At 34.9% G+C, this 72,089-nt stretch overlaps 2 protein-coding genes and 1 non-coding gene across 5 annotated transcripts in view; 1 reads left to right on the top strand and 2 right to left on the bottom strand.

Moving 5' to 3' along the window:
* Positions 1-4,912, bottom strand: part of LOC136202906 (receptor kinase-like protein Xa21) — a 5,696-nt gene extending 784 nt beyond the window's left edge. The window contains exons 1-5 of the mRNA XM_065993889.1: positions 4,420-4,912; positions 3,100-3,171; positions 2,673-2,816; positions 2,354-2,497; positions 1-1,719 (exon numbers count right to left, since the gene is read on the bottom strand). The exon at positions 1-1,719 is cut by the window's left edge and continues 267 nt beyond it. Of these exons, the coding sequence (XP_065849961.1) occupies positions 1-1,719; positions 2,354-2,497; positions 2,673-2,816; positions 3,100-3,171; positions 4,420-4,903 (2,563 nt within the window). The 5' untranslated portion in view covers positions 4,904-4,912. The remainder of the gene's footprint in view (positions 1,720-2,353; positions 2,498-2,672; positions 2,817-3,099; positions 3,172-4,419) is intronic.
* Positions 4,913-24,257: 19,345 nt separating this feature from the next.
* On the top strand, positions 24,258-24,364 carry LOC136204932 (small nucleolar RNA R71). Its single transcript, XR_010675743.1, has one exon. It is a non-coding gene; the product is annotated as a small nucleolar RNA R71 (small nucleolar RNA).
* A 17,817-nt stretch (positions 24,365-42,181) lies between these two features.
* On the bottom strand, positions 42,182-48,747 carry LOC136203454 (NADPH:adrenodoxin oxidoreductase, mitochondrial). 3 transcript variants are annotated; one of them, XM_065994614.1, is made up of 15 exons: positions 48,554-48,747; positions 47,170-47,225; positions 46,903-47,080; positions 46,700-46,804; positions 46,356-46,469; positions 46,171-46,224; positions 45,889-46,005; positions 45,531-45,640; positions 45,352-45,425; positions 44,322-44,383; positions 43,550-43,748; positions 43,248-43,308; positions 43,063-43,130; positions 42,763-42,908; positions 42,182-42,685 (listed from the first exon to the last, which is right to left on the bottom strand). In XM_065994614.1, exons 3-15 carry the CDS (start codon positions 47,011-47,013, stop codon positions 42,461-42,463), a joined length of 1,446 nt encoding a protein of 481 aa, XP_065850686.1. In that variant the 5' UTR covers positions 47,014-47,080; positions 47,170-47,225; positions 48,554-48,747; the 3' UTR covers positions 42,182-42,460. The 3 variants fall into 3 exon arrangements, with proteins under 3 accessions (XP_065850686.1, XP_065850685.1, XP_065850687.1); XM_065994613.1 differs by lacking the exon at positions 47,170-47,225 and having other exon boundaries at positions 48,554-48,746; XM_065994615.1 differs by lacking the exons at positions 47,170-47,225; positions 48,554-48,747 and having other exon boundaries at positions 46,356-46,483; positions 46,903-46,939.
* Positions 48,748-72,089: the final 23,342 nt, after the last annotated feature.

Here is a 72,089-nt window from a genome sequence, read left to right as displayed (position 1 = left end):
TCCAATTAGGCATGAAGTCCATGACTAAAGCCTTAAATTCATTTGTACAACAACCCGTGATTATTTTCACAAGGTTTCTGTGTCGAATCTCACGTAGTACTTCACACTCCACATCAAAACTCTTGAATGCTCCTTCTAAGTCCAAATTGAAAACCTTAATCGCAACGGATGAGCCATTTGAAAGTTTCCCTCTATATACCGAACCAAAACTCCCTCTGCCAAGCAAGTTCGCCTCATCAAATTTATTTGTTGCCCGTTGAAGCTCATGAATAGAAATTCTTTGCCATATTGGTAAATGTGGAAAGTTCACTTGGTGAGTCAACAATCTTGTTTTCCTTTTCCAATACCAAATTAGAACGACAATAACAATTCCAAGTGTCAAACATGTTAATACAATTGCAACCAGTGTTATCTTGGTTTTCTTTGAATGGTTCTGATTGCTAGTTCTGCACCGATTGACTTGGAATTTAGGTTCCCCACAAAGTGCTTTATTTCCTAAAAATGATTGTGCCGATAAGTTCATAAATGGTCCTCCATTAGGAATTTCTCCTTGTAATTCATTGAAGGAGACATTAAAAATCTTGAGATATTTTAATTTCTCTAGGGACTTGGGCAATTCTCCGGAGAGACCATTGATTGATAAATCCATGAATTCCAAGCTTATAGCATCACCAAATGATTCAGGAATGGAACCCTTTAATTTATTATTAGATAAAGAGAGATTTTGTAGAGTTTGGAGGCCTCCAAAGGTGGGTGGGATACTACCTGAGAATTGATTTCCAGATAAATCAAATAGTGTAATGGCTCTCAAATTACCAATATCTATTGGAAGATTACCACTTAAGGAATTTGATGATAGGTTGAGTTCAATGACATCTTTAAGCCTCCACAAGGTTGACGGAATAGTAGAATTAAGTTTGTTGGATTCCAAATAGAGCTTTCCAAGAGAAGTGAGATTACCCAAACAAGAAGGAATATTTCCATAGAGCTCATTTTCTCCAAAATTCATCTCACTCAGTCTCTGTAAACTACATAATTCAAAAGGTATGGACCTGTGGATTCTATTTGACTGAAAATTTAATACTTGAAGCGTTCTTATTTTTCTAATTGTCTTAGGAATGGATCCTTTTAATTTGTTATGTCCTAGGTTCAAAAAAATCAAGCTAGTTAAGTTGCCAATTTCCTTGGAAATGGTTTTTGTTAGTCCACAACCATTCATGTCGAAATATTCAAGGGAAGAAGATAGGTTTCCTATGGATATTGGTAGAGGAGCATTCAATGGATTTTCACTCAATTCTAAAACTGTCAAATTTTTGCAATTGGCCAATGAGGAAAATAAAGGAAATAAAGATTGACTAGTGAGTTGATTGTTCTGTAATTTGAGAATCTGAAGGTTTCTTAAATTTCCAAGAGCAAAAGGTATAGAGCCAAAGAACATGTTTGAACCCAAGTCAATTTCAATGAGTTTAGACGCATTAGAAAGAGATATGGGAATCTGACCATAAAACTTATTCACTCCAATATAAATATCCTCAAGATTAGGTAGATAGAGACCAAAGCTTGGAGGAAGACTGCCTGAGAGATAATTCTTAACCAACGCCAATACTCTTAATGTTGAAATATTAAAAATGTTGGAAGGAATTATTCCATCAAGACCATTAGTTCCAAGAAATAGTTCCTCTAAGTAAGCAAGGTTACCTATTTCAAAGGGAATGCTTCCTGCAAACACAATTTATACGAGAAATTCTAAATTAGAATTGTGTTTCTATAAAAATTCAACTAACTTTTTAAGGAAGATATATTTTCAAGCAAAATAACAAAAGTGTTATGAACTAAATTATAGTTATAACATCCAAGAGAAACCAACAATTTTTAAGAGAAGTATGAATATTATATGTCCAAGATCACTACAACTCTCTACCTAATACTAAAATGAAAAACATATTTATAGCCACCAAGTCTTAGCATTCAAAACAACTTGATGTCCAATTTGTTAAGCTTGGTCCTTACCTGATGTGTTAGTTTAAAGTATGAATATTATATGTCCAAGATCACTACAACTCTCTACCTAATACTAAAATGAAAAACATATTTATAGCCACCAAGTCTTAGCATTCAAAACAACTTGATGTCCAATTTGTTAAGCTTGGTCCTTACCTGATGTGTTAGTTTAGGCAAGTTCAAGGGGTAAATAAACTTTTTCAAAGTACAGGTGGACAATGAATTTTTTTTGGACAAGTATATTAACCTCATAATGAAGTATTACTAATACAAATTTCTTACATTCATAAAATAGTAAAGATTAGATTTAGATTAATTATAATTTAACGTCTATGAGTACGAATATATATACCTGTCAACTTATTTTCTGATAAGTCAAGAATTTTTATCTCTGTAAGATTTCCAATCGATGAAGGAATTTTACCATATACGGAGTTTCTTCTTAGATATAATGCCACCAAATTTATAAGATTGTCAATTGATTTTGGAATTTCTCCTGTACGAAATTAAGAATTTTCAATTTTATCCTCAAATTTAATTTCATATTTGTGTACATCATGCATGACAAAAACTATTTCCATGACAAAATGTAATTATATTTACTACTAAGAGTACTTTAATTCATATCGATAAAATTGAATATGTCATAGTTTTATAATATAAATACATACCTGTCAACATGTTTTCTTCCAAGTCAAGAACCTTTAGCTTGTTTAAATTTCCAATAGATGAAGGAATTTTACCACCAATGAAATTTGTTGTTATGGATAATAACTCCAAATGTATAAGATTGTCAGTGAAATTTGGAAGTTCTCCTATAATAATAATAAAAAAGGATAAATTTGTAATTGATTTAATATATATATATATATATATATATATATATATATATATATAAACACACATACATACGAGATTGTAAGTAGAATATGTAAGTACAAGAATGAGTAACATATGTTGGATGAAAAGATTGCATATTAGATGATTTATGGAAAAATCTAATAATCGAAGTGAAGACAATAATTATAAATAATATAAATAATTATTTTTTTTTGGAAGAGAGTAATATAAATAATTATTCATAGTAGAAATATTGACCTTCAAGATTATTCCATCCCAAGTAAAGAAGACGGAGTTTTGTTAAGTTGCATATTGATATTGGAAAGCCACCTGTAATAATACATGAAAATTAATATATATAAAATTATTCCAATTAATAAAACATTAAATTATTATTTTTAAAGGAAATTAAAAAAAAAAAACTATCATTTCATGGAGATTTTGAAGATTATAGAATTTTTATTTTTTAAATTATGATACCAGTGGTTTTTTTATATTAGCAAAAAAAAAAGATTTTTTTGGTGATAAGGTTAAAACGGACAATATTTTTTTCCTTTTATCTGGCTAGGTATTCTATTTCATTATTTGTATAAATAATTCAGACTATTTCAAACTGTAATTTTCACTAGTAAATTTGGATGATTGAGAACAATAAATTTTATTTTTTACTATTATTTTGAAATTTCTCATCTATGCTTTAGAAAATAAATTAGATAAAAGAAGATTGAAGATTGAAGTTGGAGAAATTTACCTCCAAAGTTATTATAGAAATTACGACCAAATAAAAGCACTTGATAAGTTTGGAAAACATTAATTTACATATAGAAGATAGTATGAATTTATTTTGTTTTGAATTTTCATTTAAACATAATGCCATATTTGAATTTGAGGAAATCAGATTTTAATTTTTATTTATATTTATAAAAATTAATTTTATGTATTTTATCATTATATAATTTTAAATCTCAAAATATCTGAATATCACAACTTTAATTTTGTTTATCAATTTTCCAGTTAGTTATTTATAGAAAAAAAAAACAGTTTTAAAAAAACCCACCAGATTTAACATTTTAATAAATTTATTTAAGAAAATGAGACACTTGTAAATAATTTATCAGTCCTGATCATTGTGTAATTTACCCTTTGATATTTTGAGGGTTTAGATTATTTTTTTAAACAATAATTATGATACTTGTGTTTTTTTATTTTAGAAAAAAATCCAATGATTATCGGGAAATAAATTTATGTATAAATCAGTGTAAGTTCAACCTCACTAAAGAAATATTTTTTTTTACATTAATAGAAGATGTAACCGCCCAGGGTTGCAAGAACGATCGATGTTTTAGGATGATCAGATCATGAAATTGCGAATTAAAAAAAACTCATCTTCTCGTTAATTAATCTTAAAATTGAACAATCTAATAAATGTTAGGTATTAAAAGCCAAATCACCAAAATTAGACTTTTTTTTTTTTTAGACAAACAATATGGATAGAAAAGAATCTCCAAAGTTAGATTAAAGATTGGAGTGTTTTTAAAACATTAAAAAAAGTATAAATAAAGGAAAGAAGAAATTCACCTCTAAATTTATTATTGGAGAGACCAAGATGTTGAAGTTGGGAGAAAGATCCAATACACGAGGGGATAGTTCCACTGAAAAGATTGTATGACAAGCTAAAGTACTCCAATCGGTGCAAATTGGAAAGTTCAACCGGTAGAGAGCCATGGAAGGAGTTATTAAATAAAGAGAAGATGACTAGGAACGAAAGATTCCCAATTTGTGGAGGAATGGTTCCTATCAACCCCATGTCTTGAAGTAGTATACGTCTAACTCTGTGATGACGAGTTCCACAAGTAATGCCAATCCAATTACATACTGGCGTATCCTTAGACCAATTAGATGCTAACAGGTTTTGAGGATCATTCGTGATACGAGCTTTAAAAGCAAGCAATGCATCTTTATCGGTACTAATATTCCTTATGGCGTTGATTTCATCTAAGTATTTCAATAAATACATGAAACACAATATAATTGTCACTGAAAAAGACTTTATATTCCCCATGGATCAACAAACAGCTAGGTAGGTTGTGAGGAATTGAGATATAGAAGTTTTGGAACTAAATATATAAGTATTCATTCTTAACCCCTAGATCGGTGCAAACACTTAAGTCAAGTCAACTCATATGAAATTTTATGTAATACTAATTCAAAGTATTTAATTACTCTATCCATCTCAAAATAACTGTTACATTTTACCAAATCACACGTAACAATAATAAGGGTAAATTTCAAATAAAACTCATGTGGTTTAACTAATCTTCAGATAAAAGATTGTAATTTACTTTTTTTCAAAGTAAGGACTGAGGTTGTCAACTTTAGCAAAACAATGACTTTTTCGATTGATACTACTAAAATCACCATTGACGACTTCAAAAATGACATGTTTTCAGAACTACTAATATTCTAAGCAACTTTAATTTTTCAACTTTTTTATTTTGAGATTATTTAGATAATGTTTGGTAGAGAGAAAGTTAATATTTAGAGAGAGAAAGTTCCAAAAAAGATGATTTTCCAAAATCTAGCAAATATGACATTGAACAACTTTAATTGTTGAAAATTTTCATTTTCAGGTCGTTAAAGATGATTTTAATAGCATTAATCTAAAAGGTCATTGTTTTCTTAAAAATGTGAAACCTGAATCCTCGTTTTGACAAAAAGTAAACCATATTCCTTTATCTGAAAATTAATAAAACCACAAAGGTTTTTTTTAAAATTTACCCTAATAATAATAAAGAAATGATTGATTTGCATTAAATTTAAATTTATAGAATATAGATTAAAATATTATTTATTTCTTTTTATTAATAATTCTCATTTTTTTGTACCACTCAATTCAACCACCCTTCATACATTAAAATAACAAAAAGTGTGATTAATAGTAAGCTGATTAACAAGGGTAAATTTGGAAAAAACATTACTTTGAAAACTAAATATAACAAATAATATAAAATAAGAAAACTTCGTCAACTATGACAATTATTTTGAAATGGATGAATAATTAATTACAAAATGTTACTCAATTTCTACCTAGGTTGGACATTTATTTTAAGCTTAATACATATTTACACTTTTAAACTTGGCAAGTTTTGTTTATCGGTACCTTGAATTTTTTAAATAACTTATCACATTGCTATAATTGACATTAAAAATATATTACAAACCTAAAGTTGGCTCATTCGGACCTCCTACACACAAAATTGTTGATCTGCCATCTTTGACCTATGAGGTGACATACAAAACGAACTAATACGTTTTTCTTTTTTCTATTGCACGCACATCGATCTTGTTTGTCAAAGATGATAGATCAACGATTTTGTGTGCAAGAGGTCCGAATGAGCCAACTTTAGGTGTGTGATAGGTTCTTAAAACCAACTATAAATATATGATAGGTTATTTTAAAAGTTCAGGATGAGAATAGACAAAATTTGCCGAGTTTCAGGATATAAATATACATTAAACCTTTATTTTAAGTTTGGGAGACGTTGATTATGCTAAAGTAGTTTGGTAGCCACCCATCTAGAAAGTTTTGAATTTTTTTTGTTAACTGGACTTTTAAGCAACTGTAACATCCTTGAAAAATGGGGCTATGGAAATTAATTACGTATGGCGTCAAAATGAATTAGGGTAAATTTTAAGTAAAATCCCTGTAGTTTCACTAATTTTCAGATAAAGGACTGTGGTTTACTTTTTGTCAAAACGAGGATTGAAGTTTCGCACTTGGATTAATGCTATTAAAACCATCTTTAACGACCTAAAAATGAAAATTTTCAAGAATTAAAGTTGTTCAATGTCATATTTTTGATTTTCGAAAATCATATTTTTTAGAACTTTCTCTCTCTAAACATTAACTTTCTCTCTCTTTACCAAACATCATCTAAACAATCTCAAAATAAAAAAGTTGAAGAATTAAAGTTGTTTAGAATATTAGTAGTTCTTAAAATATGTCATTTTTGAAGTCGTCAAGGGTGATGTTAATAGTATCAATCGAAAAAGTCCTTATTTTGCTAAAGTTGAAAACCTCAATCCTCGTTTTGACAAAAAGTAAACCACAGTCCTTTATCTGAAAATTAGTGAAACCACATGGGTTTTATTTGAAGTTTACCCAATGAATTATATAGCTTGCCGACTTAGGAAGATTAAAAAGATGTTTGTTTGAGTTATTATATTAAACATCAGGTCTTCCATTTTATTTGGAGGATGTCCAATTCACTTTTTTTTTGGTAGGAACAGGAAAAAAAAAAACCTAACCCGGGATTAGCTTAGGGAAGCTAACCCACATCACATCCTCCAAAAAGAACGAAGAAATAAACGCCGGAGGAGAAGAGTAGGTTGTGATCTCTCCCAACTCTTCATGACCTGCAGCCACCATACGATCCGCCACCCGGTTCTGCTCTCTAAAAACATGGCTGAAACTAATGGAAATAAAGGAAGAGCAGATTCTCTTAATACTTTTAATCAAATTTTGGCTATTTATGCAATTCACAATTGAATATAAGTATTATGATTCTATTTAATAATTAAAATAGTGGATCTTTTAAAGCATCTTCAATAAGATCGATTTAAAGAGTACCAAAACTTGACACGTTATACTAAAATATAATATTTTATTAACTTAATCATTAATATTATTATTGGCAACTTTTGTTAAAAAATGCTCCAATAGTAAATAATTTTAAAAGTTACCATAATGGCCTCACAAATCATTACTTTATATATAATTTATCTTATCATAAATATTGTCACTTAAAAAAGGTGCACCAATAGTAATCAAGTAAATCATTTTTTTATATTAAAAAAAATTTTGCAACTTTAAAGCAAGCTTGCCAAAAAGTGGCAACTTTACTAAACAAACATCCTTACTCCAATAGATGGCATCCTTTGAAAGTTGCCAAAACAATTGTCACCAAACACTCTTATAATATATATGAATTCATGTTACAAATAGTAAAATATCTTTTAGAATGTCTTATATTTGATATGGAGAACCGAATACTTTTAATAATTTCCCTATTTGATGACTAGAAAATTAATTATGAAGTTAGGATTAGATCCTAACGTTTTTTAAAGCAAAATTACGTTTTTTTTTTAGTTTTTGTAAGTATTTAATTTAAAAGGATATGGAAGCAAACTAAAGCCCCTTGTGCGGTTTCTGCCTAGAACCCTAGCTCTCTCTAGGTTTTCTCAGGATTTCAGCCGTTGTGGCCTCACCGGTAATACCGACTCTTGGTGTTACACTGTCGTCGTGGTGCGGAACTGATCGTAGGAAGATTGTAGGAAGATGGGGGACTAATTGGAGGCGGCTTGGAGGAAATTAAAAATACACGAAGATGACGAGGAATAGATTATTATTGAGCAAGAAGAACTTATTGAAGATCCTACAGCAAAGCTCAAACTGATTGGCAGGTTAGTTTCGACAAAACCCTTGAACCTCAAATCAATGGCGAATGCTTTCTCCTCAATTTGGCAAACGAATAAGGGTTTTAAAGTGAAGGAATGTGGTAATAGTATGTTCATGATTGAATTTGAGTCGGAGAGGGACAAAAATCGAGTACTGGACAATTCACCGTGGCATCGACAAGCAGCTAGTCATTCTTGCTAACTTCGAAGGGATTACGCAACTAACACAGATTGATCTTAACTTCTGTGAGATGTGGGTCAGATTGAGCGGAATTCCATTTAACTGTCGGGGGGCCAAAACAATTCTGAAGATTGCAAACAGTGCAGGGACTGCGATGTCGGTTGATGAGGAGAGCTTGACGAACTGGGCAAATTATGTGCGGGTAAGAGTCAGCCTTGATATCCGCAAGCCATTGAAGCGAGGAAGCAAAATTAGGAATGAAGATGGTCTCCAAACCTGGGTCAAGTGTCACTTTGAAAAACTTCCAAACTTATGCTATGTGTGTGGTGTGATTGGACATGTGAAGGATGACTGTGAACAGGGATACGAGGAAAGTGAAGGGGATGAGTGGCCATATGGTCCAAGTCTAAGGGCTACACCAGTAAAACTAAAGTCCTTTAACTGTGGATTCAAAGAGAAACGAAGGGATGAGAGCCAGCGTAGCCAGACAGAATCAGGGGAAGGAAGCAATTCTTCTGCTAGGAGGCAATTGTTTGTCCAGAATGCTGAACATGGTAACCAAAGGGAGAAGGAAACATCAGCTAGCCAAGTGCAAGGTATCCAGAGGGAAAAGGAAGTATCGGTTAGCCAGGTACAAGACAGCCAGGGACTCAGAATTATAAATATTGTGACTGTTGTCCATGCCACCACAACTGACGATGCTACAAATGTGGACCAAATCCAAAACATCGACAAACTAGGATTTGAAATTGGGTGCTACACAGAGAAGGGCGGGAAAGTTCAACAAAAGAGGAGGAAATTCCGATTGAAGAACCTTGCAAGAAGCCAGACCGCTGCACCACAACAAAACTACAATGTGGGAAGTATTGTTGAACCCAAGCAAGGTCACAAAAGGCCTCTGGATGATGATATTGAAATGACACCGGTGGATGATGGGAAAAAACTAAAAATGCAGGTTGAAGATATTGAGGAAAGGGTGGTGACCGCAGGATGGTCCTGTTGGGGTTTAGTGTCATATAGACAATTGTTCTAGGATATAAACCTAATGTAAATGAATTGTTCTTTATGTCATTTGTTTTAATAAGATATGGTTTCATAATTGTATAAAGGCAACCTCTTTTAAAGAACTAAATAAGTCTAATAAAAGGAATCCCTAAGTTTATTTAAAGTGATTATAAAGTGTTCATACAAGCATGAAGTGAGACGAAACATTATAATAAACTAATAAACTTAAAACTACCCCAAGTCAAGTGATATGTTTTGAATAGGGATTGACATAACACTGTTGAGACTTGCATGTAACAATGTTTTCTGTCGAGACAGAGAGCTGATCTCACAAGCTTCAGATATGCAGATATCTGGACAGTTACATGGATCCAATGAAAGGGGTTCGTTAGGATTGGGGACCCGACTTGAGATAACAGGATGGGTAGATTTATCCTTGTCACATGTTCATCTCATTGGTATTAATAGGTATAAGTAATCCTAAGACTCAAAGGAATGTTAATTAGTGATTCTGGATTATGGAATGTGATGCTTTGATCCTGTTGTAACACGATCCATAATAGAGATGACTCTGGGGTGTGTACGGCAGACGTTGGGTATCACATGAAGTAATTGCAGGATAGTTATACATTGGATTGAGCATTTGTCACTCCTGATAAATGGGAGATACATCCAAGGATCGCTTGTGGAAGACTTAACTCTAAATCCTTGCAAGGTGATAGCTTAAGACTTGAAATGCAGATTTCACTTAACCTATCTAATTGGAGTTAACTCGGCCTGTACAAGAAAAACAAATGTCTCGCTATATGTGACTTGACATTATCCATAGTCATAAGATTCTGTTCAAGGATGTAGTTGATGAAGGATCGAATTATACTGTAACTAATACGAAAAGGTCAACGACGGAATCAACATGTCTTCTTATAGCTCTAGGGGAATGTTTCAGATCTGCCAATCACAGTTCGCGTACTCATTCCGTTATACAAATATTGAATATAATTTTACGAAATTAATTTAATAGTTGTATACGGCTATAAGCAATAAGAACCTAATGGGTCACACATAAGACTTGAAACCCAAAAGAGAAACAGATGTTAATTAATTGACGGAAGTCCAAGTGAGTCCACTAAGGCCCAGTAACAAATGGGGGGCGATTTTTATGTGCTACGTCACATAAAGGAATTAATTTAATTTAAATAATTATAATTAGATTATGATTATGGATTAAATTAATTATAGGATAAATAAGTTAGGAGGTTTAATGAGATTAAATTGCTTCTAATTATTATTCTATTAATAAGTTATTATTATCTTTATATTTAGATATAATTATAGATAATAACAATAAGAGTTTTATTCCGAATTAAATTCTTATTCAGTAACCTAATTCTATCTAACTAGGATTTAGATGGAAGAGGCTATATAAACCCCCCTTAGTAGTAAATTTCGGCCAACCTTAGTCTCTCCCACAGACTGAGAATTTCGACCCCTACAGTAGAGGACGGAATTCTACCGATTGCTTCCATTCGATTGATTTTATCTCTTCCTCTTTCTCCTTGATCTTGTATTGATTAATTAGAGGCAATCTATCTTGATTGCTATTACTTGGTTGAGTTCTAATCGTTTATTTATATGTTTTGTTATGTTCATGAATGTAGAAAAGACATACAAAAAGGAGAAATTCGTTTTGCTCCTCCTACATTGGGTCAGTTCACGATTTCACGGATTCCCGGAGATTGAACCGTCGGATCGTCACGATGTTTGGACAGGAGCTTCTAGACACATTCTTCCTTGTTTTCACCGTCGGGATTGTCGTTCGAGGTCTGGAAGGTCTGTTCGGGTAGGGGAAGATTGGTAGACAGTTTCCATCTCTTTTGAAGTTGTGGGCACTTCGTTTGCAACGGTAGATTGATCGTCATAAAGGTATTTATGTTCAATCCCTCCTTATATGAAATAACGATTAACGGATCTTGAAAAAAGGAAATAGGTGAAAATTTTATATTTACGCTGCAAAACATTTGCCTATTTACCTTCAGTGGTATCAGAGCCTGCGTTAAATCCGTTATTTCATATATAAAAATAAAAGGGTTTTCAATCAGATTGAATAGATTTATTGTTAGGTTAATTAATTAATTTGATTTGGTTAATTAATCTAAAGATAAATGGTTAAGATGAGATTAAAATGTTTTAGGATTCGGTTAATTAGGAAAGCGGTTTGTATAATTAAATGATTGATTAAAACAATATTTGTATATGTGATATATGTGTTTTGTGGATTAAGGGTTTAACTGTTTGAATCGTTAAAAGAGTTAATTAGATTAATCTTTGAAAAATTTTGATTTTGTTAAAACGATTTAAACGAAACGGTTAGAATCGATTAATTAGATATATATTTGAAAAAGGTTATATAAATATAAAGTGAGTTATATATATATATATATATATTTGAAATTAAAATTTAAGTTTTTAATTAAAAGAGTTTTGATTTAAAACAGAGTTTTAGGTTAAATAAAACAGAATTAAAGTTTTTTAATTTTAAATAAAAAAAAGGTTTTGGAACACAGTAGCATAGCATTTTGCTACTGTGTTCATGCGAACCTATTCCTTTTAAAAGGGAATAGGTTGGGCGGCACTGCTGTCCATTTTGGGCAGCAATGCTGCCTACCGCGGATACGATCCGCGACGGGGACGAACCCGGATTTCGTCCCCGTCACGTCTTATTCGGTAATTTCATTTTTTCCTGAATATTTTAGTTTTTCAGAAAACTAAAATTAAAATATATATAGAATTAATTGATCCACATGATTTAATCGTTGTCTATTTTAAATTGTATAGATTGAATTCAGTTGTCTAATTAAGATGTTTTGATACGGTTAATTAGATAAACTATTTCATTGATACAAAATTAAAATTTAGGAACAACGAATCAGCCAATATAAATTTATTAATTGTTATAATTAATAAAAGGATATGGTAATGGTATGTGTTTTAATTTGATTTTGCAAACTGTTTTGTGCTTAATAAATATACTTGATATATTAGTTAATCACGTTAAACGGTTTTGGTAAAATGATTAAACACAATGATGTATAATCTCTCGTCTTAAAAGTTTTGTGTTTTGAAATTGATTTTACAAAGTTTAATTATTGGTATGTGATACGGTTGAATTAAACACGTTAAATAATCTTGGTAAAATAATTGAACACAAATAATTAATATTTTGTATAGTTGTATTTTGAAGTGTCTAATTAAGTTTATATTTGATATATTTTAATTAGAATAAAATATAGATGATACAAAATTAATTAACGGTTAATTTGATAGTAAAGTTAATTAAAGGACTAAATTGAAAATGTAATTAATTTAAAGGTTTAATTTGATTAACTTAAATATTACATAAAGGGTTTATGTAATCAACCAATTAAATTTATTTAATTGAGTCTTTGCATGTTTGGAGTTATGGACATATTTTGACCCTCTATAATAGTTATTTAGTCTTTTGGTATTTTTGGAAAATAGGACATGCGTGTCCTGCCTTATCTACTCTCTATTGTAATTCATCTTCTCATCTAAGTCCCTTCAAATTAGTTGAAGTATTCTTTAGTAGTATAGAAATTGATGTTGATGTAATTTCAAGGCGCCAAGAAAAAGACAGAGGACCTGGAGGATAAATATGTAATAGTTAGTATTTACCCTAGGGTGACCTTTATTCCGTTTTTGGCTCAACGGAATAATTTAGATGATATGACCATAACCACCAGTGTAAATTGTATGTGTCTGATGTATGCCAAAGCAAATCAAGACTAGGTTAGATTATGAGACTTAAAATAAAAATCTCTCGCTAATTAAAAGCTAAGTAAATAAGAAGTTATTAAAATCGGTTGCCCCTCCCTAATATTATAATTCAGCCGGCAGTATTGGGGCCTTTGGGTTGTTGAGTAAACTCAAGCTCGGGGTCTTATGGTAACACCTGAATTATCGAAAATCATTTTCACGAATATGGGATAATACTTAAATTAGATTATGATAATTGGATGGGTAAACTCATATTGTTATAAACTAATGGGAAATATGGTTGGGATTAATATGAATACATATTAGTTACTAATGTGGTTAGTAACCCAATAGCCTAGGAATCGCATTGTTGATGTGATTGATTACACGAATCTACCTAACAAATGAGACTAGCTTGTTGAGTAAACTCAATGTGAAATTTCAGGAGTTAGGATCCTAGCTCACTAAAGGATTTGTGAAATTCTTCGAATTAATATGGAGGGCTATTAATTTGGCAAAATAGTGGAACCAATTTAGAATAAAATTAAAAGACCTATAATTTTAAATTGATATACTTTAAAGCAAATGAATGAACATACGTCACTTTATCTCACTCTCAAGTTAAAGTAAATACTATGAATCATCATATCTAAAATGGATCTACATAATATTTTAACCGATAACAAATTGAATAGTTCAAAATTCACCGACTACTTTGGCAAACTCAAAATTGTTTTGAAGTTCGAAAAGATTGGGCATGCTGATGCCCAATGCCCTAGTAGATGATGCTCATGTCAAAAAGATTGATGTTTGCTGAAAGCACCAATCAGATGACGAACGTACAGGATGTATCACACTTGCAGCTATGGCACTTTGTGTCAAGACGATTGACTACATCACCGAAGCTTTCTAGTATTAGATTTGAATTAAGTGTCGACTTAGTTCTGTGATCCCTCCTGAAGATTTATTCATAAGCTCATCATGAATAAACTCAAAGACCTCTATAGAAGAGCTCTTGAATATGATCAAGTCAGTTGAGCCCAAATCTTAAGAAAGTGATGTCAGCACTTGGTATTGAGGGATCTCACGAGAGAAAAGGGAAGTTTCCCAATTCTAAAGAACCCAAGTCAATAAAAGCAAGTAGGGAATGCCACCAATATGGTAAGGAAATGGAAGAAGAAATGTAATGAAGTACTCAGACTCTCTCTAGAAGACGGGTCAGGATGGTGCTTTTACATTTGGAATTAAAAGATAGATAATACAACCTACTTGTAGGAATGTCACCTAGGCCATATAAACGAAAAACACATGTTCAAGCTTCATCAAGAATGGGCTTATAGACTCAGTTGATTTTTGAATCAATGGACACGTGTAAGTCTTGTTTAAAGGCAAAGATGATAAAGACACCCTTTAGCAATAAAGGAGAATGTGTATCAGACACTCTAGGACTAGTGTTGTCTCCTGAATGGACTCTAGCAAGTGTACTAGATACAAGTAGTAAAGTGATAAGTCAAGTATCGTATCCACAGGGATTGAGGACCAAAGTTTATGAGAAATACTTTGTAGAACAGGGTGTTCGTGGTGTGTGTATTCTTTAAATTGAGAGATGTTGTTTAAACAGTAACAAAGTCAATGATTTAGTTGATTAAAAGAAGTACTTAATGATGGAAAAAGGCAGAACAGGTTAAGCACAGCGGAACAGGTTACTTTCAGTCTCTAAACACCCTATTTATTCATGAATGACGCAAAGCGAAGTCAAGGTCTCTGCTTTAATGCTCACTTAAGTCAACTCTCGTGTGTTTTTAAGATTCTAAGACGTACTACAACCTTAAGCGTCCCTAAAGTTGGTTCTTTCTTGCATTACGATCGAAACAGCATTTCTATTAAGAAAACCCTTGATACAACCTCCTGACATCTCTGTTTTGGGGTTGAATGCTTGACAAATAGTTCCGTGAAGATGAAAGCAGTTTCCTATCATGCATCTAACACTAACATACATGCCTTAAGCAATGGAGTTAAAGATTCATCAAGCACAATATAATATATCACCATTCATTCATAAATAAGATAATAGAAGACTTACATAACCGGCCCTAACTGGCCAAACCCATTCAAAATGACTACTCACTCATGGTATAGAGTGAACAGCCTGAGTTAGTTCCACAAACCTCCATTGATGGAGTCATCTTCCTTAGAGAGCTTCCCTCTCTTCAAGAAGCCAAAATTCTAATTAAACTATTATCCCAAGTCAAAAGGTGTACCGCTCTCCTTCCGTCCACTACGTCTATATAAAGGAAGAAATATGAGCCGTACCACCAAATATTACAAAAAGATTGTTTTTCTACAGCTAATGATACTAGGAAATGATTAATTCTAATTTGACCCTTGAACACTCAAGGGGGTGATCCATCTTGTCATCATGTTGCTTTCTACCTTTCCTTCGCCGGCTGCCTCTGCCACGCCGCTCCTGCCACTTGTCCAGTCGTTATCTGTCATCAGGTACACAGCGGAGATCCGCTGGATCAAAAGTTGCTCTACTCCTCATGGTTCGTTGCAAAACAGGCTGTGTGGTAGCCTTTTGACTTAATCAATACAAATCTGCATAAAACACTTATAAGTTCTTTTATTTAGGAATATTTCGCCTAAATCACACACAAATTGTTATTAACATGCTGTTTAATTGCAGTCATATTCATGCCTAACAAATACCCCCAAATAAAATCCTTACTTGTCCTCAAGTAAACAAAAAGATAATCATAAGGGATTAGGTATGAATAATGGACGGATATTTAGAACAAAGATGAACAGGCGAAACAGATTTAGAACAATGATTCAAATAGAAAGAATTTACGACAGAAGACTTTTTGAGCAGATCATGATTGCTAATGAGGTTTTTTTCGCTAGAGTTAAAATTTTTCCCTTTCTTATGAAGTTCCTCAAAGCTTCAAATTGAACCTCAATCATCATTTAAACCACCTGCATTGATCCAAGCCTCACTAAGTTCAGGAGGATTCGCTCACTCTCAAATGGCCTTTGCTGCCATTAGGGAAGGGATCATCACTCCTCAGCTTAGAACAATCATCGTTAGGTTATGACATTGCTTTTTGGCCCTATCTCGATGGATCAAAAGTTTTCCGAACATAGTCTAAAGGTCTTACACATAGGTTGTAACGTTAAGCTAAGGCCAGGGTATGTCCACATGCCAAGCGACTCAACTTAATTACATTTTAAACATTTAGTGAACTTGTTTCACTTTATTACTCTGCACAGTTTGTTTTACAACATTGCCCAAGCTAAACTTCAAACACACAAGAGACAACCAATTCAAACATTTCATTTCAGGCTTAAGATATGAACATATGTTCTGAGCATACAACAAAACTTCACTCAATCATCATTCCTCAGATGTCACCATTTCAACAAATTTATTTTTATCCACCCAGAATTTCTTAAAAATTGTAATTTTCCTTAATTCGCGCAGCTTGTTCTGAGGCATGAGACAAATTCAAGGTATTTTGGGATTTCAGTGAAGGGAATTGGTTCCATTACGTAGTGTTCAAGAAAGAATAGGCTAAGGCTCAAGTTGGATATCCTAAAAATGTGGGTGCAAAGCACGGGTAGGCTTTTTGTGGAGTGAAATTGGGATCTAAATGCCTTTTTCCTCCTATGTTCTTCCACAATTTTACCATTTTGACTAGGCAACCAAAGCAATACCTACCTAAGGACAATATGCACTAGCCCTCTCATGAAGAAACAATGCATTTTCATGCTAATGTAGGCTCAAGTTCTCACATTTTAGAGCTTTTGCATTGAAACAGGAGATTCTTTAAGTGAAGATTGAGTTAAAACTTAAAAATTTTTAGAACTTCTTGATTTGGGAGTTTAAATAATTACACAAAGCTATTACCTCAAATCGCAATCACAAAAGCATAAACAGCTAGGAATAAGACAAGAGAATGAGATAGTTACAAGAAAACAAATAACGGACAAATTGCTTAAAGCGGACGTCGAGATTTATTAGAGGGTAATTTGCTAAACATATCAGTCTATAACAGCAGCATGTTTCATCTTTTTATCATGTTATGCACAAAAATTTGCAGTTTAAACGCATGCATCCCACCCCCAAATAAAAATCAACATTATCCCCAATGTTACACTAAAAACAAGAGAGAAAAAAAACAAAAATCATAACATGATCGCATTGGAGTGTAACAATAAATGCAAAGAAGGGTTATAAGTGTTACCAGATGCTTGGATAGCGACAAGTGTGAAGGTTTAGACAAGTGGGGAATGAGAGGACTCAACCTCTCGATCCTTAGCAGGAGCAGTACCATCCCCTTTCGAGGAGGTAGCGGCATGTGTTTCAGGGGCAGCAGATTTCGCTCTTACCGGACTTTTGACCGAGGCACCCGAAGGACTTTCCCGCCCATGCTCTTCTACACAGAGGTGCTTCATCATATCCACCTCACTTTGTAGAATAGCAGTTTTATGCTCAAGGGCATGGATCTGGTCTCGGTTAGCTACATTTGCGCAAACAGGGCATTGAACTTACAGACAATATCATCATTGGTGAGCTTTGCACATTTCATGTAAAAGGCTAGGTCTTTTTCGTGCTCAACTTGCTCGGACTCAGAGGAGACAGAGAAAGTAGGTTCACTCTTTCTCTTTCGGCTTTCGACTCTCCTGGATTCAACAAAGTCTGCCATCCAGACCCACTTCCCATTCACCATTTTCCCAAACAACATGCTCTGTAAGCTCCTTAAATCAATCTGGTCAGGGTGGTTCATAACAGTGAGCCGGGTGCGGTCCTCAGGCTTAAAAACTCCAATCTCGGCTGCAATCCGAGTCACGATACTCCCACAACAAATGATCGAGGAATTCTTCTTTCCAAAGTTGGCAATGTACTCCCCAAACCAATAGCCTAGATTCATTCTGGGCCCGGTTGTCATACTCCACAAAGCCGTAATGTCGGCATGGGGAATAGTGGACTGGTTTTCGCGGGCAAAGATGGTGCCAGAGACCAGTTTATGGAGGTACTGGACGGCATAGTCATCAATATTCGACGCCTTGGAAACACTACCGTCATACCTCGGCTGGTTCGAAATAGATTGCCAGAAAGCTTGTGGGTCAAATACATCAGGGGTTTGAGTGAACGCCTCCTTGTAACTTTTCGACTCAAGGTCATCATCATTTGTGGCACCCAATAGACTGTTGAACATGTTCAATGAAGGCCGCTGGGTGTGAGTCATTAGCCTGAAACTAAACTTGCCTTCCTCGTCCGGGTCTGTGATCTCGGGATGGTGCTTAAACGTAGCCAGGAATTCCAATGTGAGTTCTTTATAGGCCGGCTCCGTTATTTCAAAGAAACAGCCGAAATGGCCTGCCTCCATGAGTTTCCGCACACGCACGTCAAGTTTGAGCTTCTTCAAGGTCTCCCAGCAAACTGTTCTCATAGGCCCGAATTCAAGTTGCGCAAGTTCCTCGTAGTATGTCCGCACTGCTGCATCTTTGAACTGAGACAGCTTTTTCACCAATTTTTCGTCCGGAATGAAAGCAACTGTGCTTGTTCCCGTCATTTTGCCCTTAGCTTTTTCTTTTTTCGTTGATCCTTCGATTTTTACCTGCTTTGCCAGATCCCCGATTTCTCATCCTGCGCTCAACTCTAAATAGGGTTTCCCAATGATAAAGAGCGCAGAGCATGTGGTGAACCGTGAAATAAAAGTGTGAAAATAATACAAGTCGAACGAGGGGCCGTATTTTTGGTTGGTCTCCTTAAGTAGGGAGAGGAAATGAAATGTCTTGTTGCCAAACCGCCTTTATGAGAGCGGTCCAAAGGACGCCACCTGGACAAGTGGTTGGCAAAAGGCGCGTTTCTCCGAAGAGACCTTAGGGCGATGAACGGTCACGCTTCAAAATTTGAAGTTATGACTCCCCTATCCGTTGGATTTTATCGAGGAAGTGAGAGCATGTGAAAGAAGCACCTAGTGACCTATGATGAGACATTTCACTTTTTCAGACTTTTAGTTCGCCTCCCAGTTTCCAAGGACAGTCTGTCCATGGAAAGGCAAATCAACTCCTTATTTGAACAAGTAAAAACGTAAAACTTAACCCTTGTGGAAAGGTAAGTTTTACATCTTTGCTTGCGCCGGAGATACATAATACGGACCATTGCACGACACAAAATGGATCGAAACTACTTTTAACAAAATTTAACAAAATTTGAAATGCAAACTAATTAAATGCAAAGTTACTTGTGCTACCATTGGTGTTTGTAGCGAACACCCTATTTGTGCTTCTACTGGCTTGGGGGGTCTTGGAAGTGAACTGTATCGATCTTCCTTGAGTGATCGTTCTCTAGGTAGGGTTTCAATCTTTTCCCATTCACCTTAAAAGGTTCCTGACCCTCCTTGCCAATTTCAACTGCACCATGACCAAACACCTTGTTCACCAGATAAGGTCCCGTCCATCTTGATTTAAGCTTCCCAGGAAACAACCTGAATCTCGAATTGTACAAGAGAACTCTTTGTCCTTCGTGAAACGTCTTTATCTGAATTTTTCTATCGTGCCACATCTTGGTCTTGTCTTTGTAATTCACCGCATTCTCATACGAAAACAGCCTGAATTCCTCCATGTCACAGAGTTGAAGTCTTCGTTGGTCTCCCACAGCCTGTTGCTCAAAATTTAAGAAAGTTAACTCCCAAAAGGCCATGTGTTCCATTTCAACCGGCAAGTGACAAGACTTGCCGTACAGCAATCTAAACGGAGACATTCCGATTGGTGTTTTATAAGCCGTCCTATATGCCCAAAGAGCATCATCAAGCTTGTTTGCCCTGTCTCTCCTAGAACTGCCAACAGTTTTTTCTAAAATTCTTTTGATTTCACGATTGGAAATCTCCACCTGTCCACTTGTTTGTGGATGGTAAGGTGTGGCAATTCTGTGAGAGACTCCAAGCTTGCCCATCATCTTCTCAAATTTGGCATTACAAAAGTGGGTTCCTTGATCACTAATGATCGCTCGTGGGACACCAAATCTGGCAAACAGCCTTTTCAGGAATTTTACAACCACACGGGCGTCATTGGTGGGACTAGCCATTGCTTCAACCCACTTTCTCATATAATCAACAGCTACCAAGATATATTTATGCCCAAAAGATGTAGGGAATGGACCCATAAAATCTATGCCCCATATATCAAAAATTTCACAAACAACTATGTTATTGAGGGGCATGGCATTTCTAGCTGAGATATTGCCTGTTCGTTGGCACTCATTGCAAGTGCGAACGAACAGATTGGCATCTTTAAAAAGTGTTGGCCAGAAAAAACCTGATTGAAGTACTTTTGCTGCAGTTCTGCTAGCGCTATGGTGTCCTCCAGCTTCTCGGTCATGACAATGGCATAGAACAGTCTGTCCCTCCTCTTGAGATATACATCTTCGAATAATTTGGTCGGCGCACAACCTGAAAAGATAGGGGTCCTCCCAGAAATAATATTTAATTTCAGCATAGAACTTCCTCCTTTGATTAGTGGACAGGTTGTGAACCTTAAGTGAACTGGCTAGATAATTGGCAATGTCAGCAAACCACGGAGCAGGCTGTGCAATATAGAGACGTTCGTCTGGAAAACTCTCCAAAATCTCAGGTTGTTCTTGGTTGCTTTGGTGAGGAATTCTTGACAAATGATCAGCTGCTACATTTTCCGTTCCCTTTTTATCCTTAATTTCGAGATCGAACTCTTGAAGTAAAAGCAACCACCGTATCAGCCTTGGTTTTGCATCCTTCTTGGCGAACAGGTAGCGCAGTGCAGCATGGTCTATGTGAACAATGACTTTTGATAGCACCAAGTAAGGGCGAAATTTGTCGAAAGCGTACACAACTGCGAGGAGCTCTTTTTCCGTCGTGGTGTAATTCTGCTGGGTCTCGGTTAATGTTTTGCTTGCATAATAGATAGGCTGAAATTTCTTCTCAACCCTCTGCCCCAGAACAGCTCCCACACATGTATCACTTGCGTCACACATCATCTCAAAAGGTTGTTCCCAGTCGGGTCCTGCCAGTATAGGTGAGTTGATCAGCTTACCTTTCAATAGTTCGAACGCCTTTAAACAGCTTGCATCAAAAGAAAATTTTGCATCCTTGTGAAGTAATGCTGACAAGGGCAGCACAATCTTTGAAAAATCTTTGATAAACCTGCGGTAAAACCTTGCGTGCCCCAGAAAACTTCGCACATCTTTTACATTGGCCGGAACAGCCAGCTTTTCTATCACTTCCACCTTTGCTTTGTCCACTTCCATCCCCTTTTTTGAAATTTTATGCCCGAGAACAACTCCACCTGTAACCATGAAGTGGCATTTCTCCCAATTCAAGACCAAGTGGGTCTCCTTGCATCGCATAAGCACGGCTTCGAGGTTGTTTAAACAGTTCTCAAAAGAGTTTCCATAAACGGAGAAGTCGTCCATGAATATTTCTACAGTTCGCTCCACCATATCATGAAATATAGACATCATGCATCTTTGAAATGTGGCTGGAGCGTTGCACAGTCCGAACGGCATGTGCCTGTAGGCATAGGTCCCGTATGGACATGTGAACGTTGTTTTTTCCTGATCCTCACAGTGAATTGCAATCTGATTGTACCCTGAGTAACCGTCACGGAAACAATAAAATGCATACCCCACTAACCGTTCTAACATCTGGTCAATGAAGGGCAAAGGAAAGTGATCCTTCCCTGTGGCTTCGTTGAGCTTTCTGTAATCCACACAAACTTGCCATCCTGTTATTGTTCTCGTGGGAACCAACTCATCTTTCTCGTTGAGTACTACGGTTGTTCTTCCCTTCTTTGGTACAAGGTCAAGACTGGTCCACACACTATCAGAAATTGGGTAAATAATGCCGGCATCCAGAAGCTTCATCACCTCCTTTCGCACAACCTCCTTCATGTGGGGGTTCAGTCTGCGCTGCGGCTGGACAGATGGCTTGTGCTCCTTCTCCATTAAGATTCTGTGGACACAGACTGCCAGACTGATACCTTTCATATCATCAATTTTCCATGCGATTGCATCCTTGTTCCTTCACAGAACTTCCATGAGTTGCGCTTTCTGATCAGGAGTTAACTTTGAGGATATAATAACTGGACTCCCGCTGGGTGGTTCCAAGAAGGCATACTCGAGGTGTGCAGGTAACGATTTCAATTCTGGTTTAGACACTGGCACAGTTGGTATCTCTGGTGGTTCTTGATGAGTAGGAACAGTATGATCGAAAAGAGGTGTAGGTAAGTTGGATTCAATGGAACAGCCTGTTCCTTCACATAAGTTCACTTCTTCTCCCAATAGAGTCTCCAGAGTGTCCTATTCCTGTAAAGTAGAAAGACTTTGAAACTCATCCCAGAAACAGCATGTGTCATCATTATTGTTAGCTCGTCTCATTGCCTCGTTCATTTTGAAAATGACTTCCTCCCCATTAATCCTTAAGAATAGTTGTCCCTCTCCCACGTTTATCAATGCTCTACCCGTGGCTAAAAACGTCGACCTAGGATAATAGGAACATGCAGGTCTTCATCTATGTCCATTATGATAAAATCAACAGGCAAGATGAATTTTCCTACTTTTACAAACACATATTCCACCACTCCCCTAGGGTAACATACTGATCGATCGGCCAACTGAATTGACATACGAGTAGGCTGAGGTTCTCCTAATCCAAGTTTAGCATATACAGAATAAGGCATTAGGTTTATGCTAGCTCCTAGGTCACATAGTGCATTTTCAATATTTAGCTTTCCAATTAAACAAGGAATAGAAAAACTCCCTGGATCTTTCAGCTTTTTAGGTAGCTGCTGCTTGTTTTGGAGTATTGAAGAACAATCTCTGTTGAGTTGGATCATCGATATGTTCTCCAGCTTCTTTTTGTTTGACAGGAGATCTTTCAAGAACTTCGCATACGACGGCATCTGTGCCAGTGCTTCTACAAACGGAATGTTGATGTGAAATTTCCTTAAGGTGTCTAACACCTTAGAATTCTGTTCTTCCAGCTTTTTGTTGATCAACCGCGTTGGGTATGGCACAGGCGGAACATAAGGCGGAGGTGGCTTGTACATCTTTCCGCTTTCCCCCTGATCTTGCTCACTGGTAGATTTTGTCTTCCTGGTTTCTTCTTGACTAGGAACAGTCTGTTCCTGCTCTCCTTCAGTTTCTTCGGATGTCTCTGCGAATTCAGCATTTTCATCAGTAGACATAAGGGGTTGAGTTTGCTTACCAGATCTCAGGGTGATTGCCATGACATCGCCCTTTGGATTTGGCTCTCTGTTGCTTGGCATTATTCCCTTCCATTTTGACGTAGATGCAGCTAATTGGTGGACTTGTGTTTCCAGATTTTTAATTGATGCTTGTGTCTGTTTCATGAACTGCATCATCATCGTCTTCATATCTGGCTCTATATCTTCCTTTGGTGGAACAGGTTGTTTATAATGCTGTTGAGGTTGCCTCTGGTAGTGTCCTCCTTGCTGTTGTTGATATCTCGGTTGTTCCTGCTGATTGGGCTGGCCTGTCCATCCGAAATTTGGATGATTTCTTGTGGCAGGGTTATACGTGTTAGAATACGGGTTAGGTGGATTCCTCTGATTATACCCTGCATAATCACACTCTGCCTGTGCACCCTTTCCCTGCTTAACTCCGGGACAGTTGATGCTGAAATGAAGGCCTCCACAAAAATCACAAATGTCATTGAATGGTGGTTCGTTGGGGATCGAGGACATATTTATCTTGCTGAGCTGCCTAGCAAGCTGTTCTACCTTGCTTGTCAATTTTGACACAACATCTTCATTTCCCGCTCTTTTTCCCTCACTTCTGGCAGAGTGCCAGTTATAACTCGTGCTCACTACTCTCTCAATAAGGTCGTACAAGGCTTGTGGTTCCAGATCTTCGGGGTTTCCATTGGCTATGGACTCGATCTGGATCTTATAAATGTTGGTTACCCCATTGTAAAAGTTCTGCATTTGCATCCACATAGGGATGCCATGATTGGGGACTCTCCTTAGTAATTCCTTGTACCTTTCCCATGCCTCGACTAAGGATTCATCCTCTTCTTGCACGAAATGGGAAACCTTGTTTCTGAGCTTAATGGCTTGCCTTGGTGGGAAATATTTCATTAAGAAAGCGCTAGCCATTTCTTCCCAAGTAGTAATCGTTCCTGGTTGCAAGTTTTTCAACCAATTCTTCGCTTTATCTCTTAGAGAAAAAGAAAACAGCTTTAGTCGGATTATGTCGTCAGCAACGCCTCTGTTTGATCTGAAAGTGTTGCACAACGTGATAAACTCAAGAATATGCCCTTTTGGATCTTGCGACTAGTATCCATTGAACTGTACGGCTGCCTGCAACATTTGTATCATAGATGCTTTCACCTCGAACATGTTGTTCCCTTCGTTGGGCAACACGATGCATGATGAATGTCCTTCAGTAGTTGGTCTCGAATAATCTCTGATTCGCATGACAGGAGGGTTATTATTTTCTCCCTCTTCTTCCTGGTTTGGTTGAATTGTTTGTTCGGGTGGTACCCTTCCAGCCATTCTTCTCTCTCTTTGTCGTTCTCTTTGTCTTGCACGTCGAGCTCCCACTCTGTTTCGTCTACACGTTCTCTCCAATTCGAGATCGATAGAAAAAACAGGAGGTCCAGCTCTGCGCATAAACCGATAAAGATTCCTTCTGGCTGCACTATTTAGCAAACAGATTAAAAACACCTTGTTTCACAGAAAAGTTCGTATAAACTTTGTTGCTTTCAATCCCCGGCAACGGCGCCAAAAACTTGTTGTCTCCTGAATGGACTCTAGCAAGTGTACTAGATACAAGTAATAAAGTGATAAGTCAAGTATCGTATCTACAGGGATTGAGGACCAAAGTTTATGAGAAATACTTTGTAGAACAGGGTGTTCGTGGTGTGTGTATTCTTTAAATTGAGAGATGTTGTTTAAACAGTAACAAAGTCAATGATTTAGTTGATTAAAAGAAGTACTTAATGATGGAAAAAGGCAGAACAGGTTAAGCATAGCGGAACAGGTTACTTTCAGTCTCTAAACACCCTATTTATTCATGAATGACGCAAAGTGAAGTCAAGGTCTCTGCTTTAATGCTCACTTAAGTCAACTCTCGTGTGTTCTTAAGATTCTAAGACGTACTACAACCTTAAGCGTCCCTAAAGTTGGTTCTTTCTTGCATTACGATCGAAACAACATTTCTATTAAGAAAACCCTTGATACAACCTCCTGACATCTCTGTTTCGGGGTTGAATGCTTGACAAATAGTTTCGTGAAGATGAAAGCAGTTTCCTATCATGCATCTAACACTAACATACATTCCTTAAGCAATGGAGTTAAAGATTCATCAAGCACAACATAATATATCACCATTCATTCATAAATAAGATAATAGAAGACTTACATAACCGGCCCTAACTGGCCAAACCCATTCAAAATGACTACTCACTCATGGTATAGAGTGAACAGCCTGAGGTAGTTCCACAAACCTCCATTGATGGAGTCATCTTCCTTAGAGAGCTTCCCTCTCTTCAAGAAGCCAAAATTCTAGTTAAACTATTATCCCAAGTCAAAAGGTGTACCGCTCTCCTTCCGTCCACTACGTCTATATAAAGGAAGAAATATGAGCCGTACCACCAAATATTACAAAAAAAGATTGTTTTTCTACAGCTAATGATACTAGGAAATGATTAATTCTAATTTGACCCTTGAACACTCAAGGGGGTGATCCATCTTGTCATCATGTTGCTTTCTACCTTTCCTTCGCCTGCTGCCTCTGCCACGCCGCTCCTGCCACTTGTCCAGTCGCTATCTGTCATCAGGTACGCAGCGGAGATCCGCTGGATCAAAAGTTGCTCTACTCCTCATGGTTCGTTGCAAAACAGGTTGTGTGGTAGCCCTTTGACTTAATCAATACAAATCTGCATAAAACACTTATAAGTTCTTTTATTTAGGAATATTTTGCCTAAATCACACACAAATTGTTATTAACATGCTGTTTAATTGCAGTCATATTCATGTCTAACAACTAGTACATTCAGATGTAGTTAGTCATATATCAACACAAGCAAAGAGAAAGGTTCAATCACTTCATTAGTTTCATAAGATGATCATACCAGATATTGATACATCTTCTTGATGAAGCATAAGTCAGAAGCTCTTGAGAAAGTTCAAATGATTCAAGAATGAAGTAGTAAATCAAATAAGAAAGACTATTAAAGTACTTCGATTAGATCGAGGGAGAAAATATTTTTCAAATGATTTCCTGAATTATCTAAATGAATATGGATTCATTCGTAATGGACTCCTCCGTATACACCACGATGTATCTGAAAGGAGAAATTGTACTCTATTAGATATAGTACAATCCATGATGAGCATAACCTCTCTTCCAAAGATGTTCTAGGGCTACTGTTGAGCGATTTCCTCAAGTGCACAATTTCGCTTGTAGTAATAAAAAGATATCGATCCCACAAGGAACGTTTTTTAACGAAAACTTATTTTAATTCAGTTTAATTCACATTTTAGGTTTATAATATAGAAAATCGTTTAATTGAATTTGGTTTTGAGATTGAATTAATAAGAATCATATTAGAATATATGTAGAATGTTAGAAATCAATTCTGTTTTGAGTTTGAATTACAAAACAGAAACGTTTAGTGTTTAAAATAAGAGAATAATTGTATTCGTTTGCATTAAGCAAAGAAAACAACTTTAAACTTTGTATAAATTATAAAAGTATAATAACGTAAACTCCTTCAATTAAAAGGCTTTCAACCGCAGACAATCCTCCTACGGTCGGGTTAGATTGCTACCTTAACCAAATTAATACTTATTTCCGATAAACCGACTTAACGATCATATCGTCCTTAAGAATGAATTTGCCCAAGTGTTCAACAAAGTTTCCTTGTAAAGATATTGAATTTAACTACGTTTTAATGAAAACACCAGAACTCACTTCGGATCATTTACAGAAGTGCTACATAAAAATATATTGAATTGCATGAACTTTATTAGATGAAGTGTGAATTTGATACAAGTTTATAGAGAATAAAAAGCATGGAAGCATTCAAAACGACATTGGAGTTCCGGGTCGTCAATCCTTTCCTCAAACCTCGTTAGAGTTTGTCAGGCTCCGGGGTCGAATCCGCTACTTAATCTTCTCGCTGAATCTTCAGAATAGAGATGGTTCTTCTACTACCAAAATGTAAACTAGTCTTGAACAAATCTTAATCTAAATCTAATTGCTACTGTGTTTGTAATTAATTTAAGAACAATGTGTGTACATCAAATTGCTACATCAAATTGCTTTTACAAAAATGAAATCTAATCTTTGACTCATTTCTGAGTCAGAGTTTCTGCATAAATTCTGCACTAATCTTAATTAATCTAACTCTTTTTTAACTCTGAAATCAACTCTTTATTTATAGATGTGGAAGAGTCGTGTCTAAGGGTCGTGTCCGCTGTGAAGAGACGTTTCTATCCACTCGAACGGACGCGTTTCTTTGAAATTGAACATGTGAAGGATGTGCTGCCAGATTTTCTAATGTTACCGAGATTAAAGAATCTCTACCGAGATGAGGGAAGCAATTTTTATCCTTCGGAACGCAAGAAGAAGACACTGGAAATCAGCTCGGTCGCGACTCGGAATCTCTACCGAGATTCCGAAATCCCTGTCGAGATTCTGACTCCGTTCTTGTCTCCTCGTATCGGTGTGCTGATTTTCTCGTACTTTTGGCTCGTAACTTAGGATTTTTCCTTCGTTTTTGATCTATTTTCGTTCCTATTTGGATTTTACCAAATATTTAGGTACCTTGCATGAAAGAAACATATTCGGACGTAAAAGTACTCTAAATAGATATAAACAGCACAAATTCGTAGCAAAATTGATGTAAATATTGATGATATTTTAGGTATATTTTGGGCTTAACAGCTACACCTTGGAAACCGCCTTATGTACCTTAAACCGAGTATCCACAAAATCCGCCAGTTCTATTCCATTTGAATTGTTTGTTCATGGAAAAAGAAACCCAGTTTCTCTTTTATGAGAGTTTAGGGGTGGTCAGCATATGTTAAAACACATAACATCAGATAAGTTAGATTCTAAATCTAATAAATACTTCTTCATTGGATATTACTTCTATCATCCAGATGATCGAAAGTAACAGTGTCTAAAGACGCTATACTTCTAAAGAAAGAGTTTCTTCTAGAAACACAAATAGAAAGCGTAATTGAACTTGATGAAGTTCAAAAGGAAGGATAGGCTGAAATAGCGAAAGCGATGGTGGAACACGAATCTGTCTCACAAGATGAGACACTGGTGACATTACTAACTCATATGTCTGGTCAAGTTCATCAAAATCCCTAAGAGATTTTGGATTTCTAGTGGGAGCCGATGAAATCCCAAAGAGATTTGGATTTCTAGTGGGAGACGACGAAGAGGTTCAAGTATTAGACGATGAACCTACAGCTTATGAGGAGACTCTTGCAAACCTATACATGTAAACTAGTGGGAGCTCGTATGAGCCTTTATATGTAAACTAGTGGGACCTTGGTCGTTTACTTAGTATGACATTTCGATGATATTCTACTAATGGGAACGACATAGCTACACTGCAATTGGTGAAAATTTTGGTTATCGGATAAAATTCTCCATAATAGACTTAGGAGAAGCAACTTACATCTTAAAGATTAAGATCAAAGATTAAGAAGACTGTTTGACCTCTCCCAGTCTAAATGCATTGACAAAGTGCTCAAAGCATTTCGCACTAGACCTAACATCATTGTTACTTTAAGCATGACAAAGTCGATTATAGCTCAATCCAAGTGATGGTCACTGGATTGTTGTCAAGTACAATCTTAAGTACTTAAGATAAACTATGGACATGTTCCAAGTATATGGAGATGATAAATTGAAAGTTGGAGACTTTCAGATATAAGATAAAGATGATTTCACAGAATACAAGTTTATTTTGAAAGAGGTACGGTTAGCTGGAATAGTTCCAAGCAGGAAACCGTAGCTGAGCCAAAGGTCAAAATCAGAGTATGTAGCAGCTTTGGAAGCAGCTGATAGGAAGTTTGGAAAGGTAGTTCATTAATGAACTAGGTGGGGGTACCTGGCATTGTTAATGAGATTAACAATAGAGCTGTTGCTCTTGCCAAGGACCCGTAGTCTCATAATACATCCAAACACTACCTCAGCCGTTACTATCTCTACCGAGAGATAACAACAAGAGTACATGTGAGAATCAAAACGGAGTGTCCATAAAAGGACAATCTTATAGGTCCATTTAAAGAATGTCTTACCCCCAAAAGGTTCATGGTGGTCATGCGAACGCTTTTGGGAATGTTTTTAGAAACAATTGGCTTTAGTCCAAGTGGGAGTATGTTGGGGTTTAGTGTCCTATAGACAATTGTTCTAGGATATAAACCTAATGTAAATGAATTGTTCTTTATGTCATTTGTTTTAATAAGATATGGTTTCATAACTGTATAAAGGCAACCTCTTTTAAAGAACTAAATAAGTCTAATAAAAGGAAATTCCTAAGTTTATTTAAAGTGATTATAAAGTGTTCATACAAGCATGAAGTGAGACGAAACATTATAATAAACTAATAAACTTAAAACCACCCCAAGTCAAGTGATATGTTTTGAATAGGGATTGACATAACACTGTTGAGACTTGCATGTAACAATGTTTTCTGTCGAGGCAGAGAGCTGATCTCACAAGCTTCAGATATGCAGATATCTAGACAGTTACATGGATCCAATGAAAGGGGTTCGTTAGGATTGGGGACCCGACTTGAGATAATAGGATGGGTAGATTTATCCTTGTCACATGTTCATCTCATTGGTATTAATAGGTATAAGTAATCCTAAGACTCAAAGGAATGTTAATTAGTGATTCTGGATTATGGAATGTGATGCTTTGATCTTGTTGTAACACGATCCATAACAGGGATGACTCTGGGGTGTGTATGACAGACGTTGGGTATCACAGGAAGTAATTGCAGGATAGTTATACATTGGATTGAGCATTTGTCACTCCTGATAAATGGGAGATACGTCCAAGGATCGCTTGTGGAAGACTTAACTCTAAATCCTTGCAATGTGATAGCTTAAGACTTGAAATGCAGATTTCACTTAACCTATCTAATTGGAGTTAACTCGGCATGTACAAGTAAAACGAACGTCTCCCTATATGTGACTTGATATTATCCATAGTCATAAGATTATGTTTAAGGATGTAGTTGATGAAGGATCGAATTATACTGTAACTAATACGGAAAGGTCAACGACGAAATCAACCTGTCTTCTTATAGCTCTAGGGGAATGTTTCGGATCTGCCAATCACAGTTCGCGTACTCATTCCATTATACAAAGATTGAATATAATTTTAAGAAATTAATTTAATAGTTGTATACGGCTAGAAGCAATAAGAACCTAATGGGTCACACATAAGACTTGGAACCCAAAAGAGAAACAGATGTTAATTAATTGACGGAAGCTCAACTGAGTCCACTAAGGCCCAGTAACAAAAGGGGGGTGATTTTTATGTGCTATGTCACATAAAGGAATTAATTTAATTTAAACAATTATAATTAGATTATGATTATGGATTAAATTAATTATAGGATAAATAAGTTAGGAGGTTTAATGAGATTAAATTGCTTCTAATTATTATTCTATTAATAAGTTATTATTATCTTTATATTTAGATATAATTATAGATAATAACAATAAGAGTTTTATTCCGAATTAAATTTTTATTCAGTAACCTAATTTTATCTAACTAGGGTTTAGATGGAAGAGGCTATATAAACCTCCTTTAGTGGTAAATTTCGGCCAACCATAGTCTTTTCCGCAGACTGAGAATTTCGACCCCTACAGTAGAGGACGGAATTCCACTGATTGCTTCCATTCGATTGATTTTATCTCTTCATCTTTCTCATTAATCTTGTGTTGATTAATTAGAGGCAATCTATTTTGATTGCTATTACTTGGTTGAGTTCTAATCGTTTACTTATATGTTTTGTTATGTTCATGAATTTAGAAAAGACATACAAAAGGAGAAATTCGTTTTGCTCCTCCTACATCGGGTCAGTTCACGATTTCACGGATTCCTGGAGATTGAACCGTCGGATCGTCACGATTTTTGGACAGGAGCTTCTAGAAACATTCTTCGTTGTTTTCATCGTTGGGATTGTCGTTCGGTGGTCTGGAAGGTCTGTTCGGGTAGGGGCATATTGGTAAACAGTTTCCATTGTTGGGGTTTTGTGTCCTATAGTCAATTGTTGCAGGATACAAACTTATTGTAAATGAATTGTTCTTTATATCATTTGTTTTAATGAGATATATGTTTTATAACTATATAAAGGCAATCCCTTTTAAGCACTAAATAAAGTCTAATAAAAGGAAATCCGTAAGTTTGTTTAAAGTGATTATAAAGTGTTCATACAAGCATGAAGTGAGACAAAACTTTATAATAAACTTAAAACCACCCCAAGTCAAGTGATATATTTAGGATTGATATATCACAGTTGAGACTTGTATGTAACAATGTCTTCTGTCCGACAGAAAGCTGATCTCACAAGCTTCACATATATAGATATCTGGACAGTTACATAGATCCGGTGAAACGTTGTTCATTAGGATTGGGGATCCGACTTGAGATAACAGGATGGGTAGATTCATCCTTGTCAACTGTTCATCTCATTGGTATTAATAGGTATAACTAATCCTCAGACTCAAAGGAATGTTAATTGGTCATCCTGAATTACTGAATGTGAGACTTTGATCCTGTGGTCCCACGATCCTTAACAGAGATGACTCTGGGGTGTGAACTGCAAAGGCTGGGTGTCACAGGAAGTAATTTCAGGGTAGTTATACATTGGATTGAGCATTTATCACTCCCGATTAATGGGAGATACATCCAAGGATCGCTTGTGGAAGACTCGACTCTAAACCCTTGCAAGGTGATAGCTTAAGAGTAGAAATTCAGATTTCACTTAACCTATCTTTTTGAGTTGACTCGGCCAATAACAAGTAAAACGAACGTCTCGCTATATGTGACTTGACATTACCCATAGTCATAAGATTCAGTTCAAGGATGTAGTTGATAAAGGATCGTATTATACCGTAACTAATACGGAAGGGTTAACGATAGAATCAACCTGTCTTCTTAACGGACTCTGGGGGAATGATTACAGACTTGCCAATAACATACTCTGTACATCATTCCGTTATGCAAGGGATTAAATATAATTCTTGAAGAAATTAATTTAATAGGTTGCATACGGCCAGAAGTAGTAAGGACCTAATGGATCACACATAAGACTTGGAACCAAAAGAGAGATGGATGTGATTAATAGATGGAAGCCCAATTGAGCCCAGTAAGGCCCAAATACAAGGAGGGGGCCGAAATTTGTATGTATTAGTAAGGGATTGATTTTATTCCATTAATCCTAATTTGATTAGGATTATGAATTAAATTAATTAAGAGATAATTTAATTAGGAGTTTTAATTAGATTAATATTCTCCTATTATTATCCAATTAGGTTATTTATTATTATCCTAAATATATTAGATATATAGTGAGATAATAATTAAGAATCCTTTTCCGAATTGGATTCCTATTAAGTAACCTATTCCTATCTAACTAGGGTTTAGATACAAGCTAATATATATACCCCTCCCTATAGTGAATTTCGACCAAGCCCTAAGCCTCCCCACTTGTGATTTTCGAAATTGCTTAGAGAGAGAGAGAAAAGAATTCTATTCCCCAAATTCGTGGACAAGAATTCATACGACATTCCATCGATTGATTAATCTTATTCATCCCTCTTTCTCTTTGATCTTGTGTTGGTTTATTAGAGGCAATCTATTTTGGTTGCATCTCATAAGGGTTGATTCTAACTTAATCTCACCGTGTTCACGAAAGAAAGAAAAACAATCAAAAAGGAGAAATTCGTTTTTCTTCGCCTACATCAGGTCAGTTCACTATTTCGAGGATTCCCGGAGATTGAACCGTCGGATCGTCGCGATTTTTGGACAGTAGCTTCTAGACATATTCTTCCACGTCGTTCGGAGGTCTGGAAGGTCTGTTTCGGATAGGGGCAGATTGGTAAATAGTTTACATCTCCTTTGAAGTTGTGGGCACTTCGTTTGCAACGGTAGATTGATCATCGAAAGGTATTTCTTCTTATCCCTCTTTATATGAAATAACGATTAACGGATCCTATGGTTAAAAGAAAGTAGGCTAAAATTTTTATATTTCCGCTGCTATACCTTAGCCTTAATTTCCTTCATCCATCTCTTTTGAAGTTGTGGGCACTTCGTTTGCAACGGTAGATTGATCGTCATAAAGGTATTTATGTTCAATCCCTCCTTATTTGAAATAACGATTAACGGAACTTGGGAAAAGGAAATAGGTAAAAATTTTATATTTCCGCTACTAAACGTTTGCCTATTTACTTTCAGGTCCCACCCGGAGTTATGAAAATCTTCAGCTGGAATGTGCGAGGGTTGGGGAGTCCGCGTGCATTCTGTGCCCTTCAAAAACAATTAAGGGAAAGCTGCCCCGATATAGTGTTCTTGATGGAAACAAAAGCATTTGACAATGATCTTGCAGGGTTGAATTTTTTTTACAGCAACTTTGAAATATTCAGCGTTCAGCCAAGGGGAAGGAGAGGAGGTTTACTTTTAGCTTGGAGGAAGGACCTTATAGTAGAGATAAAGAATTATGGGGATCACTGTATATACTTCTTTGTCAGAAACAGGGATAATGAGGTGATATGGAGGGGGGTAGGGTGCTATGGTTGGCCCGAGGAGACAAAAAAGTACCGTACGTGGGAGTTACTCAGGCATTTGTCAGAACTCCACACATACCCACTACTAGTGTTTGGTGATTTCAATAAGATCCTTTACCCGTTTGAGAAAGTTGGGGGCGAGAAAAGGAGTGGAATAAGATGGTTGCTTTCTCTGACTGCCTTCAAGACTGCAGATTGCATGATCTAGGCTTTGCGGGTCCACAGTATACCTGGTCTAATGGGAGATAGCAACATGGATTAATAATGGAGCGTTTAGACAAATTTACTAGTGACCAAGCATGGCAGGACATCTTCCCTCATTATAGAGTTAATCACTTAACAAGATTTGGGTCTGATCACTGCCTAATTCTTGTTAAAACAGAAGCAGAACGAGTAAGAACGGGAGGCCGAGTGCGCCAATTCAAATTTGAGAAAATGTGGCTGAGGGAGAGCACCTGTAGTGAGGTTGTGGAAAGCGCATGGCTCCGTGGGGAAAACGGTAGTGATATTGAAGCAAGGGTTCAACAGTGGGCAACTTTGTTATCGAGCTGGAATCAGAATACAGTTGGAAACATTGCTAAACAAATCCAGCAGGCATCTAGTCAACTACTAAACCTACAGAAAACGAGTCATAGCAGTGAAAGTGCTGAGGAGCAGCAATTGATACAAGAAAGGTTGGCGGAACTACAGGCCAAGGAAGAAATTATGTGGAAGCAGCGGGCTAGAGTGACATGGCTACGGGAAGGCGATAGAAATTCTGGTTTCTTTCATGCACAAGCTTCCAGTAGGCGAAATGTGAACAAAATTAGATAGCTGCAGAATGATCAAGGGATTTGGGTTGAGTCTGAGGATGGAATTGGGTAAGTAATCGAATCATATTTCAAAGATATGTTCAGTGTAGGGCAAGTCCAAGGGGAAGATGAATTTCTTGAGGTCGTGCGATGTACCCTGTCTGAGGATAGCATTGAAAATCTTAATCAGCCATTCATTGTAGAGGAGATAAAATGTGATGTATTCCAAATTCACCCGGACAAAGCACCTAGCCCTGACGGTATGCCTTTTTTATTTTATCAAACTTATTGGGATATCGTTGGGGTTGATGTTATTGCAATGGCTCTACAATTCCTTAATAGTGGTATCATGCCGGGTAATTTAAATCATACTTATATCACGCTGATACCAAAAGTAAACAACCCCACCCAGGTTCAGGACCTGAGGCCTATTAGCCTCTGTAACGTGCTTTACAAAGTTTTGGCGAAGGTTCTGGCAAATAGATTAAAACACACTCTGAGTGAAGTGATATGTGAAAACCAAAGTGCTTTTGTACCTGGTAAAGCAATTACAGACAACACATTAATTGCGTTTGAAGTATTCCATTCCATGAAAAAACGGCTAAAAGGTAAGAAAGGAGCATTTGCATTTAAGTTGGATATGAGTAAGGCATATGACAAACTTGAGTGGTCCTTTTTGGAGAAAATGCTGGCTAAAATGGGTTATCCCCCAAACTTTATCAAGCTGATCATGGCCTGTGTTAAATCATATTCTTTCTCTTTCCTAGTGAATGGAAAGCCCAGTGGCTTTGTGACTCCGACAAGGGGAATCCGGCAAGGGGACCCTCTGTCACCGTATCTATTCGTGATCTGTGTAGAAGGACTTTCTGCGCAGCTACATTTGGCAAACCAGAGTCGGAAGCTACACAGAATAAAAGCCGGAAGAAGATGCCCCAAAATTAGCCACTTACTATTTGCAGATGACTCATTAATATTTGGTAGAGCGACTAATGAAGAAGGAAAGGTGGTTAAAATGATTCTGGAAAAGTATGAGAGAGCCTCTAGACAAATGATCAATTATGAGGAGTCAGATATCTCATTCAGTGGAGGTGTAAGTAGGGAAAGGACGGATCAGATCATTCAGACACTTGGTGTACAAGAGGTCGGCCAGTTTCCAAAGTATCTAGGCATGCCGACTACTATCGGAAGATCCAAAAAAGCAGTATTTCAGTTCCTACTTGAAAGATTGAGCGAGAGAATTAAAGGCTATGGAGAGCGGCTGCTGTTGAGTGGTGGAAAGGAGATTCTGATCAAGGCGGTTGCCCAATCTATACCGCAATATTTATTATCGTGCTTTATTGTTCCCTAATCTTTTTTGCAGGGAGATCCAAAGCCTAATCGGACGGTTCTGGTGGGGTGGTACCTCTGAGAAGTGGGTCATCCATTGGCTGTCCTGGGATGCCTTGTGCAAAGCTAGAAAGGAAGGCGGGCTGGGATTTTGGTGGTTCGAATCATTTAACTTGGCGATGGTGGCAAAGCAAGCATGGAAATTAACAACACAGCCCTCTAGCTATGTGCAAGGATATTTAAAGGCAAATATTTCCCAAACTCAGTATTTATGCAAGCAAGAGGCAGAAGCAATGACAACTTCGTGTGGAAGGGTTTGATCAAAGCTCGAGAATTGATAAAAAAAAAAGGGGATGTGCTGGAAGGTAGGCAACGAACAACAAATTGACATTTGTAAAGATAATTGGGTACTAGATTTAAATTCCAAAAAACCAGTGACAAAACTAGATGAAGTGGGTTGCAACACAATAGATAGTCTCATCTGTGCGGAAACAAACCAATGTAATCGGACTTCAACTCGCTGATTATTTAGCAGAGACAAGGCTGCAGCAATTGAAAAAATCCCCATTAGCTAGCGTCGACCCGGAGATGAACGGAACTGGTCAGAAACAAAGTCCGAAACTTTCTCTGTCAAATCCGTTTATTTCCTTGCTGAGCAAATCCGAGCAAGCGAGGAATGTAGGGCATCGGAGTCTGCAAACAAATTGGAAGAATGGAGCTGGATATGGCGGCTCAACGTACTATCTAAAATTAAACACTTTGTTTGGAGGCTATGTAAGGATACGCTACCCACGTTTGACAAGCTGCGAGGGAGGGGGGTCACCACACCGTTACAATGTATCAGGTGCGGAGTACCGAACGAAAACGCTATGCATTTGGTAGTTCAGTGTCCTAAAACTAGAAAATTTTGGAAGAGGTTGTTCGGACAGGACCGCAGATGGAAGGCTGAGGTACTGAGTATAAGAGAATGGTTTGAACATATCAGAGGCTACGAAAACAGGGAACGGATTGAATTAACTGTAACTGTGGTTTGGCTTATATGGTATGTTCGAAACCAAAGAGTGCACCAAAAGGATATCAGCCCTGATTATGATATTTTGCAGAGAGCGGAGGAGATGAGACAGGAATGGATGCTGATATTACAGAAATCGAAAAATGATCGTGGAAGTAGCAGCGCTGATCCTGCGGAGGCTATCGTCTGGCGGGCGCCGGGGATGGGGATAATTAAAATCAACTCCGATGCAGCATGGACGGAGGAGGGTCCAGGCGGAATTGTTGTAATTATCCGTGATTCGGAGGGTGTTGTTTTGCTGTCGGTCGCGAAGCGAAATGAGGCCAGCCTTAGTGCTGAAACGGCAGAATTGCAGGCTGCAATCTGGGCTCTGGAGCTGGCACGTGACGGAGGCTGGCGCAACATCATACTTGAAACTGACAGCTCAAATATTGTAGAAGCAGTAAATGGAGCTTCGGTTGCAAATGGTGTAGGATCAATGCTGATTATGGACATAAAGGTGCTAGCCTTGGATTTTCAAAGGATAGAGCTCGTGCATACAAAACGAGATGGTAATAAGGTGGCACATGAACTAGCTAGATGGGGGCGAAATCTTGATGACACGGTTATCCTTGTAGAGGAGGTACCGGATGAAATATCCCATTGTTATTTACAAGATATATGTAATCTAGCTATTTAGTAATACAAATTCAACTTTCCTAAAAAAAAAAATTAAACTTTAATTAAATTTAAAAAATTAAACTATAAGTTTTTATTTATATAATCAAGGGTTATTTTGTAATTTCATGTACAAAAAAATGAATGAACTAAAGAGTCAACGAAAATGAAATTTAATAACATTATAATAATATAAAGGACCTATTCAAAAAATTAAGTAAAAACATAATGAACTTATCATACTTTAATAATTAAAATGCGTTTAGAACACTTTGTTTAACTTATATCTTCTTTTTTCCCCAAATTAAAATATGTGAACCTAACCCTAAAATGAGTACTTTGTTTAACTTATGGTGACTTTGTTTTTTACAAAGTAAACCTTACTTGGTTATTTTCACAATTGGATGATAGAGTATAAAATTCATCCAATTGTGAAAATACACAAAGTAAGGCTTACTTTGTCAAAAACAAAGTAAACATAGCCTTTACCTTATCTTATATCTTTTTCCCCCAAATTGAAATATGTAAACCTAACCCTAAAATGCCCAACCAAAAATAATCTTGTGTCGCGGTCTCTTCCTCCCATCGTTTGGTTTTGTTGCTTCACCGGGTGCTCATTAGTGGTCAATGAGTGTTCAATTGATATTTTTTACGTGCTTTATATATATATATATATATAAAAGTACAAAAATAATGTATGTGGTTTGACTAATTTGCAAATAGAAGTGTATGGTTTAAAAGTTTATAAATAGAGGTCGGTAGTATGATTTAATTTACAAAACAATGTATTTCAAATTACGTTGTTAACTTCTGATTAGAACCAATTAAATTTTTATTTTATTTTTCAAATTATATTTACTAATTCATATACCCAAAAATTAAACTACAGCCATATAAAATGAACTTAAATATAAATTTAGTTTCTAAACTGTGAAATTACGTAAAATTTTCACCATATGATTTATGGTTTCGATTTAGGAAGCTGGGTTTTTAGGAAGGGACCGTGTTTTATCGACATGTAAGAATGAATTTTTTTAAGATAAAAATGTCATCAGTTGTAATAAGAACTTAATAGTGGAATTTGAAATACTTTGTTTTGTAAATTAAATCATACCACATACATCTATTTGCAAACTTTTAAACCACATGCCCCTCTTTGTAAATTGGCAAACCACGTGCATTATTTTTATAATTTTCCCTAAAAAAAGTTATACAAAGCTTTAATGGAGTTTTTTCGATCACTACTGGGTGCTAAAGCCCTCCTTTAAATTCATCATTGGTTGGAGCCCAATAAAATAGTTAATTACATATATGCACATCTATATGTGCAACACAATACAATTTGGCGTCCGTGTCCGCGATGCGCAAGGCGTGCTCGAGATAGGTCTTCGCACGCTCTTTCATTGATGCCTATAGTTTTCTCCCTTTTAGATGGGGCAAAGCCTCTTTTGACAAGTTTATCCGTGTTGGAACTTGAGGCGCCTATGTAGGTATAACTAGACACCTTTTTTGTTTACTTTCTTATTTAAGGTAATTTTGGTAAAGATGGTATGCGAAGAGATTTGGGTTCGTTATCCGGGTACGTGTAGAAAAGAGATGTAATCGCATTCTATCCCATCTGATAAATCAATACTGTAGTGATGGGAATTTACTACTTGTTTGCTTTGAAAATCAGTACAAGTTGAATATTTGAGTAATTTTTGAAACACGTACACCTTGAATTTAATAATTGTATGCATGGTTATTACATAACCTTACATGTTAAGTTAAGAAATTAAGTGTGTATGGATAATCTCAAAAATTATCAAAATGTGATCACGTTCTCTTTTATACTCAAATACCTTTATCGTATACACTATTATAAGATAATCCTACATCTAAATTTGTATTTTGAGAATTTCAAAAACACGATTGTCATATTTCAAAGATTATTAACAAAATTTTATTAAATTATATAACCTTGTGTGTGATTATAACATAACATCCTAGGTCGAATTACGTAACTGAATAATTTACGGATAATAATCCATATCACTTATGCTTCAGGTATGAGTTTTGATGTAAGATAATAATCCATATCACTTATCTATTTTAATTTGGAATTGCATATATAACATATACACAATAAATTTCAATATGTTAGAGTTCAATATAATTTTCATATATAACACATGTACCAAAAAAAATATGAATTTTTATGCGAAATATTTTAAGTGCTTTATGAATTGGTCAAAATGGTGTTTTTTGCGACAATTTGACTTGGTTTGAATTTTTAAGGATTCAAACATCTTGAATTAATTAATTTTTTAGTTTTTTATTGTGTATATAACATATACAAAATAATAATTACTGCATTAAAATTCCACTTAAATCTCCGTATAATATATATGCCGAAAAATATGAATTTTTAATCCATGGGTATTTTAGATGATTTATGTCGATTCGACCTTGGTTTGATTTATGAGAGAAATGAATCAAATTGGTTTATTTTTGTTTGAAATCGTATATGTAACATATACACGACACAATGCATTTATTCAAAACCCGATTTGATTAGCATATACAACATTTATATGCCAAAAAATGGTTTTAATGTGGAAATTATTTTTAATCTATTATGGAGGAAGGTGGGAAAAAATTACTAATTTAAGAAATTAGCATATGCATAATCAAACTATTTATAGAATTGAAATATGAAGAGAAGTGGACTCTTTATTAATTTCAAATTTATCTGAAATGAGAACCGTAATTAGACATGTTTAGGAGCTCATTGGTCCGCTCAGGCCACCCTCTTATGAATTGGATTTGGACATGTATATTTGAGGATTAGCTTTGTTCTCGAATTCGTTCGAACCCATATTTAAAATCTGTTGGGCTTGAGATTTAGCTTAGAAACCCGAGCCCAATCCCAACCCAATCAGGCCTTATATTTTATATATATTACTTTTATTTCATTTTTATTATTTTGTTAGATATTTTACATTAGGGTTTTCCTCATTTTTTCCCACTTTAATAGGTATATATTGTTCATGAGCTTGTTGGCTCGTCCAGCCTATTCAAACTCGCATTTTATGGGTTGGACTTGAATAGGTATATTTAAGCATTGGTCCGGCTTGGTCCGAACCCGCTCAAGCCCAAATATAGAATGCATTAGGCTTGGGATTTGTCTCAAAATCCCGAGCCTAACCCGATCTGGCCCACTCTTATATGATATATATTTTATGGGTTTTGATATATGCAGCCGTAAGGGATGCATATAAGTATTAAATGTGTATATTAATTTTACTAATTTTCAAGGTATATTTGTTATTTCAATGTATATTATTGAATTATTGCCTTTTATCAAAGGAGAATTAATATATTCTCACTAATTTTCAATGTATATTTAGTGTTTCAATGTATATTAAATATGATTAAAAATAATTAAACATTAAAAATTAGTTAGATTAATATACACATTTAATGCTTATATGTAGCCCTTAGAGTTGCGGATATCAAAACTCATATTATATTAAAAATAAAATAAAACTATAATATAGAAATAAAAATGCAACAAATTAAAATTTTAGTTAATAATTCAATAAAACCCAACAAAAAATAATTTTATATAACCAAAAATATTTTATAAAGTAAAATATATATATTTCCTCAAAAAATATATATACATATAATATAGGTTTTTATATTATAGTTTTATTTTATTTTTAATTAAATTTTTAATAATATATATTAGTTTAACGAGCTCGGTTAAACTTGGAAATCAATTTTTTTTTATCTTAGCTCAGCCCAGCCCGAGCCAATATAAATATAATACAGACTAGATTAGATTTCAACAAAATAATTTAGTATAAAATTCTATTAGATCTGGTTCGGACCCGACCTATGCCCAATATACACACTAGTATGGGCTAATGAAAGTTAGTTATTATCAATTGGGCTTAACATATCAAAAGGCTCGATTGACCCTAAATTTACATATTTAAAGTGACCTATTGACCCTCTGAATTTTTTTACAATGATGTATTAACTCTTAAACTTGCTTAAAGTAACATACATTTCAATTTATCCAAATTTTCTCTTATTCTAACACTGCTTAAAATAACATACATTTCAATTTATCCAAATTTTCTCTTAATCTGACATGTGGATATTAGAAGGTTAATTATATCACTTTAACAAAGTTTGAAGGCTAATAAGACACTTTATAAGTTTAAAAACCTAATCAATTTTATTTTTGCCAAATTTATAATTTATTAAGTCATATAAATTGTATTAGGTAAATTTTGCCAAATTTAATTTAGTTATTCAGGATCAAGACAAGCGCCCCTAACGAAGTACATATAATGCACTTACAAATACAAATAGGGATAATAATGAAATAATACATTCACTATATTATTATCCATACTTAAACTACGTAACATTGATTTGGGAGATAAAATGGACTTCCCCATCTCAGGTTATTCATCCCTCTTATACCCCCATTCGGTATACGATTTGAAGGATAAGACCGAAACAAAACCCCCGGCATGTGTTATAATTGAAATCAATATAAATAAAAGTAAAGGAAGAGGAGAAGAATTCTGAAGATCATTCTGTTGCAGGATTGAGCAAGTCCTCCCATGAAGTCCATTTTTCTCTCGTTTTGAACCTCAGACTCCCAAGCTTTCTTTCTGCAGAATCAATCTTTTCCCATCCACTGTATGGTACAATCCTAATATTTCTATTATCAAGTACCTCGACGAGTCCCTCTCTACCGGCCTTGGGCATCGCCTCAAGTTTTCCTTCTCGAATGTCTTCCGACATGCTCGCAACCTTTCATCACATTGAACAATTCATCAACAAACTGTAAATTTAACAACTGATAATCTATGAAATACGAGAAAACGTACAGTTTCTTCAGCGCAATAGAGGTTCGTAGCAATAATCCCTGTCGGTCCCCTCTTCAACCACCCACATACATACAACCCCCTCTCTACTGATGTTTCATCTCCTGAAGCATCACTAACAACTCGGCCGCTCGTATTTGGAACAACGCCTGGAAACACACAATTTGTCAAATTCAAAACGTGGAAGCGACTCAGAAGTGAAACATTTTGACAAACAGCATAACACATTGTTATGCAGCTTCACCGCCGAAATAGTTCCAGTTCTAGTGCTATATGGTAGATGAACTCTAATGGTCTAATTACCTTTCTGATGGTCGAAGGGTACGCCATCAACTGGTACTGATTTATAACCAATGCTTTTTAGCACCATCCTATGAGTAGCAGAAGTTGTATGTAACAACATAATTAGTTGATCGTCCCAGCAACAATATAATGGATTCGGAAACATGAAAATACTCGAGGCTTAAAGATGATGTATAAATAATTACCCGCAATCAAGGTCCTCGTAATCTCCAGTACCTACTGCAACCTGCTTCCCAGGACCAACACCTATAGAAATAGAGAAAGCGAGCATAGTATCAGCATTTGAAATACCATAGCTGTTTAGATTACTAGTGACACTTGTAACAAGCTCATCCGTTTTATTAACAGTTCAAATATTTTCATGATGAATCTGACACCAGCAACAATATAGTCGGACCATGGTTTCTTGCTACTGGAAAGCACCAACATCCAACAATTAGAAGTGAACACTACCCTGAAGACCAATCCACCATAGAGAGTGACGTACCTTTCACAACAGTCTTCTCAAACTGCACGCCTGTAACATGGCCACTCTTGCCATCTGAATCTAGAAATCTTTCAGGTTTCCGGAAGAAAACAAAGTGCAGTTCTCGTTGACCTGAACTCGGACGGGAGGGCCCTGATGCGGCAGCCTTGGAGAGCAACTCATGAACCCTTCTCTTGATTCTATTATTTTTCAGCTCTTCCTTTGTCAGGAAGCAACAGAATGATACATAAAAGAACATCAATAGAATACTAGATGCTAAAAAATACAAAAGATGTAATCCTAAATTAGGAAGCTATTTAATTTAGTTGATTTCTAGAACACAGCTGGACCTATTGTAGAAAGTATTATATGAAAACGATCTCATTGCCCAACAATGCTTTGAAAATTCTTCCACCATAGTTGGTTCTAATCAAAGACGTTAAGCAGAAGAGGTAATACGGAGCTAATGACATTTCGTTAACCCCACGAGGTTTTTCAACAAAAACACCAATATCGGCTAACCGATTAATTGGTTTCACCGACAGCAATGCCTTAACTAGGCAATGCTCTGTTCACCATTGACCATATTAATATCGTGGGTGAACAAATTGAAGGCTTTGAGGCATATAATGACCATATAAAGAGGTTTCTGATCATTCATGGACACCCAATTGGAATTAATTCATATTGCAGAAACCAGAAAACTTGTAAAGTAGACAAAAGGAGCGAAAAACCCACTATAAAAAATAATCATTACAGTCCAATATGTAAGAATGAATTGACATAAATCTACCTCGTCTTCAGGGCTTTTAACTAAATCAAGTTCCTTAATGTGAATATACAAGTCTTTAATGCCTGAAATGAAATTGTACAATTAGTCAGGTTATGCAACAAGAAAAATTGACTCAAACATGTCAGATTTCAAATAATCATAAACAACGAATACATAGAATGATTATAAAAACAAATGAAACAGTAAATATGATAGATATCGCACAAGAAAAAATCAATCAACAGCAATAACAATGGAGGAAATAAGGAGTGTTTACTAATGAAAGATCCAAAAAAAGGGCGGCCCGGTCGCACTACGCGTCTCCGCTGAGCGAGGGTCCAGGGAGGGATCCCACCACAAGGGTGTACTGGGGGCAAGCCTTCCCGTGACAATTTATTTAGCAAGAGGCCGCTCCTAAGACTCGAACCCGTGACCTCTTGGTCACACGACAACAACATTTACCGTTGCGCCAAGGCTCGCCCTCTTAATGAAAGATCCAAAGGGCGGCCCGGTCGCACTACGCGTCCCCGCTGAGCGAGGGTCCGGGGAGGGGTCCCACCACAAGGGTGTACTGGGGGCAAGCCTTCCCCTGCCAATTTATTTAGCAAGAGGCCGCTCCTAAGACTCGAACCCGTGACCTCTTGGTCACACGACAACAACGTTTACCGTTGCGCCAAGGCTTAATGAAAGATCCAAACAAGAAGAAAATAAACAGTAGAATATCTGGCCAAGCTCAAAGCCGAAATAACCAACAGTAAAAACAGAACCATGATAAAATACTTACGGATTTACATGTCATGAGAAAATCAAACAGCATGGATAGTTGTAATTTGGAAAACCACATCCATAATATAATTTCAGGTAAAACGATGATAAAATTCCTTATCCATATATAAAAATCAGTACAATGGTTAAAACGTGGAACACCTAAATCCTTTGATAAAAATAACAAAAGCACTACTTTCAAACATCTACAATAATGCATTTCGAGAAGTAACGAAAACAAATATACAATTGGTGTTGACAAGTTTGAAAAGGTGATAAAAACTACCAAGAATTTCTCGTAACTCTTTCGCAGTACAAGCAGCTTGGACTGGTCCTCGTCTTCCAACTAAATACACTTTCCTGTGATGATAATCAAACTATAAGATAGGAAAACCTTGTAAAAGGAGCACGTGATCCATCTGTTCAATATCAAATGACCACAACACAAAAGAAAAAAGTAAAAACCTTATAGAGCTTTGCTCCAAAGCAGTTAAAGCATGGAAGGCAATATCAGTACTTGCCAATTCTGCTGTTGGCCTTAGAAGGATACGAGCAACATCAAGAGCTACATTTCCCTACAAGAAGACAGTGTTGATCATTTAGTCATTTACTTTGAAGTCAGATAAATGTTTGTGCAACAAATACTTCATCAAGAGCTACATATGAGAGTAAGAACGAAACTTGGTTTTAGAACCTTTAATTATGACATTAACTCAACACGTAAGTAAATCAATGAAATCTACAATTTGATGAACTTACTAATTACTCATAAATCACAATAACATTCTTAAGCTAGATTCTCATCATTGAAACATGAGCTTACTTGACCCAGGATAACAGCTGTATCAGTGCTCTTCAAATCAGGATTCAGGCTATTGCAATCTGGGTGCCCATTATACCACCAGACAAATTCTCTAGCCGAGTGTACCCCCAACAAATCCTGCCAAAAATAAGTGCACAAAAAAAACTGAAACATCTATCTACAGCCATAACCACCATATGGCCAAAAATATTAAGCAATAGGCGTAATATCAACAGACATATATACATATGTTGAGCCTCTGTATACTTAAGAAAAAACATAACATATTTTTATGAAACATACTTCTCCTGGAATACCGAGAGCTCTATCACTTTCAGCACCGTATGCAAGGACAACCTGTTTGATTACATTTTCATAAGTTAGCCTTTGGCAAATAAATTAAGAAAATTATATATATATATATATATATATATATGCAAATGGAAACCACTAGTTCAGTAACAGTCTTATCGAGCAGAAAGACTTACTACATGATACAGCTCACGAAGCTCAGGTAGTGAAACGGATGAACCAAGAGTGACATTCCCGAAAAACGAGCATCGCTCATGTTGCATAACTCTTGAAAACTGGTTTATCACAATCTGTTGCAAGTTTTCTGGTAAAATAAGCTTAAATAAGATAATTGTTCAACATTTTTATAATTTTCAAAGACTATATTTCCAACTTTTACACTGCACATCAATTTTGGCCAGGGCATACAACAATGGGATATTGCCCCTAAAATGGCGAATTTAACATTCTGCGGTTGCTAATTAAGAGAAAGCTGAAGAAACCAAACTCTGCACACATGGTTAAGAAGATAAATTCCCACCTTTGTTTCCGGGTGATCAGGTGCAACACCGGAGCGTACTAATCCAAATGGTGTCGGCAATCGATCAATGATATCAACTTCTGCCTCTTGATGCACCTTCAACATCTGATATTGCAATTTACATGCGAAGAAATCACATCAATGGGACAAATCTCAAAGAATTGAACATTACAAAAATTTTGATAAAAAAAAAAAAAAATTACTTTTTCAGCAGTATAGAAGCCAGCAGGACCACTCCCAACCACACAGACACGTAGAGGATGAGAGGAAAGATTTGAGATGCTTCTTGACAACCATGTTCTTGCTTGATACATTGTATTCTCTTGTTGGTGGAAGAAGAACGAGCGGAAGCTCGAGTTATATAGAAGAGAAAGTTGCAACCTGGAAAACATAGAACTATTAGGGGCGAGCAATGGGCGGTTGATTTGATTCAAGGAAAAATAGAACCGAACTGATTATTAGAGACAAACCTAAGAGATGGGTTTGGTTCGATTAAGTTTGTTCAGTTTTGAGCAATCCCTAAATTCTGATATATTAAATGATTAATAAGCTAAATCCACAAAATAAGCATGCTATAATCAACTATATCAAATATTTCTATTCATACAATTCATAATCATAAAATTGAAAGTAACAACTTTCTTGAATCCATTATATCCACAAGGGATATTAGAACAATTTGAAACATGAAAACCACTAAGACCAGAAATCTTAACATGAAATTGAAGTATTCCAGACACATGCTCGTGTCATGCTATCAAAGTCTAGGCACGTAATTTCTTCCAAACTTGAATTTCCTTTCATCTTCTTCACCTTCTGCACATATATACAATCATCTCTGTCACCTACCTCCTATTGCTTTAGTCAGAGAGACTAAGCAGAGAGATGACTTTGGCAGAGGATGGAAAGTGATCTCATTCTTCTGTTCTGTAAGTTTTCCTAACTAATCATGTTTAATGTTCGGCATTTCCATATTTCAAAACAGAGTGGATTTAGAAGATAAGATTAGCATCGACATATTGACAACCCCTGATGTAAATGAACAAAAATATAAGAGCAAAGGAAACCACCTTATGTAAGAGGAAGCCAGCAGCACATGGCTTCAATAAATTATAAATGGAAATGAAGAATTAAAATAACTAACCTAAGGCAATGCTATACCAATCAAGCAAACAAGTGCGAGAAATATACAGCCAAACGAAATTGAAAGGACAGCCCGATTTTAACAACCCCCTGACTTATGATTGAATTCAAATTTAATTAAATTAATGAACCTGACTGAAAACATGAGCAAAAACATGATCAACACATCTGCTAGTCCCCTACCATTATTAGGATGAAATTACATAATCAAATTGTCTTAGAGAAAGAAACTTCAAAATTGCAGTTTAAATTTGGATGCTGCATGTTAATTTCAACTCTCATCTCATGTGTGGTTCAAAAGTCCAACCATATACTAGCAAATAAGCTTTAACAATTAAAATTAAATAATTGCTTATAAACAATGAATCCCAATTTCCCAATTTAAGCAACTATCTGGCCTTCTTCAACAAGCAATGAACACCTTTCAATTGGTCGCTACTTTTAGCTCCCCATACTAGCAAATCAGACAAAATTAGTGTTGCAACTTTCTTGGAAAACTTGTCTATATCAGTTTATAAAATTCCTATAGCTGTCTGCTGTCTCAACCCGAATAGTCACGAATAAAAATAAATAAAATCAAACAATTCGGGGATCAAGAAAGACAAAAGGTAAAATGTTGAACATTGCAAGTCCAGCTGCAAATTTGTTGCCAACTAAACTTGGCTGTATCAGTTCATAAAATAGCTCAGAAGAAGAAGAGTCGCATCGCACCTTAGAGCTTAGCCGTACGTTTGACGCCTGTTGTCGGTTGGTGTTGATGATCGGCGTCGGTGAGATGGAGAAGGAACGAAGGGAAGGAGGGGAGGATTAGGTTAAGTTAGGTTTCCTGATGGTCAGAAAAGGAAAAGGAAAAGGAAAAGGAAATTAGAGTTTGAATTTGGTAATTGCGTGACCAAAACTCAACACCAAAGACATAAAACGACATTTAATTTTAGAAATCCAACCAAACTATAAATTGGATAGAGTTCAGTTCAGTTAGTTTTTATGAGATATGTTAATCGACTGGCCGGACCTAATCGGGTTTACACTGAATTACTTCGTATTATATCTATATCGGGTTCGCGTCGGGCCGGATCAACATAACAAATTTAATTTTCAAATTCAACACAGTTCAATCCGCTCAATGAATATATATTTATATAAAAAATTAATTAAAATTAAATTATCAAATATATATGTCTAAACTCATCCCATGAGAGGTAGATTTAGGTGAGTGTTGAATGAGCGCATGAACAAGTCTAGTCTTTTATTTTGGTTTCATTAACGCTTAAGTGACTTGCAGTGGCGCAATCAGAATTCCGATTGACTCATGAATCAAATATTTAAGAGCAAAAGAAAATAATGTCAATAAAAAAATATTCAAAATATCCAAAAACTAATAACCAATCTAATGAAAATACTAAAACAAATTGTTTGGAATGAAGAAAAAAGATATATTCCTGAAAATGAGTAGCATTTTCATACATGTCTAATAAAAAAACTTGAAAAGTCAAATTGGAAAAAATAATAGAAAAATTGAAACATACTTTGAAAAGACAAATTATGTATACACAAATTCATACAATATTTAAGTTCATTTAAGTATTTTTTTCTTCATTTCACATACACATTATTCAAGTACGCAATTGTTTAGTTGAATGCTTTCTCGTTGAACCCGTTATTTCCGATTCCTCCATTTATGTCGATATGTCGCATACAGTTGTTGCATTTGCGACAACAATGTCGCATTTGCGATAATATTGTCGTATTTGCAACAACGTGACAATATTGTTACATTTAAGACAACATTTGTTGCATTTGCGATAATATTTGTTACATTAGCGACAATATTGCTCCTGTCGCAAATGCAACAACTATATGCGACATATCTACAGAAATGGAGGAAATAAAAATGACGGGTTCAACGAGAAAATATTCAACTAACCAACTGCATACTTGAAGATGGAGAAGGCAATGAAAGAGAAGATGAAACTAAAAAAGGGCGAAGAAGACGTTTGAGACTCTGAGAAAGAAGCGCGAATTGAAGTAAGGATATTATTGTCCAAAGTGGATGAAAGTGTCTAGATCTGTAAAATAGAAGGTAAGTGTATCAAATATGTCAATGAACCCTCTCAAATGGACTAGATTAGTAATTAGTCCATTTATACCATCTCTAATCCTAAATGACAAAGGTACATCAAATGCAAATCAAATAATGAATAAAAGATACAATATCAAAAGGAATGTTAAAATAGTCAAAATGCAAGAAAGGATTCTAGGGAGGGTTGGAAGAGGAATGTGAAAGCCTCCATCCCCAAAGACTAGCACAGGCTTACAGACCCATTGGTCGTTGCTGCGACCGCGACATGAATGATGTAGGTGCCACAAGCCACAAAATGATAGCTTAATATATGGTTTAAGTTTTGTCCTAAAAACATATAGTCAAATTTACAATTCTTCTTCCACTCATCACCAACATTAGATAAAGTATCTCACTGACACTTATCAACCCATTTTTAGTAAGTAACAATTTCTCTTCCATGCTAATGGATGAAAGATGTTTCATGTTTCAGTTCAAATATGATAGCCGTGAACTTATTAGGACCTAAAGTCCTTTTAATATATTCATACAGTAAACCCAGTTCATCCACAATATAGCAAACCCAAGTGCATGTGGCAAATGATCCTAACACGTGCTTAAACTCAACTTTTAAATAATTTAACGCATATCCCTAGTCAAATGGGATTCGGTTTGCAGATTGCGCCTCATAGGTGGACTGGGGATCAGACGAATGCGAGGGTTCAACACTGTCATGACTGCGAAGTTGGGTTGGAGGCTTCTGTTAGAGGATTCGACTCTCTAGGTTTGTGTGCTTCGTCAGAAGTATATGGGAGGGCGCCCAGGTCTGGATCAGATTCGCCATAAGAATAATCAAAGCCATACCTGGAGTGTATCGTTAAGTGCAAACTATTATTGGTCAGGGGACTGGAGCGTCATGTTTGCAATGGGCAAACTACAAGATTTTGGTCTGATTATTGGGTCGGGGAGAAGCCACTAGCCGAGTTGTGTGTGCCAGATCTTCCTACTTCAGAAAAACGGGTCGATTGACTCGTATTAGACTTCAGCTGGTGGCTGGAACTGGAACAAGCTGAGTGGTCTCCTCCCGCATTCAACTCTGTTTCATCTTACTTTTATGGTTCTATTCCCGGGTGCGGATGGTTCTGATTCTTGGCAATGGCGTCTAACAAATACTGGGAACTTTAGTGTAGCGACTGATTATTCTCTTACCCAAGCAGTGGAAGCTAGCACCGTCTCTTCTACTATTTGGAAGGCGAGCTAGGGCTTGCATATCCCGGAAAGAATTCAATATTTTATCTGGCTTTTGTTTCATGACGGTATTTTATCCAATGTAAAGAGGGTGGCACGTCATTTGAGCGAGGATGCCTCGTGTACAGCTTGTGGTCTTCCGGAGTCTGCGATCCATATCCTCTGTGATTACCGTCGAGCGGCTGATATATGTCGGGATCTAATCCAGCAGCGGATTGGCTCATGTTTAATGGCTTGGAGATTGGGGATTTGATTCAGAATGGGTTGGAGAAGAAGGTACGTGGCATGGAATTGTGTGGTCGGTTCTTTTTGCTTCCACAACGTGGTGGATTTAGCGGGTAAATTTCATCAATGGTGTACAACATTTGCCTCATTTCACACTTTGGTGTACAACCTTCAATTTGTCTCACTAATATGTATGACCTTATAGGTGACCTCTCACTTTGGTGTATAGTAGGTAAAAATGACCGGTCAACGCTTGGTCAACATGCCACCTCAGCATTTTTCATCTACCCATTTAAAAAGTGGGATCCACTTCTGATTCAATTACTAAAATACTCTTCCCCATTATACAATTACTAAAAAACCCTTATCTCCTTCATTGCAACCCCTCTCTTTATCTTTCCCTTTCTCTCTCTAAGTCCTTTCTCTCTAAATCCCTTCTCTCTCTCTAAAAAAAACTTTCAATCTATCTCCTTTCAAATACAATAACGAATTTGTACTTTCTAAGTCTATGTTAGACCTTTCATTTTCTCTGCACAAAATTGTTAATTCAAAATTCTGATCAATCAACTATCTTTACAATTACAAATTTATAACATGTTTTTATGTACCAAAGAGCTACTGGTTGAGCGTCTTTTTCTTTAATAAAATCTCAATTTTGAGTCTATTTGTTTTTTTTAATTATGCAATTCATTGGAAATCTACAGCTTTCCTGCTTGTTTTTTCTTCTTTTTGTTCTCTTTTTCCAACACTTCCTTACCAGGTTACCTCATTCCAAAAACCAAATTGAAGTAATAACATTCATCATCTTGTGGTGGTTCTTTTTCTTCTCCTTTTTTTTGAAGAAGGAGGTTTATTTTTCAGTGCTTCTTTTTCGACAGTTTTATCGGAAATATCTTGTTCTATATTCACCAGGTCCGTTTTCAGTGCTTCTTCTTCGACAGTTTTATCAGCAATATCTTGTCTTTATTCTCCTATCTTCATTCTCCTTTTTTTCGACCTCTTCATTTTCTATTTCTTTGTCATCTTCTATACGCTGCTTCTTCAGAATCTGGTGCTGTATTATCTGAATTACAACACCAGATTTTGATATTTCTTCTGAATCGCTGAGCTTGGTTGAGTTAGGGAGTTGTTGAGAAATCAGTTGAGCATTGGTTTAAGGTTAGTGCACTGTTTGTTTTTTAAACCGAGAGAGACGAGTTTGATCCTGGAAGAACAATAAAAAAAGGAGTGAAATTAGATGAAAATGAGGTTGTTGAATGTTGAAAGAAAGTGTGGTAATGTCAATGGATTCATTGAAGAATTGTTTTGCTGCTATTAAGAGAGAATGAAAGTTTTTTTAGAGAAAGAGGGGATTTAGAGAGAGAAGGGATTTAAAGAGAGAGGGGGAAAGATAGGGAGGGGTTACAAGGAAGGGGATAAGGGTTTTTTAGTAATTGTATAAGAAGTGGGTCTCACTTTTTTAAATGGCTAGATGAAAAATACTGAGGTGGCGCGTTGACCAAGCGTTGACCGGTCATTTTTACCTACTATACACCAAAGTGGGAGGTCACCTATAAGGTCGTACATATTAGTGAGACAAATTGAAGGTTGTACCAAAGTGTGAAATGAGGCAAAAGTTGTACACCATTGATGAAATTTACCCTGGATTTAGCTCTGGCATTACCTATCAAATTTTGAGCCTAGCGCATCTATCGCCCCTAATAGACTGGAGTTTATTTATGCTAAGGTAAGAGAGATTACCAATGCATTTCGGTTAGAGCAACAGTGTAGTGATCGTCCCGTAAGAGAAGTTTTTGTAAAGTGGGATACCCCGACTACCAACTTGGTTAAATTTAACAGTGATGGAGCGAGTAAGGAAAACCCAGAGCTCGCCTCGGCCGGAGGGGTGTTGCATGATGAGTGATGTACGTGGTTAGGGATGTGGCAGTGAACCTTGGTATTTGCACAGTGGTACTGGTTTAACTCTAGGGATTGTACTTTGGGCTTAAGTATGTGTGGGATAGGCATTACCGCAAGGTAGTGTTCGAATTGGATTCATTGGTCGTGATTCGACTTGTTAGTCATGATGTGGTTCATCGACACCGCTTTTATTGGCTCGTTACTTCGTGTCGGGATCTATATAGCAGAGACTGGGATGTACGGCTCGTCCATATCTTACGGAAAGGAAATAAGGTTGCTGATTGGATGGAAAACTACGTAGGAGTTTGAATTTGGGTCTTCACGACTCTATTTGAACCCGGTATTATTGGACTCACTAATTGTAAAAGGAATCGAGAAAATGATAATTTCATAACTTTCAAATTATAGGTATAGAGAAGAGTAGGAAGAAAATCATTACTTATAGATAAAGAGCATAACAGAGATGACAAAGTTGGGTTTTATCGAAATAATTTTTAAGGAAAAGTACAAAAATAAACCTTGTGGTTACATCTGTTTTCGAACAACACCTCTGTGGTTTAAAGGTTTGCAAAATGGTACATTGAGGTTCATTCCGTTAGCAAACACATACCAAATTGACTAACGGTGTTAAAAGTCAAAGGGAAAAGAGTTTATTTGGTCCTTATATTTATTTATTTCATAAATTAACCCCCTTTATTATCTAATTATCACAAGAAAAACCCTAAAATAAAATATCAAAATCAAATACACCATCTTCTTCATCTCTCTTTAATTTTTATTTTTTTTCTTTCTCTCTCCTCTTTGTTAATTTCTCTCTAAAATTATTGAGTTTCACTCATTTTCACTCCCTTTAGGCATATTTCAAGTATCTTAAGTTCATCCAAACAACCTAGTGTACTATAAACGAATTCACAATGGAAATTATCAAATCAAAATTACATGAAGAACACGATAATCAAGATCTATTGTTGAGATTCATATACAGTTATGGACACACACACAAAATGCAACATATTCATGTCCCAGAGCTAATAATAAACTGCAATTAGTTCATCAGTACAATTAATTCACGAACTGCAAGTCACAATAGCTAATAATTAATTGAAATTCAAAACAACACACAGATACAGAACAATCAGTTCATCAGTACAATATATTTCCTGTTTTACCCTAAAATTTCTAGAATTAATCGTTCGAATTTCTCCAAATTTAGCTTCAGGCTTTGTACCAATAGATCAAATCGGTAAAACACTTCTTTGTTAGCGTCTTATACAGTCAAATCGGCAACTGTTATGCTAATAGATCCAGATCCAGTTCTTCGTTACCGTCTTATACAGTCACAAATCAATTTAATAGTAGCGGTGAATTTGAAGACGATGCTACTTCAGTTAATTCGTGGTGAATCAACTCTGCAACACGTGGATTTCCGGCGATTATCCAGAAAAACCATGTCAAGGCGGTTGAAGTTGAATCTTTCCCAGCCAGAATGAAGTTGATGATTATATCTCTTAGAAACTTGATTTTGTGTTGTTCGTCTTCAAATTCCATAGTTGACTTAATTGTATGAATCTCGATAATAGACCTTGATTGTCGTGTTCTTCATGTAATTTTGATTTTGATTTTTGATTTTAGGTTTTTTTTTTTTTGTGATAACTAGATAATAAAGGGATTAATTTATAAAAATAAATAAATATAAGGACCAAATGAACTCTTTTTCTTTTGACTTTTAACACCGTTAGTCAATTAGGTATGTGTTTGCTAACGGAATAAACCTCAATGTATCATTTTGCAAACTTTTAAACCACATAGGTGTTGTTCGAAAAGAGGTGTAACCACAAGATTTATTTTTGTACTTTTTCTTAATTTTTATTAATTAATTATAAGAGTAAATAATTTATTAGTTCCTTTATTTTTATCTAACACATTGTTTAGTCTCTCAATTTTTAAAAACATATTATAAGGTTCCTGTCTTTTATCAATATTAACTCTTTGATCATTCTATCTATTTTTTTTATATTTTTAACCGAACATACCTTAGCTTTTAGGATAGCCATAGTACGATACAAGATGAACATGTTACTCTGTTATTTTCTGTCTGTCAGTTTATGCCAAATATAACGGTTAAAACGTTAAAAAAAATTGATAGGAAGACCAAATGGTTAATATTAACAAAAGATAAGGACATTATAATGTGTTTTTCAAAATATAAGGACTAAATGGTGTGTTAGGTAAAAAAAATAGGGATTAATAAATTATTTACCCTAATTTTATAAAGATCATTAAATATGAATTAGAACCTTAAGTTAAGTTGAAGGTTAATTGATGGAAGGAAAGTTAAGGTAATTAATAATTAGGGGATGAAATGATTATACATTTTAAATAAAGGTAATTAATTGGATAACAAGTGTTAAAAAAGTGCAATGATGGCTTGAATAACATCTACAAACAGATGAATGCTAAGGTTGACAAAAAAAAAAAAAAAGATGGACTAATTATGATATTTTCAAACATATTTCTTAACAACCCAACGAAATAGGTCAACCACATTTCTATTTTAACTATAATTATGTCTTGGTAGGTAGTCAACTTTTTTTCTTTTCTTTTTCTTTATTTTTTTCTTTTCAATATATGAATAATAATAGTGTCATGTTAGGTGATAAAGTTTATTTCTTTCTCTTTTAACCCCAATATTAGTGATAATAAAAATCTCAAATTCAAATTTCTGTTATTCCTTTCTTACGGCTTTTAATACCGGAGGCTCATTTTTTTAAAACAAATTTCACTCATGAGTCCGACAAACAGTTAACATTACATGCGAGTTAAAAATCAGAAGATAGATTTAAAAAAAAATGAAAAACTCGGAACAAGTAGTAAAATGAGAAGACTATGTAATAGTATGAGCAAGCTTATTAGCTTGTCACCTGATAAAGTGAATTGAGTAAAGTTCATTTTGATGTAAGCGAAGTTGACATCGGTTAATAATATCCCCAAACTCAAAACGAACATCTGCAATGCAATGGAAATGGATAACATCAACAACAAGTAGGGCCGGTCTTGACATTTTATGGGCCCTAAACGAAATAAAAGATAATAGGTCCTTAATAAAAAAAAATGTGCTTACAAGTTCTAATTAGAAATTTGGTCCATTTTATTTCTAAAATTATCATATTATTTGATCCCTTGATCCCCTGTTCAGGCATTATAACTATATTTATAATAAATAAATACTATATATATATATATATAAAATAATAAAAATTGAGCCTCTTTTAGCCATGGATTCTGAGCGGCCATATTCCTAATCTATGCTTAGGGCTGGTCCTGACAACAATCTTAACATAAATCTTAAAAAAAATCCGTATTAAAAAGTTAATCACCGACTTTCTTGAATTTGGTGGAAAATTCTAGCATATTTTTTTTTATAATGGAAAATTCTAGCATATTAGTCTCTAGAATTATAAGTAAAATATCTAGTGAAGTCAGTTTTGATCATATGGATCTTAATGATCATGTAAAATTTGGTCATTCACCGTTAAATCTAGACTTATTAAATCTAGGGAAAAGTACAAAAATAAACCTTGTGGTTACACCCATTTTCGAACAACACTCATGTGGTTTAAAAGTTTGCAAAGTGGTACCATGTACTTCATTCCGTTAGCAAACACAGACCAAATTGACTAACGGTGTTAAAAGTCAAAGGAAAAAGAGTTAATTTGGTCCTTATATTTATTTATTTTTATAAATTGACCCCCTTATTATCTAATTATCACAAACAAACCACAAAATAAAAAATAAAAATTAAATATACCATCTTCTCATCTCTCTTTAATTTTTTTTTTCTTCTTTCTCTCTCCTCCCTCTTAATTTCTCTCTCTAAAATAAAGAGTCCAACTAACTGAAGTCTTTGTTTTTTTCAATTCTACTTTTACAGGATCGTAAAAAATGCGTTTACTGTATGTGAAAACCAGACCCATATTCAAGGCAGGAACTGATTCCAACATAAGCCTGGCCTTAGGAGACGCAGAGGGAGGTTTTGTACATCTGAAAAACCTCCGATCATGGGGAATCATGGAGGCCGGTCACGACTATTACGAGCGGGATAACCTCGACATCTTCAGCAGTCGTGGCCCTTGCCATGGAACACCTCTCTGTCGCCTTTCCTTGACCTCCGATGCCTCTGGATCACACCATGGATGGTACTGTGATTATGTAGAGGTTACTTCCACCGGCCCTCGCAAATAGTGCAGTCAGACGCTCTTCAATGTTCAACAGTGGCTGGATAAAGATCACGCCCCCTATGATTTAACGGCTGAGCTGGATGCCTACGATTCTCCGGGAATAAAAGGGAGGCTTGTTGTTGGACCTCGCCGGAAAGGATCTGCAGGCGCTTGAATTATCTATATGGTCAATTAGGATCTGTGTATGTTTCTACCTAATGGACTATACTTGTCTCAAAGTGTGGAATTTCGTTCGTTGAGTTTTAATAAATAAATAAATAATATTGTGAATCTTCCAATTTGCGTAAACCATTTCCACTTTGATTTACTTCCAAGAAGAGTGTGCATAAACAAGTTTGTAAGGTCATCTCCGACCTTACTCGTGATCTATTTTTAAAGTAAAAAGTAGTTCTAAACAGTACTCTAAAATCCTTGGAGTAAAATATAGAAATTTTGAAAGTATGGATGGTGGTAGCTTTATTTTAGAGAGAGAAATTAAAAGAGAGGAGAGAGAAAGAAGAAAAAAAAAATTAAAGAGAGATGAGAAGATGGTATATTTGATTTTTATTTTTTATTTTATGGTTTGTTTGTGATAATTAAATAATAAGGAGGTCAATTTATAAAAATAAATAAATATAAGGACCAAATTAACTATTTTCTCTTTGACTTTTAACTAGACCTGTTCATGAGCCCATTGGCCCGCCCAACCCGTCCAAGCCCGTCATTCATGGGATGGGCTTGGACATTCATATTTGATGTTTGGCCCGACCCGGCCCAAACCCGCTCAAGCCCACACATAAAATGGGTTGGGCTTGGGATTCGTCTCAAAATCCCAAGTGAGCTCGGCCCGGCCCGATTTTATAATATTTTTAACTATATATATATATATATTTTAATTATGTGTAATATATTAGAGGAATAGAAAATTACAAATTAATAATAATGTATCTTAGTTAATAACATAATTAGGTGGTGCATTCTAACAAAAAAAAAAAAAAATTTACTCCTCCTGCCTTGTACTCTAACAAAAAAAAATGCTCTTACAAATTACATGATAAAAAAAAAACTTAAAAAAATTAATATCAATAAAGACTAATAATAAATACATTAGATTTTTTTTTAATATCAACATATTAGATGGACGGGCCGGGCCGGGCTTGGGAATTACTTTTTATAGTCTAGCCCAGCCCGGACCGAGCCCGATATAAATATAAGTGGGCTGGGTTGGGCTTGGACAAAGTAATTATATGTAAAGCCCGATTAGGCCCGGCCCGAGTTCGGCCCGGCCCAGCCCATGAACATGTCTACTTTTAACACCGTTAATCAATTTGGTATGCGTTTGCTAACGGAATGAAGTACATGGCACCACTTTGCAAACTTTTAAACCACATGGGTGTTGTTCGAAAATGGGTGTAACCACAAGGTTTATTTTTGTACTTTTCCTTTAAATCTAAGCTTTAGGATGTTTTGAATCTTCACCTTATGATTCTAATAAGTCTAGCTCTAACGATAAATGACCAAATTTTATATAGTCATTAAGATCCATCTGAACATTGTTGCTAGTGAACTATAGTGAATACTTTCAATCACCGAAATAGAGTTTGCGGATTATATTGTTTGTACCACTCACATTACATTCTATAAGTAGGAACACTTGTATTGTGGTAGGAGAGGAAAAAATGAAAGAAAAGAATTGAGAGAATAATTAAATACAAAAGAGTGAGATAGTACACAAAGTGGTTCGGATATGATTAATATTATTGTGTAAAATTTCAATCGTGATCATATTAAATAAATTTTATTCAATTAAGTCCTTTTTATTCAATAAGAGGTATCAGAGTTGGTGTCCAAGGACCGATAGTCTAATGCGAGCAAGTGGTGAGAGACCGATCACTGAGTGCTAAGGAGTTCGTGGTTCGAGATCATAGTGGTACGAGGTATTGCTAGTGTGCAATTATTGGTAGGGGACCAAACTTACTTGGTTGATCAAATAGGATAATCAAGTTGTTATGCGTGACATGTCTATTACCTCGATAAGTACTCTGGAAAAAATTTAATAATAATAGTTATAGTACTTGAAATAGTCGTATGCAATTTTATCTACTTTATCAAGATTTATAGGAGATTGTTAAGGGCAGTGACACAAAATCTCTGATTAAAAACAAAATGACTTTAAAAAGTGGAAGGTCGATTGTGGTAAATAAATGCCTTCGAAACTCGAATCTTATCAAGGTGTTGATCGTCTAAATGTAGATTGTGCCAAACTCGGGTGCGTTACATTATTTTTAGGAGGCAAAGGTTAAGAGTAATAGTTACGCCTTAATACTCGTTTGGTGGTTAGACTTGACATGGGTAGTGGGACTGTCCTGACATTGGGCATAGGATGGGGAGTGCCAATAAATCACATCCAACCAAGAGTCGCATAGGATGTGATTTGAAAGTGGTTCTTACCTAAATAACTAAGGTTTAGGAGGCGTTTGGTATGAGAGATAAATAGGACAGGATAGGGATAAAAAAATCAACGGATCAATTTCTCATGTTTGTTTTATAGATAGAGTAATGAGATAAGGAATGAATAAACTTAGGGTAAATTTCAAATAAAACCCATTTGGTTTCACTAATTTTTAAATAAAGGACTGTGGTTTACTTTTTGTCAAAACAAAGATTGAGGTTTCGCACTTGGATTAATACTATTAAAACCATATTTAACGACCTGAAAATGAAAATTTTCAAGAATTAAAGTTGTTCAATGTCATATTTTTTATGGAACTACATTTTCGATTTTCGAAAATTCATATTTTTTAGAACTTTCTCTCTCTAAACATTAAATTTCTCTCTCTTTACCAAACATCATCTAAACAATCTCAAAATAAAAAAAGTTGAAGAATTAAAGGTGTTTAGAATATTAGTAGTTCTTAAAATATGTCATTTTTGAAGTCGTCAATGGTGATTTTAATAGTATCAATCGAAAATGTCCTTATTTTGCTAAAGTTGAAAACCTCAATCCTCGTTTTGACAAAAAGTAAACCACAGTCCTTTCTCTGAAAACTAGTGAAACCACAAGGATTTTATTTGAAGTGTACCCATAAACTTATTATCCCTCAAATCTTATACATATGAGGGAGTGGGATAAACTCCTATAATTTTAATGAGATGGAAAAGTCCATTAATCCCTCAAATCAATGTTATTTAGTCAATAAAGTAAAATATATTATTTTATCTCTATCCATATCCCACCAAACAAACATGGGAGAATAATTCTCAACTATCTTATTTTATTTTATCTTATCCAAATCCTTTATCTTATCTCTATCCCAACATTTATCTTTATCACTATCCCCATCAAATACCAAACGCCCTTAGGTGTACAGACTCAGTTTGACTACGTGAAAGTGAAATGTGGATCTTAGTCCACTAATTTAAATACACTAATATGAATTATTTAAAAGCGCTATTAGTTCATATCGTGGGAAAATTAAAAGTGAACGAATGAAAGTGTATGAAATTTTATGTTTTTTTTTTTATTGATGTAGTTTATTTCAATTATTTTAAAATATTTTTCTACATTACTAAAGGACCTACAATAGTTATTAGGCCTAATACATCCTCACTCCCCTCAAGTTATCCAAAAGCTGCAACTGACCCCTAAACTTCAAAACGTTACAACTAATCCCATCAACTTATTTATTTAGAACAAATAACCCCTCAAGTTGCTTATTTGGAATAAACATAATACATCCCAGCCCCTTCAAGTTGTCAAAAAATTACAACTGACCCCTAATCTTCAAAATATTACATCTAATCCCCTCAACTTGCTTATTTGGAATAAATAACCCCTTAAATTTCACATGGCAACGTATGATCGGAACTTCAAAATATTATAACTATCACACATTGCCAATCACACAATGTCACATGGCATTTGAGGGGTTATTTCTTCCAAATAAGCAAGTTGAGCGAGTTAGTTGTAACATTTTAAAGTTCAGGGGCCAGTTGCAGTTTTTGGACAACTTGAAGAGACTGAGAATGTATTAAGCCTTTGGAATAAATAACTCCTCAAGTTGTGCAAGTGGTGCAACATGGCAAGTAGAGCTTGTCAAAACTGGTGTTGTTATTTGGTTAGGAAATGGCTAGCAACATTTTGTTGATTATTACTCTTTATCACATGGATCCTTTCTACTTTCTGGATTTGAAGATTTCAAAATCTGCACTTTCAATGTTTCGATATTTGATAAGACCGCTTCAGAAATTAAATATCCGTACCATGTCAACAAAGATAATGTGGAGCCTAATCACGAGGAACAATTCCATCAACCAATCAAATCAAGAAAACATTGATGTCGATGTCTAGACAAGCTGAATATCAAAAGATAAATTGGCATTGCCATTTTCTAGACCTCATAACAAGATGAAGCAAGAGAATGCAGAACGCAATCTGAAGGTGAGCATTTTTGCCTCATAAAATGAAGAAAATTATGTTAGTTTTTACTTTTCTATTAAACAAATACACACATTTTTTATTTTGCGAGAAAGGACTGATTTCAATACAAATATATACTTACATAACCTGTTTGAGGGTAGACTTGATGAAGAATTCCATTAACTAATCACTCTAGAAATCATTGAAATTGATGTCCCGCCACCCCGAAAACTAAAAGAAAAATCGATGTCACCATTCTGTAAACCTTAGAAGAAGATGAAGCAGGAGAATCAGATCGGACTACCTCAAGGTAAATGTTTCCCTCACAAAATAAATAAAGTTCAAATTGTGTTAGTTTTTCTTTCGATAAAACCAGAGGACTTGATTTTGCAGCAAAGAGAGGTGACAGGGACGTGGTTGTGGACGTGGTTGTGAAGAGAACACCAAGATTCACTGCTGAAGAAAAATCTAATGCACTTAACAGAGCAAACAGTTATTATAAATCCAACAATCTCTCATTCTCTGTTGTTATGCACCCAACGCATATTGGTGGGGAGTTTAGAGTGGTAAACTTTTAATTGAAAATTGATATACATTTGAGTGAAGTTTACACATTTGTTGTACCACAAAAGCAAACTATTTTTTTACGTCTGTGTTTCTTTTCAAAAGATTTTCAAAGTTGAGATATTTTTGGTCCAACATTCCTCGTTCCTCTGCCTGTTGATAGACATGTTGGACCAACATTACCCTAACTCTGAAATTATTTTGAAAGGAAATACAAAATGAAAAATAGGTTGGACTTTTACACAACAAACGAAAAAGATGAAAAATGTCATTGTTTTCCTTTGTTATTTTTGCAGGCTATACCAACTAGCTTTGCCAATAAACATTTCAAGGAGCAGCGAGGCAATGTAATTCTGAATTCTATGGATAAAAAAACTTGGCCGGTTGAATATGCTTATACAAAAACACGTGGAATTAAGTAGTTAGGATATGTCGTGGTTGGAGAAAATTTATAGATGATAATCATGTGGAAGTTGGTGATGTTTGTGTCTTTGAAGTGATTAATCACAATGCAACCAAATAAAAAGTTGTAATTTGCAGAGAAAATCAAGATGCCAACATATGTACACCAATTGGTTAGTTTAAAATTATACATCCAATCTAATTCATGTTTATGTTAGTGTAATGTTTTATTATTCATGTTTATGTTAGTGCGAGCTAGGTTGGGCACTAGAAGGGTCACATGTAGTGTGGTAAGGATTTTCAGCACCAAAAACTCAAAAGCCTAGGGGATAAGTGCTGCCAGAATTTTGACCTCCTTTTAATTACTATTTATGTCATTCATTATGTATTATTTTATGATTTAGTTTTATTTCCCTATATGCCATTTTGGCATTCCTTTCTCATCCTATCCATACAATCCAAACTACCAATCATACATATTGAAAAGATGATGGTTGTGCCTCGATACAATTCTAAACAAGTGAAACTAAAGAATGTATTTAATGTACATAGGATGACAAAGAACTTGATATCAGTGTCGCAACTGACATATTCAAGCAACTATATAGTACTTAGGTCGAACGATATGAATATGTATCAAAGTTTGAGGCTGATGAGAACACCTCTTATAAAGGGAAGGAAACTTGAGTCTATCTAGATAATGTTAAAACAAACAACCTATGTAGACAAGGCTAGAAAGAATGATACAACCGATCTATGGCATGGACGCTTGGGAGACATAAGCTGCCATAATTTGAAGGTGATGTTGAAGAATTCAATGCTTAAGGGACTTCCAAAATTTGATATTCGAGATGACATCATATGTGATGGATGCCATTTTGGGAAATCACACCAACTGTCATATGAAGATTTCTAATACTGAGCAAATGAGCCACTCATGTTGGTGCACTCCGACATATTTGGCCGTGTAAAACAGTCATTGGTTAGTGGTCATCAATATATAATAACCTTCATTGATGAATTCTCAAAGTACGTATGAGTGTACTTTATGAAAAATAATTAGAGGCATTTATCAAGTTCCAAGTGTTCAAAGAGAAGGTCTAGAAAGAACGTGCTCGGAATATTTGATGCCATCATACTAACAATAGAGGAGAATACACTTTACACGAGTTTTCAAGATAATTTGTAAGACTACAAGATTCATCGATAATTAACTTGCCCCAATACTCCACAACAGAATGGAGTACCAGAAAGGAAAAACAGACACCTTGCTGAGATATGCAGAAGTATGTTACATGCGAAGCATGTTCCACCTTAATTCTGGATAGAGTGTATGAAGACAACTACATATGTTATCAATAGACTACCACAATCACCACTAGTATTCATTTCACCCTTCAATAAGTTATGGAAGTTCAAAGCCATTGTAAGTCATTTTTGAGTTTCTAGTTGCATATGATACGTTTTCGTTCTTGATCATTTGCGCAACAAATTTGATAAAAAAAAAAGAATAAGATGCATCTTCGTGGATTATAGAAATCAAAGAAAGGGGTGAGAGTGTTGTGACTCAACAACAGAGAATTCTATACTTTAAGAAATGTTGTGTTTAACGAAGCTTCACCGTGGTGGTCTCCTCATAAAGTTGTTTTAACTGATTCAAAAGAAATTGAAGAGAAGTTGCAAGAAATACCAAGTAAACTCGAGGAAATTATAGACGATGATAAATTAATAAAGGAGGATCAATCACAAGTGTGAAGATCAACAAGAAAACGAATGCCAAATCATAAGCACGTGAATGCAGTATTAATCAAAGAAGTTGTAAAGGAGTCTACGACGTATGAAAAAGCATCCTCAAGCAAAGAGTGAAGAAAGGATATGGAAGAAAAAATAGATGCCTTGAAGCAGAATGAGATTTGGAATTTAGTTCCCAAACCCAAAGATGTGAAGCCCATTTCATGCAAATAGTTATATAAAGTAAAGCAACATCCCAATGAATCAGTCAAAAGATACAAAGGCGATTGGTGGCTCGACGATTCCTAATGAAGTAATTTCAAATACGGTGTGTGCCATTTTATTTTGTTGTAATTTATTTTAAATAGTTTAAAATAATTTTCTTTTTATAACAAGACAAAGCCCAATTGGAGATCAAGCTCGGAATTGGAGCTGGAGTCCTGAGATGGTGATCCGGACCACTTGAAGGGAGATCTAGTTGTAGAGTTTTACAATTATACAATCAGGTTGTATTGAGACCCGTGATCTGTCACATTTATTTTTGCATCACATATGCTCATTCTGTTTTACCATGTAAGTCGTAATTAAAATGAATGTCAAAACATTAAGTCATATAAATGCCTTCGACACTCAAACCTTATCAAGGCGTCAATCGTCTAAATGTAGATTGTGCCAAACTCGGGTGCGTTACATTATTTTTGGGAGACAAGGGTTAAGAGTAATAGTTACCCCTTAATATTCGTTTGGTGGTTAGACTTGACATGGGTAATAAACTGTCCTGACCTTAGGCATAGGATAAGGAGTGCCAATAAATCCTATCCAATCGAGAGTCACATAGGATGTGATTTGAAAGTGGTTCTTACCTAAATAACTGAGGTTTATGAGGGAGTTTGGTATGAGAGATAAATAGAACAAGATAAGGATAAAAAAATCAAAGGGTCAATTTCTCATGTTTGTTTTATAGATAGAGCAATTACATAAGGAATGGATAAACTTCTTATCCCTCAAATATTATACTTATGAGGGGATGGATGGTATAAATGGTGAGATAAACTCCTACCATTTTAATGAGATGGAAAAGTCCATTAATCCCTCAAATCAATGTTATATAGTTTAAGTAGAGTCAATAGAGTAAAATATATGATTTTATCTCTATCTATATCCCACCAAACAAACATGTGTGAATAATTCTCAACTATCTTATTTTATTTTATCTTATCCAAATCTTTTATCTTATATCTATCTCAACATTTATCCTTATCACTATCCCCATCAAATACCAAATGCCCCTTATGTGTACAGACTCAGTTTCAGCATATGAAAGTGGAATATGGATCTCAGCCCACTAATTTAAATACACTAACATGAATTATTTAAATATCGTGGGAAAATTAAAAGTGAACGAATGAAAGTGTATGAAATTTGATGTTTTTATTTTTTTATTGTTGTAGTTTTTTTTTCAATCATTTTAAAATATATGTCTACATTACTAAAGGACCTATAGTAATTTTTAGGCCTAATACATCCAGAGTCCCCTCAAGTTATCCAAAAGATGCAACTCACCTATAAACTTTAAAACATTGCAACTAACCCCCTCAACTTGCTTATTTAGAACAAACAACCCTCAAATTACTTATTTGGAATAAACATAATACATCTCCGACCCTTTCAAATTGTCAAAAAACTACAACCGACCCTTAACCTTCAAAACATTACATCTAATTCCCTTAACTTGCTGATTTGGAATAAATAGCTCATTAAATGCCACGTGACAACGTGTGATTGGAACTTCAAAATATTACAACTATCACACATTGCCAATCACACAATGTCATGTGGCATTTGAGGGGTTATTTCTTCCAAATAAGCAAGTTGAGGGAGTTAGTTGTAACATTTTGAAGTTTAAGGTGTCAGTTGCAGTTTTTGGACAACTTGGAGGGAGTGAGGATGTATTAGGCCTGTGAAATAAATAACTTCTCAAGTTGCTTATTTTGGACAAATAATCCTTAAAGAAAAAAAAACATTCAACACAATATTACAGTAGAAATAAAAGACGTCCAAAATATTGGTTGTTATATTTAACTAATTTGCTAATACATTAACGAAAATGCGAAAAAAAAAACTCCAAAATCACAAATATTAACCTATTTGAGGGGTTATTTGTTTCAAATAAGCAAGTTGCGGGGTTAGTTATAACATTCTGAAATTCATGGATCAGTTGTAGTTTTTGAACAACTTGAAGGAGGAGATATATTAAGCTTATTTTTTAATAGGATTAGAATTACGATGATGTTGTTTAATTTTTTTCTGTCTCCCAGTTTATGAGTTTTTTGAACTTGATTTTTTGTTTCGAAGTTCTATTGTCTATATTTTAAATCGAAACATCAGTTCTTTTAAATTGTTATCATATTATATAGATCTGTATTTTCATGGTGGTATCAGAGTTGAAAATTCTTTGGTTGGTATTTTTTTATCTAGAGTTTATGCGTATCTTAAATTTGAGATTGTTTGGCTTAGCACTCGTTTATACGGTGTCTAGTATTTTAGAGATGTTGGAAAAACAATATTTTAGAAAATTTTATTTCGATTTTCTGGTATTTTCTAATAATTCACATGTTTAGAATTTTAGGACTAAAAATATTGTTTTCTTGTGTTTAGTGACTGTGTTGGATAGCAAAAAAAAAAAAAAAAAAAACACTTGAAATAATATATTAAGTATTTAATTAGATTAAGTGTGTTTGATTTTTGTGTTTTGTTTTTTTAACCAAAGAATATGAATTAATCAAATATAATCGTTTTTATAAAGAGGCTCCAACAACCAATCTGGAGCAATAAAAGAATAAAATTCACTAGCATTAGACAGACATATCGTGCAACAACATGTGCCACCCTGTTCAATAGTCGAGGTAAATAAAACACTGTAAGTTATTAATTAAGCTATTATTCACTTAAATTGGTAAGTTTTGACTTAATATATTCAATTAATACACTAAATGAAGGAATTTGAACTATGTTAAAAACTATTTACTATTATACCCTAATTTTTACTTGAAGAAATTATTATACCTTAATTTTTTTAAAACAGATAATTGCTTAAATCTCTTCCTCTCCTCTTCTTCCAACAAACTCGACTCTTCACAAAATCTCTCCACAACGTTTATTATTATTATTTTTTTGATAAATTTGATGAAGATAATCTGATTTTTAAAAAATCTATAAATAATAATTCGCTAAACATTGAAGTAGGAATACATCGATAAACATATCAAATGTTTATGAGTGTCCGTAAAATCAAATTGCTAATCAATTATTTGATAGCTGATTTTCTACTAAAATTTTCAATTTTATTTTAGAATTTATAATACACGCATCCAATTTTATTTTATTTTTCTTTAAATTAATGAAATTAAAATATAAAAGGATAAAATTATCCTTTTATAGTTTTTATAATTTTTCATATTATAATTATCAAAATACAAGGCAATTGAATTTCACGAATATTACCTAGAAGAACTAGATAGAGGCCCATGGGTCAAATTATGATGTCACAATATACGTAAGCATGATGTAATATCAAATCTAAGAACGTTATTTAAAATATCAAAAAATGAAATAATTAGAGAGTGGGGCCCAATGTTTTAGGAAATATAAATAAATAAATAAATAAAATAAAAAGAGGTTGATAAAGGTCGGTGTCTAAAGACAGAAGGAAAAGTAGGGCCCATAGGGACAAGAATGGGCCCACAGTCTAAGCCTTTTAAATAGACGCCAAAAACTTTAAGTCAGTCTCGCTCATCGTTACCCTTATTTTTATGTTTTTTTCAATTAAAGTTTGTGACTTTATGTTTTTTTCAGGGACGCCCTGCCCCACAAACCGCCTGCTTGACTTCTTTCAATTTTTTTTTTTTTTTTTTTTCTCAATTTACACATGATTATTTTCAATACTTATATTTTCATATTTTTATTTTATTTTATTTGCAACCTTATTAATGAGTTAAAATTTTAATTGTGAAGTTGGATTAAAGTATAAAAATATATTATGTTTGCCATTAAAGTTAGGCCAGTGAATTCACGTTTTTTTTTCTATAACATACCTGTATCACACCCGAATAAGCAGACTATGATGGTATTTGTTTACCTACTTTTCACTTCTTGTTTGTCTTTTTACTTTAAAATACAGAGTTTTAGGTGTTTAGTTAGACACCTCATGTTTGCCTTGTACCGAGCAGAGAATCTCTGCTTTTTGGAAAAACAACATTTTCCAAAGGCAAACCGCAATCAGGAGCAGTAGCCAGCAAATAGCAAGTAGCCAAACGGACCCTATAAATATGTGTTTAAAACCAACTATAAATGTGCGATAAGTTTTTAAAGCCAACTATAAACTTGTAATAGGTTATTTTAAAAATTCAAGATTGAATAGATAAAATGTGCTAAGTTTAAATGTATAAGTATGTATTAAGTGTTTTTTTTTTTTTTTACTTTTTCCTTAATGTTATAAGTGAAGATGTTATTAGATCTCTAAAAATGAAAATTAAGAGTGTTTGATTCACCAATCAGATTGTAGTTGTTGCAGTTAGTTGTTTTAATAGCTTTAATCGTTATTACTCGTTAAATTTTAGTTGATTGTGTTATCATAGGCAGCAGATTTTACACAGGCATTCGTAGACTTGAGAATTCCAAACGGAAGAGTCTATCAGGAAGCCCGGGTCTCTTGGCAACGTTCGGTAGCGGGATGGGTAAAGGTTAACTATGATGGAGCCAGTAAGGACAACCCGGGACGGACCTCAGCAGGAGGTTTGTTACACGACTCGAGAGGGGAATGATTATAGGGTTTTGCCTATAACATTGGAATCTACTCTTTTTTTGATAAAATTATAGGGGCTATACTATGGCTTACATATTGCTTGGGAAGAGTTCTTGTGGAGATTGACTCTCATTGTCTGGTGCAATTGTTGAGAGATAACATTGTCTGTTTGTTGTTACGGTTTGATATTTGCTGTTTGCTATTACGGTTTATTGTTTGCTGTTAGAAAGAGTAGCTTTTCCAAAAAGCAGAGAATCTCTGCTTTTGTAAAAGGCTGTTTTTCGGGTGTAAAAGACAAACATGAGTTCACTAACCAAATACCTAAAATTCTCAATTTTGAAATGAAAAGGGTTAAGGTGCGAAAATGCCCCTAACGTTTTGGGTTAGGAGCAATTTTACCCCTAACGTCTAAAATGGTACAATTTTACCCCTAATATTTTTAGCCAAGAGCAATTTTACGGTTTGATATTTGCTGTTTGCTATTACGGTTTATTGTTTGCTGTTAGAAAGAGTAGCTTTTCCAAAAAGCAGAGAATCTCTGCTTTTGTAAAATGCTGTTTTTCGGGTGTAAAAGACAAACATGAGTTCACTAACCAAATACCTAAAATTCTCAATTTTGAAATGAAAAGGGTTAAGGTGCAAAAATGCCCCTAACGTTTTGGGTTAGGAGCAATTTTACCCCTAACGTCTAAAATGGTACAATTTTACCCCTAATGTTTTTAGCCAAGAGCAATTTTACGGTTTGATATTTGCTGTTTGCTATTACGGTTTATTGTTTGCTGTTAGAAAGAGTAGCTTTTCCAAAAAGCAGAGAATCTCTGCTTTTGTAAAAGGCTGTTTTTCGGGTGTAAAAGACAAACATGAGTTCACTAACCAAATACCTAAAATTCTCAATTTTGAAATGAAAAGGGTTAAGGTGCAAAAATGCCCCTAAGGTTTTGGGTTAGGAGCAATTTTACCCCTAACGTCTAAAATGGTACAATTTTACCCCTAATGTTTTTAGCCAAGAGCAATTCTACCCCTAACGTTGATAATTTGGGTCAATTTCCAAAATAATTCATCAAACTGTCTGCTCAGTCATGAATCTTGTCATCTACACTTCACACACGTGTCATTTTAACACTAACAAATAACAAATATATGTTGGGATGTGAAAAAAATAAAAAAATATGCTCTCTTTTGTACGAATTAGACAAAAAAAATTAAAAAATTCACCGAATTTATAAATATTAATCTTCAATTCTATTATTAAATTACAAAAAACATGAAATCATTTTTTTTAGAATGAATTGATATGAAATTAGTGCAAAATAAGGAACAAAAATATCTGTGTTTTATAATAGTGTCTGAAATTGATCCAAATTATCAACGTTAGGGGTAAAATTGCTTTTGGCCACAAACGTTAGGGGTAAAATTGTACCATTTTAGACATTAGGGGTAAAATTGCTTATGACCCAAAATGTCAGGGGTATTTTTGCACCTTAACCCAAATGAAAAGGCAAACAAGAGTATGAAAATGAGCAACCAAACACCCCTTAGTCCACTAAACTTGCGTAAAATGTAATCAATTAATTACTTGGTTGCAAAAAAAAAGTAAGTTCATACGAAAAAATATGTTGCATGCGCCTTAAAATGTTATTACATAATTTAACAATAGATTAAAAATGAAGTTCTTACTTGCTCAACTGTAAAATTTGTCTTCTTTTATATTAGAACCGCATATCCCGACCTTAATCGTTTTACTTTTTTTAAGATGTATGCAATATATTTTCCGTATTTAACTTACTTCATTTACATAAAATTAATAAAATTAATTGTATTTTATATAAATTTATAAAAATAACTAAATATTTTGTAAAAATTAAAAGGATTATCAAAATATATAATTTTAAAGCGCCAATTAAACTTTTCAGAGAAGTTGAGAAACAAATAATGTAAACAGTCTATAAACAAATTAGGGTTTCAAACACGCCTGGAAATTGTTTTTTAATCTCTTTATAAATATCAAAGTTAAAACTTTGGTTTCGGATTGTACATTGACCCATAAGTTGACCAAGTCAAGTCTTTAATGTTTAATTTCCGTTTCATCGAATATTATATTCAATATTCGGAATTGCATCACTTAAATTCTAATATTTAATTTGGCTCTTATATATTTGTAGAAAAATATGGTTATTTCCTATTATATGTATTTTTAATTATTTATTTATTTATAATATACACATTAATTTATATTGTTTATACTATATAAAATGTAGGTTTATGAAAATTAATTAGAATAATTAATTTATTATAAAATAAATAAATAGTGGAATGAATAAATAAAGGATAGTAAAATCTTTTTTTTAATATTTTTAATTTTTGTGCAACTTTCTAAAAGACATGTAATATGAAATGGATATAGTATTATACATGGAAATATTTTCCTTATTTTCCAATATTTGTTCGGTTAAAAAAATAAATTAACAGAAAATATGACGATTCAACAGAAAAATAGAAAGAAGTCGATCAAACTTTTTAACGTTCTTAAAAGAGTACCATATTTTTCTAACTATTTTTTTTCAGTTCTAACTCTTTCATCCGCTTTTTTCGTTAAAACTCCACCCAACTAAAAAATATAATAAAAACATTAAAAAATGGGTAAATGTGAAAATATATAAAACGTGAAAAGAAAAAAT

The sequence above is a fragment of the Euphorbia lathyris genome, chromosome 8 (genome assembly GCF_963576675.1).
Source record: "Euphorbia lathyris chromosome 8, ddEupLath1.1, whole genome shotgun sequence".
Classification (NCBI taxonomy): Eukaryota; Viridiplantae; Streptophyta; class Magnoliopsida; order Malpighiales; family Euphorbiaceae; genus Euphorbia; species Euphorbia lathyris.
The sequence above is the reverse complement of the archived record's forward strand: the minus strand, read 5'-3'. Positions and strand labels throughout refer to the sequence as shown.

Excerpts from the sequence above, each read along its gene's own strand:
- LOC136203454 (XM_065994614.1), bottom strand. The coding sequence starts at position 47,013 with ATGTATCAAGCAAGAACATGGTTGTCAAGAAGCATCTCAAATCTTTCC. Across the intron at positions 46,006-46,170 it reads CTCTCGGTATTCCAGGAGAA|GATTTGTTGGGGGTACACTC; the intron begins GTATGTTTCATA and ends TATTTTTGGCAG. Across the intron at positions 42,909-43,062 it reads ACCCTTCGACCATCAGAAAG|GCGTTGTTCCAAATACGAGC; the intron begins GTAATTAGACCA and ends GTGTGTTTCCAG.